The 72,089-nt window shown below is 37.5% G+C and overlaps 1 protein-coding gene and 2 pseudogenes across 1 annotated transcript; 1 reads left to right on the forward strand and 2 right to left on the reverse strand.

The window, feature by feature from the left end:
* Nucleotides 1-21,480: 21,480 nt before the first annotated feature.
* On the reverse strand, nucleotides 21,481-55,118 carry LOC149198686 (uncharacterized). The gene is made up of 5 exons (XM_089399304.1): nucleotides 54,584-55,118; nucleotides 53,359-54,487; nucleotides 52,934-53,227; nucleotides 24,037-24,614; nucleotides 21,481-23,732 (listed from the first exon to the last, which is right to left on the reverse strand). The coding sequence occupies exons 1-5, from the start codon at nucleotides 55,093-55,095 to the stop codon at nucleotides 21,779-21,781; spliced, it is 4,467 nt and encodes a 1,488-aa protein (XP_089255430.1). The 5' UTR covers nucleotides 55,096-55,118; the 3' UTR covers nucleotides 21,481-21,778.
* On the forward strand, nucleotides 24,664-49,858 carry LOC149198687 (protein phosphatase 1 regulatory inhibitor subunit PPP1R8 homolog; annotated as a pseudogene).
* Nucleotides 50,473-52,366, reverse strand: LOC149198688 (phospholipid:diacylglycerol acyltransferase 1 pseudogene; annotated as a pseudogene).
* Nucleotides 55,119-72,089: the final 16,971 nt, after the last annotated feature.

Below are 72,089 nucleotides of genomic sequence, written 5' to 3' on the forward strand. Positions count from 1 at the left end.
GGGGAGGGACACTAGAGGAAACTACTGCATAGTTTTGGATGCCAAGGGAGGCTGAGGTCTCTGTGCACTGTGCATTTCCAGCAGGCAAGGGAAAAATATTGAGGGTTGCAGAAGCAATGTGCACAGTTTTGGGAAGCTGGATGAGGCTAGGTTTCTCGAGAACATGGCTGAGTGTGAGATCAGGGAACAGATGTAAATAGTGATAAGACCTGACTATGATAAGACACGAACACTTAGTGATACCACGTAGACCATCCAGAATTTATAAAACATACTCTGCTTGATGCAACAAACTTCATGACAAGAGTGCGTGAAGTGAGTGTGAAACATGACTATGTAATGAAAACAACTCATACGTACAATATCTCCCTTGAAGAAAAACAACATTTCCTTTGCATGACAAACAACAATCCCTATGCCCGAAGATGACACATGCTGCATAAGGATGAGAACATGAACAAATCTTAAGATCAAGGAGGGGAAGCTTGAGATCATCAGCTTACCAACAAGTGACCAAGGACGATCAATGACAGGATCCAAGGTAGGCTCTGAAATTTGCATGCGAGCCAAAATTTTGGAGGGTGGTTGTAGCCACTACAACAATTATCTTACCACATTTTGAGTGTTGGAATTGAGCTTAATGACAATATTTTGGATATTAAATCTTATTCAAACTTAAAGCATATTTGAAAATAGTTGTTTTTAGTGTGACTTTATAGACATTCTGTTGCCGAAATCCTACAGAAAAATTAGAGGTCAAAATTTTGATTTGTGTTATTTAAACTGGCGTTTTTACTATATATATGGATTCAACACCCTGAAAAATCCCTAGGGCACTTCAATTGTGCATTGGTTACCCATCAAATTTGTGATTTCAATAAATTCTTGTTGAATTTTAGAGAAATTAGACTGGAAAAACCCACCTGAAAAGCTTCCAAAAAGTCTCACTAAAGACAACTCTTATTTGAAATGTTAAATACAATAGACTATAAATTATGATAATGTAGAAGTTAAATTAGGTATTTATGACAAAAATGTCTTGAAAATAAGCATGTCAAAATTATTTCTATTTAATAAGACTTTTTTATTTATTTTTTGTTTGTATAATGATTAATTTCTATATAACAAATATTCATATTAAACATGTCCCTACCTATTTTTGACTGCAATATTTGACAAAAATGTCCCAAAAAACCCTGCAAAACTTATAAGAGATAGACTACGACTTTATTTATAGTGTGTGGCAGTTTTAAAATTTATTTTGTAAATATCATATTTCACATTCAAGTAACATTTCCTTTAACGTTTAAAGGATGCTCTCGTTTAATCAAAGCCTGATAGAATGACTTTTGATTGATATTTATGAGAGTGCGGTCTTTTTGCTCATTGATTTTTGCCTAATGATACTTTTGTGATTAATTTTATCAAAATGCCTTCTTCTTTTTCTTATTTTATGGAAGAGTGGAATTTAATATCATTCTTTTAAGACATGGTTTTTTATTCAAACTCTAGACAGACGGAAATATTTAATTAATCTGAATATGGTATTTTTTTGAAACTTAGTGGACTAGATGATCTCCAAAAGGTTTCTGAGAATGCTTTTTCACTAACAATGACGGTAAATCTGAATATGGTCTTCCTTTTGGAAATTTAGTGGACGAGATGATCTTCAAAAGGTTTCTGAGAATGTTTTTTACTAACAATGATTACCATCATTGTTTATATGCCATAGTCTAGTTTATTTTAACTTCAATCGTGATTATTTATATGTCATAGTTTAGTTGAGCCGAGAGGTTCATTCTACAACCCTGTATGAGGAGATGTGTAAGTTTCATTAGTAGTTAGTTCCTTTAAAAAAAAAAAAAAAGTTAAAAGTTATGTTCTAAATAAAAAAATAATGTCAACTAGCATTAAAAAAAAGATAAATATGTTGTAAAGTAATTAGAAGTAAAAGAAATATGAAAGTAAAATGTTTAAATCTTATAATTTGGTTATTGGTAGAATATTTTAAGACTAATTAATATTGACATATACTTAAAATATATTAATGATAAAATACCATTTCAATTTGCTTCATAAAATGTCTGGATGTACATGTTATGTAAAATATTTTAATGCCAATTGCATATATATTTATATCATTTAAATTTTTTTTTTATGTATATATCATGAAAAAATTATTTCTTTATGGTTAAAATATTTATTTAGTCCTATATATACTTTATTTAGCATTCAAAAATACAATTTACACAATGAAAAATAACACATTGTATTTTAAGCTCTAAAGAAGGTTGCACGTGAAGAAATTTGATCCCTGTCTGTTGATGCTCTAGTCATGTTAGATATGTACTCAAAATAGATCTATGCTGGTTTATTTAAACTTCAAACAAGATCTATGATGGTTTATTATGCCGATAGATGTCCCCCTATTGGAATTGGCTACTTTAATCATTTTCCTAATTAAATTTTTTGATGCGACAATATAAATTGAAAGATACCAGTATATTCTTGTCGTTGCGAGTCCATCAACGAATGGAATTAAAAGTGATAACTTCCTTGCATATCTAAATCACATGTTTAAACCATATTTAAATTGATTTTTTACAAAACATGATTAAAAAATTATTGTACATGTTGTTGATAACCACCTATGCTAATTAGTGAAAAATGAATTAAAAAAAACTTATAAAACATGCACTGCAACGTGGATTGATTTTGAAACTTTTAACTATTCACATTATCAAACCTATGTATGTTCAACCAGTGGTCCAGCGTTTTATTGTTTTTATCTACTCCATTACCTGAGTGGTTGCTTGAACAAACGTATGTATGTTCAACCAGTTGTCAAGATTTTTGTTGTTTTTATCCACTCCATTACCTGAGTGGTTGCTTATGCATGTCATTTGAAGGTATGCCCACTTGAGAGATAGCTATAGTGGATGGAATATGAATTTATTAAATTATCCATGATGTCGTGGGTTGAATTGTTATTGCTAAAAAAACCACACTTGTTGCTGCATCCAACCAATTTTGACTCCCTTTTGTAAAGTATTCCCCTTAACAAACAAATTTATGATGATTAATCAATAATAAGTAGGGTTTCATTATTATTTAAATAATATAAATAAGTATTAAATAGTAGTGTTAAATTATAATATATTTTGTGGTGTTTCATAACTTCACGACATGGATATGGACTTATTAGAATTTTTATATAATAATACAACCCTAGGGTTCTTATTATACAATTAACCGTATACAGAATCAAGGGTTAAATTATTTTAATAGAGTGATTATTATATTAAATTATTAAACTATAATTTTAAATATAATATATTATTTTTTTATATTATATTATTTGATTAAATTATATTATATTGTTATAGTATGAAATTATTTTATTAATTAAAACATCTGCGAATATATTATTTAAAACGTTTATTGAAAAGTGTTTGAATTAATATATTAATATTCATCAATAATAATTTAATTATTTATTTATTAACATTTATATATTGGTATATTAATTAAAGTAATAATATATAATTAAAAAATAATTAATACATAATTAGTATAGTCAACCACATTAGTAGAATATAGTCAAATATGAGGCACATTTGGTCAACCTATGTTTATCTTATTTAACAATAGCCAACCTTAATTCACTCAAAGCCCTCTTCAATCACTATAAAATCAGTTAATTAATTAAAACATTAAAAATTTACTTAAAAAATTAATTAAAATATTTAATAACATTAATAAAACCTTTAAATAAATATATTATTATTATTAATTAATAATATTATTAATTTATTAACATTGGTATATTAATTAAAGCATTATTACATAATTAAAAGAAAAATTACTTAAGACATATTATTATAGTCCAACATAATCAAATATGACCACATTCAGACTTAATCAACTTTATTTTTACCATAATAATCAACCTTGTTCACTCAAAATAGTCTTTTGTTAATATAACATTAATTAATTAAAACATTAATTAACATTAATTAATCAAAGCATTAACATTGATGAAATTAATGAAAACATAAAATGTTTAATAGCATTAATTATCATATTAATTATATTGATTATATTATTAATAACATTCATGATTACTATAAATAATATTAACAACATTTACTGTTAAAAATAATAATAACCAATCTTAATTTATTAATATAGTTTATTACTATTATTATTTTAATTTATTAATATTATTTGTATTTATATTAATTAATAAATTTTAATATTTATTTTATTAACATTAATAACATTTATTAATATTATTTTTATTTTTATTTTTATTTTTATTTTTATTTTTAATTTTTAACATTATTTAGTATTAAGAATAATATTAATAAAATCTATTTTATTACCCTGGTTTTTATTATTATTATTATTTTAATTTATTAATATTAGTAATCTTTAATATTATTTATCATTATTAATTTTATTATTATTATTATTATTAAATTTTAACATTAATATTAATATTTATTTGAATATTAATTATTACTATTAATATTTTTTTGTAAGCTTGGTAGGAATACATTTTCATCATGTCGAGCGAGGATACGTGGGAGTGGCCTATGCAAAAGCTCCCCACCGATTTTTAGGAAACGTGGGGGGCGTTAGGGTCTTAAAAACTTATAAATATAACATATAATTTATTAATTGAGTCCACTATGACAATTGGGTTTGAATTGAAAAACTGCAAAGCATGATCATTGATATGAATATCATTATCTAATATCCCCTACATTATAAATTAAAATTATAATCATAAATTAGAAGGGCCAAGGGGATAATATGGTTTTCTGTTGAAAAATATGGGAATCAATAAGAAGAAATCTTGTTTCTTTATCAGCCATTACCCTGCCTTATATGTGCCTTAATGTGTCATAGACTCGTAGTTTAATAAAAAAGTTAAAGAATTTCAAATTGTACCTAAAGAGTTGAGTTGTTGACTAATGTAATGCTACAAATCAAACAAAAAAGGATTTTTGTTATTTCTGCAAACTTTTAAGATTAAAAGACCATCATGTCAGAAAAGAAAAACCTCACCTAATTGAGTACAGTGAATGTTTTCAACAGGAAATTAGATAAAAAAAAATTAAAACGTCCCTTGATCACTAAAATAGCAGGAACATCCCCGGATGCGGGTGATTAAATGTTCGAAGGACATTCGGGCGGCGTTTCATGTGGGCATCTGTCAGCTCGCATACGCCACGAGTAAGTTCACTTGGGAAGGGGAACGGGCCTGCATAACCACATTAATGCGGCCATTATGGTGTTCATCTGCCGTCATTATCGCCGCGTCTTGCTGCTCCTTAAACGCTCATCGCATTCCAGCTCCAATGCATTCCGCCGTCGAGGTTTCACCTGCAGTTCTGGGCGTTTCTCTGCATCCCGTTGCAGGGGTTCACAGCACTGTTAGTGTGCAGAGATTGTATGGTTATTGGGAGGTTCTGCAATTACCCAGCGCACAGCAAGCCAACATGCGGTGCGAAAGAGTCAGGCTACTGAGCAGAAGGGGGGGCTCTGGTGGTCGAGCTGTCTTGCAACGCTCCTCCGACACTCTAGAACCTGAACGGCGAAGTCCTCCGTCAACGAGGAGTGGCAGATGAAGGGGTCGCGGTAGATCAGGAGAGGTGGTAAGTGAGCTTGCCGCTCACCAGACAACGCGGTATCGCTTCCCTTGCTCATTCGACAACGCCATTTTTATTATTTCTGTCTCTATTGAAAAGCTTGAAGACAACAGCAATTTGGGAGTGGCCCAAGCTGTTGAACCTGTGGAGCAGAGAATTGCAAACCTGGAGGAGCGCCTGCGCTCAGTCTCGGAGGATGCTTCGTCGCCAATTCTGGCAAACCCCGCTGGCCCAGGTGTGTCCGTGCGTGGCGATCCCACCGGCTCGGTTGCTCCTCATTCGGACTCGGAGGACCTTCTTCGGTACGGGTGTCTGGTTGTTGAGGAGCCCTATACCACAGATGATGACTAGCCTAGCTTATTCTGGTTTTGTTGCTATGTTTTGGCTCCGGTTCTTGCAAGTTAATGTGTCGTTTCTACATATATCAGCTGTTTCTGTCTGTCTCTGGGCAGGGTCTGTCCATGTTTCTGTCAGTCTCAGGGTGTTGTCTGTCAAAATGTACTGGTCTGGTCACTATGGAAAACTGTAATGTGTCGGAGAACTGCACTGATCTTATGTGTTTTTGTAAAATGCCATCGTCAGGCTGAACTCTCAAGGCCACTGCCTCGCTGTAACTTTTTGTATCCATAATAGAATTAGTCTTATTGAGAAAAAAAAAAATAGCAGGAACATTAATTTCGATATGAATAATAGCAAAGAACCACACATGGCATTATGTTTATTGATTTGAGCATTATGCTATGAATAACAGCGAGGACAACCAATGGTATTATGGTTATTGAGGATTACGCTATTAATATTTTACTAAAAAAGAAAAAAATGAAAAAAAATAAGAAATGCAATTTTGGTACTTACAAGTTACAGTGCTCAATAGGGAGGGATGTTGCCTGCGATGGAACGCTGGACTCACTATTGTCGCTGCTCACTGGAGGAACAATGTTGAGCAGTGAGGAACCTCCAGAGTCCGAACCAATCCTCGCTGATGACTGCTGCTCGACGGAGGAGTTGTGGAGTCGTGGATTGTTGCTGCTCGACGTGCTCGTAGACGGTAGGATGCTACTCGAAGGAGGACGGGAGGAGTTCAGAGAGTGGAGCGAACGGTGTGAGGGTTAAGTGTTAAAACAATGAAACATTGAAATTTGAAATGCAAATGCCAAGGCCCAAAACCCTACGACGTACGCTGTTTAAATGTTAACTTTTAACAATTAACTAAAATAATTAAAGTTTAGTGTTAATTTAAAGTTTAAACCATATCTCGTCCCCCCTCGTCCCCTCACGAACCCCCTCGTCCCCCTTTTTGGAAACGACCCCTCAGGACAGGGAAACGACCCCTTGGCATGTCCCCCTATGTACCCTGATTTTTGGGAGCGTGGGGAAACGCCCCCTTCTCGTCCCCAAGTCCCCGGAGCGCAGGGGAGCTAGGAAACTAGACCCCTAAGGGGGGCGAGTCCCCGTGGAACACTGCTTCTCACCCTCATCCAGCGATAGCACAAGATTTAAACCCAAAACTTCCGGCTCTGTGAGACTTCATTTCCATGACCATTACCAATTGAACTGCCCCAAACAAACAATTATTAATATTAATATAAATTAATATGATTGGAAATATAAGTCTTTTAGATTAATCACATCGTTAGGATTTGGTCAACATTTCGAACCAACTAATGTGATTCATCCTCAGGACAAGGATATCATTAATATTTATTAAAATTAATTTAATTTTAATATTATTTATTAATATTAATAACTTTAAATAATATTAGTAATCATAATTATTAATAATAGCAATAACAATATTAATAATATCATTAATAACATTATTACTATAAATAATATTAACATTAATATTGATATATATTACTAACAACATTTAGTATTAACAGTAATAATAATAATAAAATTAATTTATTAATATTATTTTAATTTATTAATATCAATTAATATATTCTAATATTAATATCATTAACATTAAATATTAATTAGTTTTAATATTATTTATTAATATTAATTTTAGTATTATTATTAATATTAATATTTATGAATATTAATTTTAACATTAGTTATTAATATTAATAACATTAAATAATCATGGTGCACCTTGGTCAAATATTGCATTGTGACAAAGGTTTTCTCAATATGAAAATCAACTGTGTTCAATCATTGTCAATTATGGTCAATCATGTTCAACCATTCTCCAACATCACATTGTGATAAAAGTTGTCTTAACCTGAAAATCAACCATGGTCATCCATCTTCGACCATGGTCAATCATAGTCAACCATGGTCAATAATCATGGTCACATTGCGACAAAGATTGTCTCTTCGTCCAACGTCACATTATGACAACAATGGTCATTTATGGTCAACCATGGTCCAACTTCGCATTGTGATAAAAATTGTCTCGCTATGAAAATCAACCATGGTCAATCATATTCCAACATCACATTGCGACAAAGAATGTCTCAATACGAAAATCGCTCATGGTCAACTATGGTCCAACGTCACATTGTGACAAAGATTGTGTCAATATGAAAATTAGCCATGGTCAACAATGGTCAACCATGTTTATTTTAGGGTTCATATACCTTGGGTTTATAATATTAAACCCTTGGGTTTAATATTATTCCCTTGGCTTTATAATAATAATAATATCCATTTTTAAGGTCACGGCCAAGCCAGACACCAAATTGGTGTATGAGACCCCCTTGTTTATGGGACAAGGGACCCACCTCCGCCCAGTGATTTGACTGCTAAGTCTATGAAGGCATACATACTCTACCTCCCTCTGGTTTTGAACCTGTGACCTCTTAAGAGGAAACACATGCTCTTAACCATTAGGCCCACTCAAGCTATATAATCCCTTGGGTATTTAGTGTTAATCCATTACGTTTATTAGTCCCTTTGGTTTATAATATCGATCCCCTGGGTTTATTACTCTTAGGGTTCATATTCCTAGGGTATAATATTATTCATATGGTTTATAAAATTAATCCTAGGGTTTAATATAAATCCCTTGGGTTTATAATCGTGGTAAACCATGGTCCAATGTCACATTGTGACAAAAATTGTCTCAATATGAAAATCAACCATGTTCAACAATTGTCAACCATTGTCATTCATGGTCAACTATGGTCCAATGTTGCATTGTAACAAAGATTGTCTCAATATGAATAGCAACCATGGTCAACCAACTTCAATCATGGTCAACCATGGTCAAATGTCACATTGTGACAAAGATTTGCTCGAAATGAAAATCAATCATTGTCAATCATGGTCAACCATGGTCAATCATGGTTAATGATCATCAATACCCATGGTCACATTGTGACAAATATTGTCTCATGGTCCAACGTCACATGATCACAACCAAGGAAGAACACTGCATTGTGACAAATCTTGTCAATATTTAAATCAACCATGGTCCAACGTCACATTGTGACAAATATTCTTTCAATGTGATAATAAATCGTGGTCAACCAGGATCCAACATCTCATTGTGACAAATATTTTCTCAATATGAAATCAACCATGGTCAACCATGTTTGTTTTAGGGTTTATAATATTTATCTTAGGGTTTATATACCTTGGGGTTACAATATTAATCCTTTGGATTTTTAGTATTAATCCCCTTTTTTATTAATGCATTGTGTTTATAATATCAATCCCTTGGGTTTATTAATATAAGAGTTCATATTCCTAGGGTAAAATATTATGATATGGTTTATATATTAATGCGAAGGTTTAATATAAATCCCTTGGGTTTATAATCCATTGGATTTATAATATTAATCATAGGGTTTATATTCCTAGGGTTTACTATTAAGCCTAGGACTTACAATATTAATCCCTTGGGTTTATGAGTTTTAGGGTTTATATTCCTAGGGTTTAATATTATTCCCTTGGGTTTAAAATTATTCTCTTAGGTTTATAATATTAATCCTCCCGGTTTAAAATTATTCCCCTCGATCTATAATCCATTGAGTTTATAATATTAATCCCTTAGGTTTATAAATTCCTAGGTTTAAATATTAAGCCTAGGGTTTACAATATTAATCCCCTGGGTTTATTAGTCGTAGGAAATGGTCCAACATTGCATTGTGACAAAGCTTGTCAATATTGAAATCAACCATGGTCAACCATGGTCCAACGTCACGTTGTGACAAAGATTCTTTCAATATGAAAATCAATCATGGTCCAACATCGCATTGTGACAAATATTGTCTCAATATGAAAATCAACCATGTTTGTTTTAAGGTTTATAATATCTATCTTAGGGTTTATATACCTTGGGTTTACAATATTAATCCTTTGGATTTTCAGTATTAATCCCTTTTTTGAAATTAATGTCTTATGTTTATAATATCAATCCCTTAAGTTTATTAATCTAAGAGTTTATATATTAATCCTAAGGTTTAATATAAATCCCTTGGGTTTATAATATAAATTCTTAGGGTTTATAATATTAATCATAGGGTTTATATTTCTAGGGTTTACAATATTAATCCCTTGGGTTTACGTGTTTTAGTGTTTATATTCCTAGGGTTTAATATTATTCCCTTGGGTTTAAAATTATTACCTTATGTTTATAATATTAATCCATTGGGTTTAAAATTATTCTTCTTGGTTTATAATCCATTGGGTTTATAACATTAAGCCATTAGGTTTATAAATTCCTAGGCTTTACATTCATAGGATTAAATATTAACCCTGGGGTTTACAATATTAATCCCTCGAGTTTATTAATTTTAGGAAATGGTTGAATGTTCCATTGTGACAAAGCTTGTCAGTATTAAAATCAACCATGGTCAACATGGTCAACCATGGTCCAAGGTCACATCGTGACAAAGATTCTTTCAATATGAAAATCAATCATGGTCCAACATTGCAATGTGACAAATATTGTATCAATATGAAAATAAACCATAGTCAATCATGTTTGTTTTCGGGTTTATACTATTTATCTTAGGGTTTACATATCTTGGGTTTATAATATTAATCTCTTGGATTTTCAGTATTAATCATTTTTTATTAATTACTTGTGTTTATAATATCAATCCCTTAGGTTTATTAACCTAAGGGTTCATATTCCTAGGGTAGAATATTATGATAAGTGATGGGACCAGCGCAACACTATTTGGATTAATCAACAATTAAATGATTTAAGTGTGATTACCCGTGGATTAGTTTATGATTACTACTCGTCCTCGGATTTTTCTGGAAAATGATAAGGTGGCAATTATGTGTGCAATTAATACATTGTACTGTATCTCAGGTCACGTTTCCCGCTCCTCGTTTCACGCCAAAACCCTTCCACTGTCTTTCATTCAACCATTTATGTTCTTTGCACTTTGTCATCGAGGGTTTGTTCTGGTGTAGTTTTGTTGCCTGTGTATGCAGCTGCGCTGCAACTGTTGGGCGCGCTTTCAGGGTTTTCTTGTCTGACAGTGTGACTCTTATATCTGCGTGGATAACTTTTGGTCCTGGTTAATTAAGCAACCAAGAATGGTTCTACCGCCTGTGTAAGTATATTTTTGTGTTCTTTCTGCAATTGTTTCAACTGGTCCCTGCTCCACGGGCTCGGTTTGTGGTATGAGGTCGTCTTGCTTGTGAATCTCAGTGGGCTGGCATGCACTCAGGTTGCGAAACAATGGCGCTCTCCGGTCTTCGACTTCAATGCAGGTAGCCTCTTCCATCCAGGATTCAATTTAATTTTTTCGTTCTTCTGTTCCTAATGTGGCCGCTCCCTTGTCTCAGTCATTGTATGGAATTTGAGGTTCAAGGGCTTGTACTCTATTCTTGTTGCGAACCCTTCAGGTAGGGAAGTGTATGCCTCTTACATTTACATTCATGCGCTAGTTTTTTTTTCTCCCTCTGTCGACAGGTTGCTAACAACTGTGCTTTGGTTCTTTTGCAGGTGATAGGGTTTGCAGTTGGGTATGCTTGGAACAATCACGTCGGCCTCTGCCTGGTAGGCTCTATCAACGCAACTAATCTTCAGTTTTAGGATTAGACCTGTGAGATTGAGGGTTTGGTTTTCCTCAATGCTTGGTCAGTGTTGTCTCTCGGTTGTAGCCTAGTGTCCTGGTCATTTTGTTTAGCATAGGCTTCCTCGATTCTGTGCTTGTTCACTGTAATTGATAACGTATGGGAGCCGCTTCCCAAAACCCTCACCTAGGGTTTGTCAACCGTCAGCTATGTGACTGTTCGTGGGTTATCTTGGAACTCTACTATGTATGCTCATACATTTCATATTATAATTAAAAGAATAACTCCAGGGAAATGTTGGTTTTGATTACCTTTGTTTTAATGGTGATTGTTGGCTGTCGTTCCTTTCATTCCAGCTTAAACGCCCTCAAATTATGATTGTTAATTTGCAGCTGTGTTTGTAATTTCTTCCACGAACAGAAAGCACTGTAGTTGCTCTGGTATTCATTCTGGTGGTCGATTTCGAAGTTAGGAAAATAATGTATGGCTCATATGTGCTTAACTCGTCCGATTTGTTTGTCTGCGTTCGCTCCTGTTATTCACTATCGATTTCTTTCACGGGTTACAAACCCTCGTTCTGGAAATACATCTCTGTCTTGTTTTCTGGACTCTGTTTCTTAGAAAAAGAAATTAAACAAACTTGTATGCATACATTGTATCAATTACTCTGATGTTCGGTGAACTAGGAAGCAATAACGAAAACGCTATGGTTACACAGATGGATTCGAATTGTCTATTCTTTTATTAATAATGCTTGTATGCTAAAAATGTTGAACCCTTTCAATGGATTTTTTATGTACATTTGTAATCTATGTTCATAGTTACCTGAACTGTGCAGTCACTGTTTTCAATTATATTTCTATCTAGTTACATAACGATGCTTGTATTCGGTTCTACTTTGTGACAAGATTTTACATTAAACACATTTTGTTTTTTTCTCTAGAATGACAGAACAGTTATTAAATTTCTGTTGATTAAAGACAGACAAACCAATGACCCTAACCGACCAAACTATCCCTAACTAGTACTGAAACTAAAAGTAAACAAAATCTTACATCCTACTTTGACAAACTCAACATAAAAAAAACAATTTGTTAACACAACTTCCACCTTGGCGGAGACCAACACCCGGTCATGGTGCCCTAGCTGGATGCTCCTGCATCAATAAGGTTTATATATTAATCCTAAGGTTGAATATAAATCCCTTGGGTTTATAATCCATTGGGTTTATAATATAATTCTTAGGGTTTATAATATTGATCATATGGTTTAATATTAACCCTAGGGTTTACAATATTAATCCCTTGGGTTTATGAGTTTTAGGGTTTATATTCCTAGAGTTTAATACTATTCCCTTGGGTTTAAAATTATTCCTTTAGGTTTACAATATTAATCCCTTAGGTTTAGAATTATTCCCCTCAATTTATAATCCATTGAGTCTATAATATTAATCCCTTAGGTTTATAAATTCCTAGGGTTTAATATTAAGCATAGGGTTTACAATATTAATCCCTTGGGTTTATTAGTTTTAGCATTTATATTCCTAGGGTTTAATATTTTTTTTTCTCTGCAAATACTAAATTCTATTAACTGTAAGGCAAAATATTTTTACATAGTATCGAGGCTTGGAAGCGCTCGACAGAACAGAACTGCCCCTTTACAAACATAAGTTGGGAAAACCAGTTACAAAGATCAAGAAACCAGATAAAAGACATAAAGAGAGACATGTTTTGCCAAGAAGGAGAACTGAGCCAGCACAGAAACACAAAATCATTGCAAACCAGCACATAATGTGTCACCAAATCCCCATCTGGAAGCCAAAAACAGTAGGACATTAGCACTGAACCTTGACCGCGAGCCTGAAACAGTAGCCGAAACAAAAAAAAAAAAGGAGGCAGTCCCAGGTGGCGCTACTTCTCCTTTGCCGGGCCATGGTTCTTCTTCTCAGCCAGACCTGCATCACCAGTCTTCAGACCTTCATTGCCACCCAAGTCACTGCCAGGGATTGCCATGGCATGGCCTGCTTCGCCATGAGTCCCTTCCTCAGCAACAGGTCCTGTATCTTCAAGGGGAGGAAGATTTTTGAGAAATTCCTCCTGTTCAGACTTCTCATTTTTCCAATTCTCCAAGTTGTCTTTGTCCGTGGAATGCTCACTGCTTTGGGAAGGATCAGGGGCTATGCAGGCCAGAGGGGAGACCTGATTTTCCTCTTCCGAAAGAATAATGGTGATGTGAGCAGTGATAAGGGGCCTATGCAAATTACTTTGAAACTTGAAGTGCGTGGTTTGGAAGGCATTGTTCGAAATAGGCTTACGGCCAGAGCTTAAAGATGGCCCAGCTTCATGGACGGGGAAGGGATTGAAGGGTTCCGGCGCAGTTTCCATAGCATGACCGACTGGGGGATGCAAGCGACTGTCACGACGCCCCCCTGAACGATGCCTCTTGCCCGAACGAACCATGATGACAGACAGGAGGTAGGGCGCAAATGGATTATGGACGGGAGAACCAACAGAACAGAGTCGATTGAGGTGAGAGGGGTGCCCAACAGAACTTGCAACCGACAACACAATATAACAGAACTTACAGACAACCACAGAACTTGCAGACAACAACACAATGCGTGAATCCAGAACAGGGGAGAAATTACCCTTGATAGAGTTGGCTTGGAGCTCGCGGCAGTGAACCAGAATTAGTCCATCCCCAGAATTAGTCCATCCCCAACAGCCTTCGCAAACCAGGTTCCGTTGTCGAGCGACTGAGCACAATGCATGGTGAAATAGCTATGGAGCAGCATGATTATAACTGAAGGAATGTTGCGTCGATCAACGCAGAGCATAAATGCGAATCTGCCAACCGATCCAGCATTAATAACCTTCCCCAGCTCGCATGAGTTTAAGTCTCGGGAGGCCACGCTGCTCTGCAGCTGGCAATACCGGACATTAATTCCTTGCATGGGAAACAGTAAGGTTGATGGTGCCACCCACATCCGGGAGTATTCCTTCGATCTCAGGCATTTCCTTCTGCACAAGATTATTGAAGTCGAGGAGTTGAGATTCAGAAATTAAATTTGCAGGTGATCCAACATGTAAATGCCGCCCACATTCAACTCCCATATTAGCCAAGAGGTCCGCAACTTTGTTCCCGTCCCTCCGAATGTGTTTCAAGGAGACCGCTCTGTGGGAGGAAAACCAGCGCTCAATATGCAATAGCTGTTGAGCCATTCTCCAACTGTTACTGACCTTGGAGGAGGGGGAGCCCTGTAGAATTCTCGAGACCATTTGGATGAGAATTTGAGAGTCTCCCTCTATTAAGAGCGGGAAGAGATTCCTATCTTGCGCTAAAAGTAGCCCCTGCCAAAGACCTTCCAACTCCGCTGAGTTATTGGTGTCCCACCCTTGTGAGCCTAAGAAGGTTATGATATTAGCTCCCTTATAATCTCTGAAGATCCCTCCAAAGCCAGAATTCCCTGGGTTACCCTTTGATGCACCATCAAAATTTAGCTTATACATGTTCATGGGGGGAGGGAACCATTTCGCCGTTGAGGGACCTCTCAGAGGCTTTGTTCCTTTGATCAGTTGTTCTTGCTTTCTGTGGAAGTTCCAATTATTCCATATTGTTTGTTCCTGAGGGATAGTGGGGAGATCCTCTTGGTACCATGTCCTAGGGTTTAATATTAATCCCTTGGGTTTAAAATTATTCCCTTAGGTTAATAATATTAATCCCTTGGGTTTAAAATTATTCCCCTCAGCTTATAATCCATTGAGTTTATAATATTAAGGGTTTAAAATTATTCCCTTAGGTTAATAATATTAATCCCTTGGGTTTAAAATTATTCCCCTCGGTTTATAATCCATTGAGTTTATAATATTAATCCCTTAGGTTTATAAATTCCTTGTATTTATAATACTAATCTCTTAGGTTTATAATATTAATCTTAGGAAATACATTCCTAGGATTTAATATTAATCGTAAGCTCTAAGTATTACCCTAGGTTTATAATACCTTTGGTTTTTAATATTAATCCAATGGGTTTATTAATATCTTTTGTTTATAATATTGATCCTAGGGTTTATATTCTAAGGGTTTAATATTAAGCCTATGGTTTATAATATTAATCTTAGGGTTTAATATTAATCCCTTTGGTTTATTAATCTTAGTGTTTATGTTCCTAGGATTTAATATTAAACTTAATGTTTAATGTTATGTCAACCATGGTCTGACATCCATTGTGACAAAGATTTTCAATATTAAAACCATTCATGGTCAATCATGGTCAACCATGGTCCAACATTGCATTGTGACAAATATTGTCTTGATATAAAAATGAATCATGGTCAACCTTGTTTTTTTTAAGGTTTATAATATTTACCTTAAGGTTTATAGCTTTACAATATCAATCCTTCGAGTTTTTCAGTTTTTAGTATTAATCCCTTATTTTTATTAGTGCCTTGGGTTTATAATATCAATCCCTTGGGTTTATTAATCTAAGGGTTCATATTCTTATGGGATAATATTATGATATGGTTTATATATTAATCCTAAGGTTTAATATAAATCCCTTGGGTTTATAATATAAATTCTTTGGGCTTATAATATTGATCATAGGGTTTAATATTAAGCCTAGGGTTTACAATATTAATCCTTTGGGTATATTAGTTTTAGGTTTTATATTTCTAAGGTTTATTCATCTTAGGGTTTATTTATTTACATAGTTATTAATAAGTACAAAAAGTCATTTTGTAATAGTCACATTAACACTGTACATCTAATCATTATTAATGTGATTGATAAATGCCTATCGACGTATATCAACCACATTTACTAATATGATTGTATATGTGCTTCATATATGCCTATCCGCCTATATCAATCATATCGGTAAATGTGGTTGTACTAGTTTAAACCTCAACCATATTGGTAAATGTAGTTGTGCTAGTTTAAACTTCAAACATAACCGGTACTAATCCCGGCATGCAACCAATGAATTGAGATTAATTTTATCGAAAATGATAGTCTTTTCTTACTTCTGTGGTAAGGTGGGTAGTTACCATCAATTGTTTAAATCAGGATAGTCTCGTTTATTCAAAGTTCAAATCTCAGTCTCGATTATTCTTGGATTTAATTTATCTGAGTGCGCTCTTCATTTTGGAAAATTAAACGAACTGAAGATACCGGAAATATTTGATTCGGAGTTGTCTTTACTGCGACTTTTTGGAGATTCCGGTGACGGAATCCGGCAGAAAAAATTGAGGTTAAATCTTGATTTGTATTATTTAAAATGGTTTTTTAACTACACATTTGGATTCAGCACCCTCAAAAACCCCTGGGACGCTTTGATTGTGTAGAAATTAGCTATCAAACTTGCAATTTCAATAAATTGCTACCGGATTTTGATCGAAAAAACCCATCGGAAAAGCTTCCAAAAAGTCTCTTTAAAGACAACTCCATTTCATTCACTGCTGTCAAGGCAATTTTTTACTGCAATATCTGCTCAGAACACTACCTCGCACTCCTAGGCGCATATGTGGCAATTAATCCACAGTGTCATATCTTGTGTCATATCACGGTGCACTTTTGTCAATCCACGGTGTCATATCTTTGTGTCATATCATAGCATAGCCACATCCAAAAAGTCAAACACTATATTATATTTGAATCACAATTACAAACATCATATTACATTTGAGCCACAATTCGCAGTAGTTGGTTTTGAGGACGGTGCTCAAAATATGTACAAACTATACGATTCTCCCATGAAGATTTATGAACAGAACATAGAATTATGGCTCAATTATTGCATAGAAGAGCTTAATGTTGGAAGATCCAATGCGCTAATTAGGTTTATTAGCATGAAAGGTGGTTTATTGGCATAAAACTTAAAGTGAAGGGCATTAAAAATGTAAAAGCATCATCAAATTTTCATTTGACTAGCATAGGAGATTTGAAATTCCAAGCCTGCCCTTAATTAGCGGCCTTATGGAACCCTAGGTGGGTTCACATGAGGGATTTTTCATGTTCTGCGGACATTCTACTTGGTTGTATTAGGGGTTTCGCGGGACATATACATATTCTCAACACATATGCTCCCTATAGAGATCGTCTCACTTTCTCGGAAGGTTTGGTTGCATCCGAGATTTTAGATATACGACGTCTCAGGGGATGTGAATTGCACGATTGGGGCAGATGAGATATGGGGGGCTCCCAAAAAACTGATGCTATGTCTGATAGGTTCAAAGATATTATTTTGGACCACAACTCCGTTGATATATGTCCTCCCAAGATTGGCCCTACTTGGGACAATGGGCGGGCCAGAAATGGCTATGTGGCGAAACGTCTGGATAGATTTCTTATTCATGAAGAACTGGTGGACGGACTTGGCTTTGTACAGTCCGATATCATAAGTAACTTTATATCGGATCACAGGCCCATAATTCTCTTGTGGCGATGGGGGGACCTCTGTTTTGGTATTCCATTCAAATTTAATCGTATTTGGTTATAGGACCCAGACTTTGAAGCTCTTGTGCAGGAGTGTTGGCGAAAGTCACAGGCGCGGGGTATATCCCCCATGTCAAATATGGTAAACAAGCTCTGGGAATTAAAGAAAATGGCCAAGAAATGGGAGAGATAGAAGAAGGCCCATATGAAGATTGAGCTAAATGAGATTTTGATGGCTCTGGATAAGCTGAGGCAGCGTCTCATCCTCCCAAACCCCCCGGCGTCCATAATGATGGATATTCACACATTAGAAATGAAGAAAAATCATATTTTGAAGACACGAGAGGCTTCATGGACGTTGAAAAGCGAGGCTATTTGGATCCAAGAGGGGGATAGGAACACCAAATTTTTTCATTGTTTCTCCAACCATAGAAGGAACATTAACAACATATGGGAGATTAAGGATTCTAATGGAAACAAATGTGTCACACATGAAGAGTCTTCTCGGGCGATTATTTTACATTTTGAATCGACCTACGGGAGGAGGTGGTCGATAATGTGGAGGACCAGATATGGGGGGTGGATGGATACCCATAGATGTTTAAATGATGATTCAAATGAGGAGTTGTACAAATAAGTTACTGGGAAGGAAATTTTGGGGATCCTTAAATCTTTCAAGAAGGATAAATGTCCGAGTCCAGATGGATGGACTGTTGAATTATTTACACATTTTTCCGACTTATTCAAGGGGGACATATTGGAAATGGTTGAGGAGTCAAGAATCCAAGGGTATATCCATCCTCATATAAACTCGACTTACATTGGTCTTCCACTGGGATCTTTTCGGATTTCAGACTGATTTCTCTGTGTAATCTTATTTATAAGATTATTTCTAAGACTATTGCTCGCAGACTGAAGCTTATTCTTTCCAAATATATATTGCCTGAGCAATTTGGTTTTCTACAAAATAGACAAATCTAGGATGTCGTCGCCATTGCTCAATAATTCTTACATACCATACATATCATAAAACTAAATGTTGTTGTCATGAAGGTTGATCTCCAAAATGCATATGATTGTCTTGACTGGGGATACTTGAGGATGGTTTTAAAAAAAAATGGATTACAGGCGAGGAATTCAGAGTGGATTATGGCTTGTATTACAAATGTGCGATTTGTTGTTTTAATCAATGGACTTCCCATCAATTTCTTCACGGCAGGCTGTGGACTCAGGCAGGGTTGTTCCCTATCCCCTTTACTTTTTATATTGGCCTCGGATGGTCTAAGAGTACATATTAAACAAGTTGTGGTGACTGGCATGTTCGTTCCATCGGATATGGGCCGCAATATAAAGATATCCCACAGTTTTTTCGTGGATGATGTACTGATTATGGGCATGATTAATAGGATCGCGTGGAGGGTTTTATCATATATATTTGACAGATTTGGGAGGGCTTCGGGGCTCTATATGAATCTACTGAAATCAATTATCATGTATGGTAATTGCGCTCAGGAGGATATTGAGTACATTAACGATATATTTGATATCGGTGCAGCTTTTTTGGAGGGAGGACTGAAATATTTGGGATATACCATAAAAACCAACAAATATAGAATTATATATTGGATGTGGTTGGTGGATCGGTACTACAAAAGGATTTACTGTTGGGAGAACAAATGTCTCTCACTGGGGGGACGCATTACTCTAGCTCAATATGTGATTACACAGTTGAGTGTGTACTGGGCACACTTATACTATATTCCAGTTGCAATCATTAAGAAGCTAAATAGTATCATGGCACACTATATTTGGACTAGGGGTATTACCAAGAAAAAATACCATTTGACAAAGCTTGCCAATATTAACATTCCAAAGAGGATGGGGGTGTGGGGTATCCTGGATTTGAGGCGTTTTGGGGGGGCACTGTTACAAAAGGCATTATGGCGGGGCATTTTCAGCGAAGGCATATGGAGTAATATTTTCAAACATAAATATTTAAAGGACCAAGATATTGTTGTATGGGTGCATCGGGATCTTATTGGGACTACTTCGGGGTCGGCTATTTGGCAAAGCTTCAGGAAAATCAATCACTGTTTCCTACATAACATTTGTTGGGCTTTTGGTTCGGGACACCAAACTCTGATTGGACATGATTACATTCTGGGCTTTAATGATGAACTCCCTTTCTCGAAGGCGCTTATTCAGTGCTTTCACAAAGCGGGGATATTCTATTGGAATCAGGTAATCTCTACATGGAATGGAATATTTCCCATATGGCGCATGGCAGATGAGATGGGCATGGATAACATTCTAGATGGGGACTGGGAACGGATACGATTGGAGTTGCAGTGGGCAGGCATTGGAAGGGAGTATGGAAGCGACAGGATTACCTGGCGGGGTAAGATGAAGTCTGACTATGTTGTGGTGGCAGATATATATAACACACTTTGTCTTCAGGGGCCACTCAGAAATGAGGTATGTGAATTTTATACATTTTGAATTTCACATATTTGGTGACTCAAAGGTTACCATTGAACATATATTGGGGAATAGCAATATCACTCAACTGCATCTTCAGGGATGGCTCAATCGTATTGGGTCCTTATGGGGCTCTCATAGTGACTACTCGATTTAACAGAAGGGAACACAATCAGAATGTTGATTTGCTGTCAAAGAAGGGACTAATGGACACTATGGACGAGATGCATATAGAGTTAAGACTGGGCAACATTACAATGGATATGGGGACTCTTCCCATCCCTCGACAGGATATATATTTTATGTTTTCGCATTATGTATATGTTGGATATTATGGACTGTTTTAATTTTTGGTTTTTTGTAATTTTGGTTACTATACTGTTTATTAGGATCATTGTAGTTAACGCTGATGAAGTATATATGTGCACTTTTATATGGGAACAATGATCCTCTTCCTTACTATATTTCCTGTTTTATGATGATGAGATAGAGTTGTATGTCTACATATCATGTGGAGAAGAACTATATGGAGGTGATGCACAGATGTATATGTTGTGTATTTTTATGTGGGAACAATGATCCTCTTCCTTACTATATTTCCTGTTTTATGATGATGAGATAGAGTTGTATGTCCACATATCATGTGGAGAAGAACTATATGGGGGTGATGCACAGATGTATATGTTTCTATATGGAGGAGATGCCAAGATGTATATGATATTTGGACAGATGTACTGGTTTCTACATATCAATATAAATACAATATTTTTTTTTCCTTGCAAAACAATGCAAGAACAGAGTTGCATAATGGAATGAAAACAATTTCAGAATTTCTTCATGGGATTGAGTCAATATAAGATTTCTTACAGAGTATATTCAGACTGGACCGAAAAGAAATCACTTCCAACAAAAATATTGAGCAGCATTTTTAAATTTCGAGGTCCAGCAGACCTATTTCATTGTAACTAAGAATTTGGTATATATTACGGTTCAAATGACACCTGGAGAATAGTATCGTCTGAAAGCTGATCATATCTGCACATTCATGAATTGATACAGCCAGATTTTTAAGTAACTTTAACAGGACTATCCAGCCACTTACAATTCCAATAAATTTCTATTAAATTGATTAAAATTGAACCAAACAAAAATATATTACTTTGAAGAAAATTGAGTAATACTAGTAATTTGTTTCAAGCTATCATTACAACATGCGCCTGCGTTCAACATCTGCAAAATAACTTCGCTGGAGCATCCTCCTTCAAAGCTGCTCTCTGCTGCGCTTGCTCGGGATCCTCCTTCAATGCTGCTCTCTGCTGCGCTTGCTCGGGATCCTCCTTCAAAGTTGCTCTCTGCTGCTGACCATCCTCGCTGACAAAAGTGTCAAGTCGGATGCTTGACGATTTCTTGAATGACTTCAGGGTTTGAAGAGTTGGCACCTTCTCTATCTGAATATTATTACAACCTCTCATGTCCAGCCTTTCAAGTTTTGCAAGACGCGCACAAACGCCTCCTATTTTCCTCAATGCACAGCAATATTTCAATTTCAGAGTTACCAAAGTTGTTGGCAATGCTCCAACCTCCACTAGAGCATTACAAAACCTGATCTTGAGATGTTCAAGATTAGGGCAAGTGCCTTTAGAAAATGATACCTCTGATATATTTGTGCGATACAGCTCGAACTCCTTGAGCTGAAGCATGCCTTTATCACTGGAAGAGCCTTCACTCGACGCTTCCGTCCCCACAGTCCAGTCTGTTTCCATCTCTCCTTCAACCTTTGTAAATGGCAGTTCCATCAAGGGACACCGGCCCACTGTTAAAACTTCGAGATTCTTCATGTTCAAGATATCTGGTGGTAAGTATTGTACACTACAATTCCATATGTGCAACACTGTCAACTGACACAACAGTCCAACTGAATCAGGGAGACATTGCAATTTCTCACAATTGTTGAGCCACAATTCCTTCAAACTGGTCAGGTGAAGGAACGAAGATGGCAGCACTTCCGGAAACGGACCTCCCATTCTCAGAAGCTCCAAGTTGCTTAGGCATGCAACATGATCACTAGGCCACTCTTTTAAGTTTGTACCCAGCAAATTTAATTTTAACAAGAACTGTTGATGTCCAATCTGTGGAGGCAATACTTCCATTTGGAGACAACCTGAGAGATCCAAACATTCAAGCGTGGTGATATTCCCAAGCATTTCTGTAGAGATGGTCAAACTGGAGCAGTCACTTAAATGCAGATGTTTAAGCTGTGGCAGATTGCCGAAGGAATCTGGAAGCACCTTCAAACTATTGCAACCAGACAGATCTATGTGCTCCAGATTTTCTAAGCTCCCAAAATAATCTGGAAGCATCTCCAAACTTGTGCAGCAATCCAGTTTCATGAATTGCAGATTTGTCAAATTTAGCAAGGAATTTGGGAAGATTTGCAAACTTTCACACCAAGACAGATTGATGTGGCGGAGTTTTGTTAAATTCTGTAGGGAATTCGGAAGCATCTTCAATCTTTTGCAACTAGACAGATTGACACGTTGTAGATTTATCAAATTCCCAAAGGAGTTTGGAAGACTCTCCAAACTTTCGGAACCAGACATACAAATGCGTTGAAGCTTTGTCAGACTCCCAAAAGAATCTGGAAGGTTCTTCAAACTGTCGCAGCCAGACAACAAACCAATGTTCTGGAGATTTGTTAGATTTCCGAATGAATCCGGAAGCATCTCCAAACTTCTACAACAATAGAGATTGATGTATTTGAGATTTGTCAAATCCCCCAAGGAATTTGGGAGCATCTCCAAACTTATACAACAAGCCAGATTGATGCGTTCAAGATTTGTCATATTCCCCAGTGAATTTGAAAGCATCTTCAAACTTTTGCAATAAGACAGATCCAGGTGATGAAGATTTCTCAAATTCTCAAAAGAATTTGGAAGCTTCGCCAAAGTTTCGCAGCCACGCAGATTGATGTGTGTGAGAGTTGTTAAGTTACCAAAGGATTTTGGCAGCGTCAGCAATCTGTAGCATCCAGTTAGCTCGAAATGTTTCAAGGACGGCAAATTACAAAATTCATCTGGTAACCTCATTGAATGAGTCCCCTCATCTTGAAACCCCTCTCTTTGCGGAATCATTTCCAGTACCCTTTGCGTGACCTGTTCCAAGATATGTTCCTCGTTCCTGCGTGTTCAGAGATATGGTATAACAATTGAGAATGAACCTACTGCAGTTGTCATTTGCATAGCAATCTATCATGGATTTGTGAGAAATTGTAATTACTCAGTTGGTTAAATTCAGGAGAGTTTAACTTATTCAAGTTGAGTGAGTGAGTTAAGTTATAGTTTGGAAATATCGAATCATGTGTGCTTGTGAAGTTATTTCAAGCTAATCACTAATTGAAAAAAAGTTTATATACCTTTTACGGGATTCATTATAAAAATCAAATTTTGTGTGATCAATTGAAAGGAGAGTAAGAAATCCTCACTCATCATTCGCAGACAGCTCGAAGCCGGTTATGGTTGCAACCTGACAAAGAGCATCTCTCCAGTTCTCAATTTTCCGGGACTCGTATCGCTGCTTCGTTTCGTGGATGCGCAGTGCTTCAGCGTATGCTCCATCTTCATCTTTGCCCGCGGCCTGCACCCCGTGAGGCTTTACTTGGTAAAAGATGGGAATAATTGGAGCCCCGGACTGTTTCATGAGCACGAGCTCATCTAAGCACCATTTTGATTGCGCATAATTTTGAGAGAAGATTGCGATGTGTACAGATGCGCATCGAATAGAGTCTTCTATTTGGGACGAAATTTCGTGTCCAACCCGCAATTCTGGTTTGTCAAGAAAGACTCGCAAGCCGCAGAGAAGAAGTCGACGGTAGAGATTGGTGGCTACCGTGTATTTTGTATCAGGACCACGATGGTTTATAAACACATCGTAGTCCTGATCTCTCATCCTGGGAACATCAACCACAATCTTTTCGAGGTCCTTGAGGTGATAAAATCCCTTTGGAAAATGTAAACTTCTAGGAGTACATACTTTTAACTCCCGGAGATGAAGAGGTATGGCCTGCAATGTAAATAGTACGATCATGAGAAAAATACAAATACAAAAATAGATGAAGAGGTATGGCCTGCAATGTAAATAGTACGATCATGAGAAAAATACAAATACAAAAATAATATACAGTATTGTAATTATTGGAATAAATATAATATTTTTATTATATTACAAATTATTTATATTTATTATTATTATTTATAAATAAGTGTTTTGGATTAATCATATTATTAATATTTGGAACCAACTAATGTGGTTTAGTCTCGTGATGAATCATATTAGTTGGTTCCAAACCAAACTTCCACTAAATCTTAATGATGTAGTTAATCCAAAAGATATTTATCTACAATATGGATTACAAAAATCTTGATCTAACAACATTATTTATATTTACAACTATTTTTAAATTTACCATTATTTTAACCATTATTTATATTTACATAAAAATTTAAATATATTTTTCAAATAATAGAATATTTTTAAAGTAATTTTGTAACTAATATCTTATAATTACTATTTTTGAGAATTTCAAACATAATTTTTATATTTAAAAATTATTACTATTTTTGAGGATTTCAAATATAATTTTTATAATATAAAAATTATAAGTTTGAAAGTTATTATAGATTATTTTATTATTATAAAGAAAATACTTCTATTATATTACAAATTATTTATAGTTATAATTATTTCTAAATAGTATCTATATCTATATCTATATATATATATATATATATATATCCACGAGGCTAAAGATAAATTATGGGACAGATCACTTATTCATCTGCTTGATGTATTCGACCATTTGCTTCACAATAAACCCCTCACTAAATAGATTAGCCTAAATAAATTATCCCAAGAGCTAGCTACCAGCATATCTACATAACTTTCAATGTTGTCTTTGTAGGCTTCACATTCTAAAATGAAATGTTTTTGTGTTTCCATGTTTCCGAAAGAACGAAAAATGCATACTCTTTCTTCCCACACTTTATATTTACAACTATTTTTAAATATATTTTTGAAATAGTACAATATTTTTAAATTAATTTTGTAACTAACATATCTTCTTTTTCTTCTGAACAAAAAAACGTTGGCTTTATATTAAATAGTAAAGACTGGTACATTTGTCTCCGAGAAAATATTTTCATCATTTACTACATGTCTTATCCCAAATATTCAAAAAAAAACTACTTAAATGATACTAAATGAGAATAAAGCATACCAAGAAAACATACCAAGAAGTGACCTCATACTTCATCTAGTTGATATGTGAAAGAGCATATAACAAAATAAAAAAGAGAGAAAAATTGTTATATACAAGGATGGCAATCTAATATGTCCCTCTTCCCTTACGTGGGTATCCTCAGTAAAGGAGAAACTCAAGATTTCATATATTCCATTGAGTCCAGCGATTGACAGTCTATCTACTTCCATATTTGCTTCTCTATGTATGTGGTTGATAGTGTAGTTCATTAGAGAACTGGGGATGTGTTTTATCTTTTTGATCCATCTAGCCAAGGTAGGAGGACTGAAATCTGTAAACCCATGTATGCCATCTATCAGAAATTTAAAGTCACCACATATGTGAAGGTTGTGCATATGTTTCTCTTTCACGAACCAAAGTATTCCTCATAATGTCATAGCTTCCGCTCTAGTATTGGTACTAGGTCCACCATTCCAAGATATGTTATATTGTGAGCGTTCATTGAGATTAATAATAGCCCTGCACCGGCATCTTCCCAGTTGTGCCGCACCATCGAAGAATCCAACAGGAAAAAGGGTAGTCAATGCAATCATACAATTTAATGATATTTTTTTTGTGGAGCATGCAAAAGATCAATTTTCAATTACCAGGATAGTGTTCTGTGACATATCTAAGAAATATCGAACTATTGTCCATCGAAAATATACCTGTTCCTAGCGTTCCAAATTTCCCATATAGTATAAAGGGGCACTTCCTTGTGTTTCCCAGAACTTTTAGACCACATATTTATACATTGTTCAAATTTAAGTGCCCAGTTAATATGTAATATATGTGTAATATTAGTAGTTGGGCATGTGAAGAAGATATGTTCCTGATGCCCTGCAGAAAATACACAGGCCAGGACCCACAAATCCTCCCTTCAAGAGCTTATCCCAAGTGAGGATTTTGTTCCTCCAAACCCAACCAAGTAAATAAGATGATTTTTATGGGTATATTCCACTTCCAGATCTTATAGAACCAACCAAGTAAATAAGATGATTTTTATGGGTATATTCCACTTCCAGATCTTATAGAACCATGATGGTTGTTGCAACTCCAGTCTCCACTTCATGTAGAAAAGGTATGTTTCCGCAAAATGGGATATCTTATTAATGTGACACCTAGCCCAAGTGATACGATCTCCTCGATCACTAAATATGAGGCCCGCCTGGCTACGGCAATTTGTATATTCTTGCCATTCAATGGCACTTCGTCCCACCAGTCCTAATTCTACAACCTCTTTCCATTTGGGGCATCCCTCATGCCAACCTTTAATTCCCTGAGATAGAAGCATGCATCCATTTCTATGCAGAATGTCCAAAGTATGTCTCTCTAGATTCCTGTCACCTCACATTCCAATAGTGTTATCTGTCTCTATCAATATCTTCGTGCCTTTACCGAACTCCCAGGCCACCATCATGCACCACCAATGGAGAATTTTTGTGAAACTTCTCCAAATCAGTGATCCCAGTGTTCTGGTGGGAATCTTTGTAGAACTTTTCAATATCTGAGTGTCTCACGTATTTAGCCTGGATGATGTCCTTCCAAATTCATTGTCCCTGCATGGCTCGCCAAAAGGATTTAGTTAACAGTGAGTCTCCAAAAATACTGAAATCGACGAGCCCCCATCCCCCAAATTCTTTTGGTATCGTTAGATCAACCCATTTACAAAGATGATATTTTGGTGTGGTTCCTGTCCCACTCCATACGAAACAGGAAGTCATAGATTTTATCATAGAAGCAACGACCCAGGGAATCAAGAATAGGTGTACCCAGAATGTTGATATCTGCTGCAATATTTCCTGAACAAGGATATATCTTCCACCAAGTGTAAGGTATCTGTATGTCCATGAATTCAATTTCTTTTTATATTTATTTACCATCCATAACCAATCTTTGTTTCTATACTTACATGGATTTAGACGATAACCCAAGTATGTTATGCCATCCTCCATTGGGGTCGATTGTACTCTCAATATGCCAGAAATGAAATCAATATTTGATCTGTCACCAGACGAGAAGTAGAGCGTAGATTTGTTTCCATTTGAATGTAGTCCAAAAGCCACTCCATATATGAGAAATATATAGTGTAATGTTGGCCACTGCGCTCTGGATATAATGCCAAAGTTTAGAATATCGTCCACAAAAAAACAAATGGGTAATATGAACCTGTCTAGAGATGTGTAAGCCTTGAAAAATGCCTCATGCCTACGCATCTTTGATATGTAAACTAAGTCCATCCATTACTAATATGAAGATTAAAGGGGAGAGAGAGCACGCCTGTCTGAGACCTCTTCCCGCAAAGAAGAAATTAGAAGGTATCCCATTGATCAACACAACATAGCAGAACAAAGTAATGCAAGCCATAATCCACTCCACATAGTGGGATCAGAGACCAATTTTATAAAGGATGAGCCTAATATATGCCCATTCCACATTGTCATATGCCTTGTGTAAGTCAATTTTCATCACCACTGCCTCCTTTTTATAAGACTAGATGGAATGAACACATTATTTTGCATATGCGATTGGATCATGAATCTGGTGATTATTTAGAAAACCGAATTGTTCATAGGAGATGTGTGAAGAAAATACTTGATTAAATCGCCTTAAAGTGCCTTATAATCACTTTAGGTATGATCTTATATATGATGTTGCAAAGAGAAATAGGCATGAAATCCTGGAAATATTTAGGGGAGGAGGACTTCGGGTTGAGAGGCAGGAAGGTAGAATTTATAGCACCAATGGTCTTACCTCTTGTTCTGGCCTCTTCGACAATCTCGAGCAGACTCTGTCCCAGTAGCTGAAAGAAATGTATATAGAATTCCACTGGCCAACCATCCGGTCCTGGGCTTTGTCTTTTGCAAAAGACTTAAGAACCAAAGATATGTCTTCCATATTTACTGGGCTATATAGTTTATCATTTGAATCCTCATCAAACATATTAGGATACAAACCCAGTGCCCGTCTTTGATCCCTGTAGTCGATATCTCGTCTAGATTTAAGAAATTGTTCAAAAAAATTGACCGCTTCTTCATGTATCTCAGAGCTAGTGTATTTAGTTTCCCCTTCAAAAGATTCAATCTACCAAATAACATTGGTATCTTTCCTATCATTTGCATATCGATGGAAAGACTTTGTAATCCAATCTCCCTCTCTAAGCCAAATCGCTATGCTCTTGAGCCTCCAAGTTATTTCATGTATTTGTAGTATCTCACTCTTCCTATCTTCGAGAATTTTTATATGCATCATGTCCTCCCGAGTAGGTTCTCTGTGTTCCAGTACACTACAAAAGCTGGAATTTTCGTGCATGATCTTCTTTAATTTTGGGATTAATCTCTACTTTTTATTCCTCTTCCATTTTGTTGACGCAGAAATAGCAACAGGGTTAAGACCCAGGGTTCAAGCGTAGGGGCCAACAAGGCTCCATTGTAGTTTAACACAACACTGACATTTTCACCTTACCTGGGAAGGGTAAGGAGTCTCACTCGAGGCATGTTGCAACCTTAGTTAAATGAGGGTTGGAATTCAATATCAAGGAAAACCATATCAAAGAATGAAGAACAGAGAGAATTAACTTATTCTTCAAAGTAATCAGAGCGCAATAGTCTATACATGATGTAACAGAAAGACTACCTAAACATGTGCATACATAATGTTAGCCCTGAGGTGCAGCGCTGCCATCTTAAAGGCTAAAGGAAGGAGATGGTCTGTTTTGTTGTCATGGAGAGGTCCCCACATGGTTCATCACCCCACTTTCCTCACTCTCCCACTCCCATTCGCGTCCATTCACATCCTAACCCAACCCTCATAGCTTAACAAAACCCAATTTTGCCTTGGTCCTGCGTAAATTAACCCAAAAAAACCCCCAAAAACCTTACCTTTCCACCTATACGCACACTCCGCACATTTCTCGAGGCCATCCCGTACTGTCGTGTCCCTCCGCCATCCAATCTCGCCATCGATCTGATGGCCCACGCTTCACCCTATCGACGAGACCTGCTCAATCGATCTCGTGCAGCGCTGCCATCTTAAAGGCTAAAGGAAGGAGATGGTTTGTTTTGCTGTCATGGAGAGGTCCCCACACAGTTCATCACCCCACTTTCCTCACTCTCCCACTCCCATTCGCGTCCATTCACATCCTAACCCAACCCTCATAGCTTAACAAAACCCAATTTTGCCTTGGTCCTGCGTAAATTAACCCAAAAAAACCCCCAAAAACCTTACCTTTCCGCCTATACGCACACTCCGCACATTTCTCGAGGCCATCCCGTACTGTCGTGTCCCTCCGCCATCCAATCTCGCCATCGATCTGATGGCCCACACTTCACCCTATCGACGAGACTTGCTCGATCGATCTCCACCGTTAGATCACCCACGCCAGAGCTAACGGCTGCCACTCATATCGCGCGAGCAACTAGCGAGAGGAATACCCGCCTGATAAAGGCAGTTACCTCTCTCTCCTCCGCTGCTACGTGGCATGCAATGAGTGGCATCGTGCGGACTCCACCCTTTACCACTTACCGCTCGATGAGCGCCCGATAGAAACCATTTCCGCCCAAATGAAACCGCACCTAGGCGTTATCGTCTGAGCACCTCCTCTGCCCGATAGTCGTCTGATCTGCTCATCTGAGATCTGACGGCTCGGACTTATTCCGCTCCCGCCACGACTTCAAGCCTCCTGCGCGCGATCTCCACTGTCCATTTCCTTCGATCCAACGACCCTCATCCATGATCACCTTGGTTCGCCCTCTGTCGGCTGATCACCATCCTGACCGTCAATTCATCTCATCCAACGGCCCATATGCCCCGTACCCCGCTCCCCATCAGTCACCCAGAGAGGAAAGTAGTTGGTTCTGTCAGTGTCTGTGGTAGCTGGACAGTGGAACTAAAATAACAGAAGGCATGGCCGAGAACCGTAAAAACAGCAGCACGATGCAGCCGAATTAACTGAAAGGGATCGTGGGGCATCATAGCACGTTTGAGCCACCTGACAGAGCGGCGAAGTGACCAGAATCGGTTATTGTGTTTGTTAGAAACAGTGCCTCTGTGCTCATGCTTGTCTAATTATTGCATCAGGCAATTAGAAGCTAGATGGGATAGATTAAGACATCTTGAACCCTAGAGAGCCTGAGAGCATTGTAAAAACCTATATATCGCTAAAAGTTAGAAGGAACAAGGGTTCAACTTCTGGAGACTGTAGATACTCTGTTCCTTGCAGAGTCTCATCTTCATTCCAGTAATACAAGCTTCTTTTGTTGTTACATGTTCAATGTCCATTTCTCTTCTGTTCTAATCTTGCACTCGGATAACTCTATTCATGATTTCTTCTGTAATGCTAGATAACTGTCATCTTATCTCTGCATTGATAAATTGAATTTGAAATTGAATAGGTTATCCATGTTTCTTCTGTGTCTAATGCCAGATAATTGTCATCTTATCCTTGCATTGATAAATTAGATTTGCAAGTTTCATATACTTCCTCTAGCTAGCCATTCATATATGTTTATATATGCATCTGTTGGTACAGTCAGTATTCTCCATCTATCCATTGAATCTATAAACTATTGAGCATTAGTGGTCTAAAGCCTTGTCAAGCTGAGGGTGTTCATGCATGTCTGGAGTGAAAACAGAGTTGAAGTGGTTATCTGGCTTGATCCAAACCTTATTCATTCTAATAGTTCCTAGAACAATATTGAAGATTATATGTTACCAGGCATCTCCGAGCTACATCCTAGGAGAGTTTCCTAGAGTGATAAAAAAATTGGCGACGTTGCTGGGGAGAGGAGACGGAAGTTCAGCTTCCCTGGGAGACGACACAGATCCAGCTTTGATGATAGACAAAGTTTGGACACTATTTTGGTTGTAATCATTTATCTAGCAACTCTACTGGAGGACAAACCTTTTGGCGACTCCACTCCATATTTCTGGCTCAATTTGAGAGGCATACTCTGAGAAATCCTCAGAAGCCACAAGCTGATCTAGTACCTGACCCCGAAAAGATCATGAAAGAGAGAAAAGTATTGCAGAAAGGAGCATCAGGTTCACGTAAACCTAAACAATATTCTATATCTCTTCAAGAAAAGCCTGCAATAGAACAAATACATGTTGAGAGTATAGCATCTAATACTAATTGTGAAGCAAAACTCTCAGAGAGTCATAAAGCTCCTTATTCTTTAGGTTCTCCTCTTGTTGTAAGCCCAAAGGAAACCTCACCTCCCACCCATCATACTCCCTTAGTCTTATTAGTCACTCCTTAGCCCTCTTTCATTCAGACTTCTAGTACTCTTATAGCCACCACAGCTATGGCAGGACCACAAGCACCTACCAAAATGGAAAGAATTATAGTTGCTAGGTCTGGGCCTCTAGTACTGCCCACTCCTTTGAATGCCATGCCTACTGGAGAATATCAGAAGTATATGCCTAACTTCACTGGGACTGAAGGTGTTACAGCTGAAGAACATCTTGAGTCATTCTATAGCTATGCTGATAACCTGAACATTAGTGAAGATAATGTGTGGATGAGAGTCTTTGTCCAAAGCTTGGATAGAAAGGCTAGAAAATGGTTCAGAGAACTGACCCCAAGGTCTATAACAGATATTGAGGCTTTATATGATGCATTCCTAAAGCATTGGGGGGATAAGAAGGATCTATTCTACTACCACACTGAGTTTGGCAACTTAAAGAGGGAAAATGGTGAGTTGTTGTCTGATTTTAATAAGAGGTTTAACCGAGTGTACAGCAAGATACTAGCTGAAGTAAAACCCACCACTACCTCTGCTAAACTCACCTATGCCAGTGCTTTTGATTCTGACTTCTGCCTACTGTTGAGGGAGAGGCGATGTGCTACTTTGGTTGATATGCAGGATGCAGCCTTGGAAGTAGAATCAAATATCATGGCTGCAGAGAAGCTCAGACATAATGTTGATAGAAGGAGACAGAGGGGCGAATCTTCATCATCTTCAGACCCCAAGATAGATAAAATGACCAAGATGATAAAGTCACTAGTCTCTGAAATCTCCAAATTAAAGGTTGAGCAGCACCTTGGGAAAGGAAGAGTTCCCAATACTTTTGCTCCTAGAAATCCAAATCCATATAGAAGAGCTAATGAGCAATTGCAAATTCTGCAAAGAAGCAAAGATGCCAATGAAGACCCCTTTTCAAAATGCAGTCATGGAAGAGGCGCAGTTTGAAGAAGATGATGATATCCATTGTATGGAAGACAAAGGCAGTGCCTCCTTTTTGACCTTAGTTGCCTATGAAAAGTCAGTATTCAATGACCAGATCAGCCAACAGTGCGACGATGAAGCTATTCTACAAACTGAAGATCAGCATAGATATAATCTGAGGTCGAAGATGAATAATGCCATGGAAACTCTTATTCAAAGAGTTGTTGCCCCTGTAGAACAGCAAGCTAATAAACAAAAGCAACCAGCAGCTGATCCTATCATCCTCAAAGCTCCAGCTCACGAGGTAAGAGGCCTTGACAAGTCTCCTTCTCCTTTCAGTTTTCAATCAGAATTTAGAAGCTAAGAATATCTATGCCTTTGATTGAACTAGTGAAGAATGAGACCTTCAAGAAATCCATCCTCGAGGCCCTTCAGCCTAATGCCATCCAAGCCTCCACTGACTATGTAAACCTGCAAGATGACAAACCCGCTGTTGTTCTCAGCCCAATGATTGAAAATTATGATGATAGCTCCCCATCATTCTATATCTCTTTGACTATTCATGACAAAATCCTTGACAATTGCCTTCTGGACACAGGAGCCAGCCATAGTCTAATGCCCAAGGCTGTCATGGATGAGTTGGGTCTTGACATTACCAAGCCTTATCATGACCTGTTCTCTTTTGACTCTAGAAAAGTGAAATGTTTGGGATTAATCAAAGATCTAGCCATCACATTGTCTTAGCTGCCTATGAAGAGCATGATGATGGATATTGTGGTAGCAGATGTGCCCCCCAAGTTTGGCATGTTGCTTTCCAAAGGTTGGATCAAGAGGTTAGGTGGAACATTGCAAAATGATCTCTCCTATGCTACTGTCCCAATTTTTGGAGGTGAAAGTAGGAGATTATACAAAGAAGCTCAGTTGGCTTATATCATCAGTGATGAGAAGAATCCCACTAATCATCCCATCTATGCTGTTGATACTGATTTTGGAGCCTGTATTCTTCAAATTGAAGAATCCTAGTTGGCCTCCATGCAGCGTAGGAAACCAGTTTTCCAAATCACAAAGGAAGAAGGCCCACAAATTTGAGACATGTTCTTTGATGGAGCTTGCTCTAAGGAAGCTGCAGGGGCAGGTGTAGTCCTTGTGTCTCCCACGCAAGAATACATTCATTTATCTTTCAAGTTAACTTTTCAAGTCACCAATAACATAGCAGAGTACGAAGCTTTGATATTGGGCTTAAACGTTGCTAAAGAAATAGGCATCAAGGGTCTAAAGGTGTTTGGAGATGCAAACCTTATCATTCAGCAGGTGAACAAAACTTTCCAAGCAAAGCATCCAAGGGTGAAAGCATACAGAGATGAGGTATGGAAGCTCACAGGTTCCTTTAATAGTTTCAGTATTTCTTACATCCCTAGAATGAAGAACGAGCTTGTTGATTCTCTTGTTGTGTCTGCTAGCATGTTTATCCCTCCTTTGCCTCCTAAATTGACTTATGAAGTTCAGGTGAAATATAGATCATCTCTGCCTAACAATGTCAAATACTAGAAAGTTTTTGAAGATGATGATGAGATTAATAGGTTTTTACAAGTCATTGATGAATTTTTTGAAATGCACATTGACCAAGAAAACGAAACCATTGAAGAAAGGAAACCAGTCCGAGCTAAAGAACAAGATTGGCCAGGATAACATTGTCCAACTACCTAGTAACCATATACCCAAAGGATTGGTGCCCCTAGAAAAGTTGTTTGATCATAATGATGTACCTTATAAGCCTGCCAAAAAAGAAAATGAGTCTGCAGTTCATAGACATAATATAGGGAGCCCAGATCATCCAAAGTACATAAATCTGTCCACCCACTTGTCTGCTGCCCAAAGTTCTGAGTATTGCACCCTGATGAAGCAATTTGCTGATATCTTTGCCTGGGAGTACAGTGATCTTAAGACCTATGACACAAACATCATTCAGCATAAGATTCCACTGGAGAAGGACACCATCCCTTTTAAGCAAAAGTTAAGACCTATCAGCCCTCTCTTACTGCCTTTGATTGAAAAGGAAATTAAGAAATTGTTGGATGCCAAGGTCATAGTTCCCCTAAGGTATTCAAAGTGGATAGCTAACCTTGTGGTAGTCAGAAAGAAGAATGGAGAAATTAGGCTTTGTGTTGACTTGAGGAATCTGAACAAATGCTCTAGAAAAGACAACTACCCCTGCCTAAGATGGAACACTTGCTGCAAAAAGTTTCAGGGGCTAGAGTCATGTCTTTCTTAGATGGATTTTCAGGTTACAATCAGATTGTTGTACATCCAGAAGATCAAGAAAAGACTGCCTTCGCTACTCCTTGGGGCACTTTCATGTACTCTAAGATGCCTTTTGGACTGATGAATGTTGGGGCTACTTTTCAAAGGGCCATGGACATAGCCTTTGTGGGAGAGAAGGACAAGTTTGTCCTTATTTACCTTGATGATATAACATTTTTTTCTAGCAGTCACAAGGACCATTTGCAGCATTTGAAGGAGGTGTTTCTAAAGTGCAGACAGTTTGGAATTCCTGTGAACCCAAAGAAATCACAGTGTGCTCTAGAAGAACGCAAACTTCTGAGACATATTGTTTCTGGTGAAGGTGTAAAGATTGATCCAGCCAGAGTTCAAGCAATTCAGACATTGTCCATCCCAAGGTCAAAAAAGGACATTCAATCTTTCATGGGCAAGATTAACTTTGTTAGAAGGTTCATTCCAAACTTTACAGAGCTAGTGAAGCACATCACTTCCATGCTGAGGAAAGGGTCAGAAATAAAATGGACAAATGTTGCAAGAAACTCTTTTGAAGCCATTAAACAAGTTATCATGGAAGCTACCACTCTAATCAGTCCAGATTACACCAAGGAGTTTTGTATCTTCTCGTTTGCCTCTTATGATACACTTGCAGCAGTTCTATTGCAGAAAAATGATGAAGGTGTAGAGCACCCTGTGGCTTTTTTTAGTGAAACTCTGAGGGGCGCTAAACTAGGGTATGACCTTATTTAAAAACAAACTTATGCTCTCATAAAATCTTTGAAGGCATTCATAAATTATATTCTGCATTCCAAAGTGGTTGCATATGTACCTTCAGCCTTAGTGAAAGATGTCCTAATGCAGCCAAATATTAATGGAAAGAGAGCTAAATGGATCGCAAAGTTCACAGAGTTCAACATAGAGGTGAAACCCACTAAGCTGGTCAAAGGCCAGGGCTTGGCTAAGCTCGTGGCTGAGGAAAATTGCAGTTTGATGGACTTCAATTGCATGAGTCCAATTTCAAGTGATGAGAAGACAGAGGAAGCAGCAGAAGAACAAAAGCAGAATCAGTCTTTGGCTGAAAATCTAGCCACCTATGAATGGTATTCCAGCATAGTTCAATTTTTGCAGAAGCTAGAAGTCCCTCCAGGGCTTAGCTCAAGTCAAGCCCGAGCCATTAAACTCAGATCAGCCAAATTCTGCATTAATAAAAATCTGCTTTATTAGAAAGACCCATCAGGAATCCTCTTGAGATGTCTAGATAAAGGACAATCTGTGGAAGTCATGCACCAGTTCCATTCTAGCATCTGTGGAGGGCATCATTATTGGAAAACCACAGCCCACAAGATTCTGAGAGTTGGGTATTATTGGCCTACTCTGTTCTCTGATGTGTGTACTTTTCTGAAATCTTGTGACAAATGTCAGAGGTTTGCAGGAAGACAGCAACTAAAATCTCTGCCCTTGAAGCCAGTACATGTTAATGGTCCCTTCCAGTAGTGGGGCTTGGACTTCACAGGTGAGATTAATCCACATTCCAGTGGCCAGCATAAATGGATCTTGGTATCCACTGATTATTTCACCAAATGGATTGAGTCTATACCCACTAAGAATGCCAATCATCAGGTTGTCATGAAATTCCTGAATGAGAATATTTTCACTATATTTGGTTGCCCAACCAAACTAGTCACTGATAATGCAGCAACTTTCAGGGCAAAAGAATTGGTAGACATGTGTGAATCCATGGGCATTCTGTTGGTGCATTCTACCTCATATTATCCTCAAGGCAATGGCCTGACAGAATCATCCAACAATAGTCTTGTAAGGATAATCAAAAAACTGTTGGAGGACAACAAAAAGAGCTGGGATTCCAAGTTGAAGTTTGCATTGTGGGCTTACAAGGTTACCAACAAAAAGTCCATAGGAAACTCTCCATTTAAGTTGGTTTATGGCACTGATGTTGTTTTCCCCATCTAGTTGATTCTCTCTGTGGCCAAATTCTTGCAAGAAGAACAACATGAAGAGAATGACATGGTAAGAAGAATGAATAACCTGGTTGAACTCCAGTAGATCAGAGAGCAGCTGATGGAGAAGTCAAAAGCTCATCAGAAGAAAATCAAAGAAACCTTTGATATGAAGGCAAAAGTGGACAATTTCCAACTCGGTGACTGGGTTCTCAAATGGGATGCATTTAAGGAAAAGAAAGCTAATCATGGTAAGTTTGACTCCTTATGGACAGGTTCGTTTTTCATCACTCAAATTCAGCAGAAAAATACCTTTATTTTGCACAATTTGGAAGGAGGAGATGTTTTTGGTTGCCCAGTCAATGGGCGGTTTTTGAAACTTTATTTCATTTAAGGCTTTAAAGCCTTGGTATTGTAAATATGATTTTCAGTTTTTATTTTTATGCAAAATAGACTCCATGCCCAATGGAACACTAGGAGGAAGATTTGATATTGGTTTTACTGGAAAGGCAGTAGTCTACAGTTCTTGAAACCTCACATGGAGGCTTTCATCCCCAGAAGGAGCCAGTGTTAGCCCTGAGGTGCAGCGCTGGCATCTTGAAGGCTAAAGGAAGGAGATGGTCTATTTTGCTGTCATGGAGAGGTCCCTACACAGTTCATCACCCCACTTTCCTCACTCTCCCACTCCCATTCGCATCCATTCACATCCTAACCCAACCCTCACAGCTTAACAAAACCCACTTTCGCCTTGGTCCTGCGTAAATTAACCCTAAAACCCCCGAAAAACCTTACCTTTCCACCCATACGCGCCCTCTGCACATTTCTCGAGGCCATCCCGTACCTCTGTGTCCCTCCGTCGTCCGATCTCCCCACTGATCTGACGGCCCACGCTTCACCCGATCAACGAGACCTGCTCGATCGATCTCCATCGTTAGATCACCCCCGCCAGATCTAACGGCTGCCACTCATATCGCGCGGGCAACTACCGAGAGGAATACCCGCGCAATAAAGGTGGTTTCCTCTCTCTCCTCCACTACTACGTGGCATGCAATGAGTGGCATTGGGAAAACTCCGCCCTTTATCGTTTATCGCCTGATGAGCTCCCAATAGAAACCATTTCCACCCAAATGAAACCGCCCCGAGGCGTTATCTTCCGAGCACCTCCTCTGCCCGATAGCCGTCCGATCTGCTCATCTGAGATCTGACGGCTCGGACTTATTCCGCTCCCGCCACGACTTCAGGCCTCCTGCGCGCAATCTCCACCGTCCATTTCCTTCGATCCAACGGCCCTCATCCATGATCACCTTGGTTCGCTCTCTGCCGCCTGATCACCATCCTGACCGTCGATTCATCTCATCCAACGGCCCATATGCCTCGTACCCCGCTCCCCATCAGTCACCCAGAGAGGAAAGTAGTTTGTTCTGTTAGTGTCTGTGGCAGCTAGATAGTTGAACTAAAATAACAGAAGCCATGGCTGAGAAGGGTAAAAACAGCAGCACGATGCAGCGGAATTAACTGAAAGGGATCGTGGGGCATCATAGCACGTTTGAGCCACCTGATAGAGCAACGAAGTGACCAGAATCGGTTATTGTGTTTGTTAGAAATAGTGCCCCTGTGCTCGTGCCTGTCTAATTATGGCATCAAGCAGTTAGAAGCCAGAGAGGATAGATTAAGACATCTCGAGCCCTAGAGAGCCCGAGAGCATTGTAAAAGCCTATATATGGCTGAAAGTTAGAAAGAACAAGAGTTCAACTTATGGAGATTGTAGATACTCTATTCCTTGCAGCTTCTCATCTTCATTCCAGTAATACAAGCTTCTTTTGTTGTTACATGTTCAATGTCCATTTCTCTTCTGTTCTAACCTTGCACTTGAATAACTCTATTCCCTATTCCTTTTGTGTCTAATCCCAGATAACTGTCATCTTATCTCTACATTGATAAATCGGATTTGCAATTGAATAGGTTATCCATTTTTCTTCTGTGTCTAATGTCAGATAACTGTCATCTTATCTCTACGTTGATAAATTAGATTTGCAGCTTTCATATACTTCCTGTAGCTAGCCATTCATATATGTTTATGTATGCATCTGCTGGTACAACCAATATTCTCCATCTATCCATTGAATCTATAAATTATTGAGCATTAGTGGTCTAAAGCCTTGTCAAGTTGAGGCTTTTCATGCATGTCTGGAGTGAAAACAGAGTTGAAGTGGTTATTTGGCTTGATCCAAACCTTATTCATTCCAATAGTTCCTAGAATAATATTGAAGATTATATGTTACTAGGCATCTCCGAGCTACAACCTAGGAGAGTTTCCTGGAGTGATAACACAGAAAAAAAAAATAACCAGTCTAACGCAAAGCGGATATGCTATGATCCCATAAAAATATTCTTCATTAAGATAGAGGTAAATACATTACATCAGGCTCACAGCCCATCCCTCAACATCAGAATGTTATCAGGCGAAATACAATCTTATAGGAAGACAGTCACAAGGTTGTTCCCAGAGCTTCGCAACACAGGGAGCATAGTATTACCAAGAACAACCACGACACAACCTGATAGCAACAAAAACCACAATTAACCTCTTCTTGATTCTCATTTCTACTTTTTATCTTCTTCTTTCATTTCCTGCACGCCAACCTAAACTGTCAGTTCCTTCTCCCCTGCTCGATTGTCTTCATTCCTCAGTTGCTCTTGCTATTTTCCCACGTGACTATCTCTACTTCTTCCCACCACTCCTCTGTAAATTCCAGTCTTTCACCCCTCTCTTGTCTTTCCTCTGCTGTTAATTCCACATACTCCCAATGGTTGTTTCTGCCACTTGTCACTAGCTTCTTCCTCCACAAAACATCACAAAAATGAAGGCCCCAACATGCCCTGACCACAGTTCATTGACTCGTCCTCGAGTTAATCTTTCTTTGGCACCGTTAGTGTTGTTGATGCTTTTGTTGGTGCTATTGTTGGTTCTTCAACTAGTGTTGATCCAAAATCTTTTGCTTATAAATGTGTTAAAGAATTACATGCATAAATTGTAGCTTAACATAGAAAACTTAATGTGCACATGAGAGAAGAGGATAAACACATAAAGCATGAAAGAAGACAACAAGACTTTATAACAGAGTTCGTCCGACCTGAACTACGTCTCCGGGCCCTGCTCGATCAATGGGGAGGCCTTCTTTCATTAAATGGCATGAGAAAGAAAAGTACAAGCATCAGTTACAAAAAGGAGTTTTATACCTCCATACTGAAAAATGGTTGAAAAATGCAGAACTCTGATGGAGAAATGGACAGCACCATTGTGTTCGCAGCGTCGAGAAGTGCTGAAACCATATAAAATTTGTCAAATTCTGACAAAGTGAAAATTCGGCCCTCCTACAAAATTATGCCTCGAACTGTGTGCACTGCCTCCTCTGCCTGAGCGCACTAAAAAATTGTGTTTAAATAACCACTGGGTGGCGGATTCTTCAAGGAAATGGTTATAGCGCACTTGGTGGAAGGTCCGGTTAATACGGAGGAGGTCGGGCGGTCAAACCTCACCTCCTCCTTTTACATATAACAAATTCCTTTTTTTAAATTTCATAAACCAAATTTTTTTTTAAATTAAGGTTTGGTTGGGTCGGGCCTGCCTTGGGCGGCCTACCCACTGTACCTACCTCCTTTTCAACGGTCGCACCCCTCCATTAATGTGATGTTGGTTTTGGGTTGGGTCCGCGCCCCAAGGGCCGGCCCACCCATGTTCATTATTTGGTGGCTCTGTGGGAGCAACAGAGGGGTCGGGGTCATGGCCTGTCCCTCCTGTCTTTATGTTGAAAGTTCCATGGCTGGGGGAGGGGCCAGGGGTTGTGGCCTGCCCCTCCTTTGGTTATGTTGTTTGTTTTGGGGTGGCGGGCCACCCTTTTTTAAATATATTTTGATATAAAAAAAACAACCCGCGCATTTTTGAAAATTTGGTTTTGGACCGAAGGAGTCCTTTTAATGAGGCAACAATTTTTCCTGGAATTTGGCCGGAGTTGGCCAGATTCTGTCCGCCGAAAAATGTCCAAATTGTGCCTCCATTAATCTTGCCCAGTCATCAAAAGTCAACCCTACTTTGACTACCTCTATCTTCTTCATTCGGACTCGGATTGGAGTGATGTTCGCACCGTTGGAATTAGGGTGACGAGCACTTCGATCTAATGTCAAGTTAATCACCTTTCCACCACTTTGAATTTTGAGCTTTTCCCATGCCACGGTGTCTGAAGATCCACCTGGATCAATCCTCCCCATTGAGGAGCTTTTGGACCACCAAAAGCTTTATCAGTCAATTGGCAAGTGAGGGAATTGTTCCCTCACTCTTAATTCCCTCACTCTTTCTTTTTCCAGCCATTTTGCCTTTCTAGGGTGCATCCCCTTGAGACCAAGTCGAAGGTATTCCACGTCTCCCCGTCGTGAAGTCCTAGTTCTTTTGTCAAGGATGATGTCTTCAGGTAACTCATTAAGATACTCTCGTGCAAAGTCATCCACTGTAGGAACTTTTCCCACCTCTTCGGTGTCCATAATCAATGGTAGCTCATACAACTTTAAGTTCTCCACATTCACTACGGAGTACATCTGCATATTTATCGGCAAATAGAGACGAAAGGCATTGTTTCCAATCTTCCCCAAGATGTTGAATGGACCATACCGGATTGGTCGCAACTTCTTCCTTCTCCCTTCATCCTGTCCTTGCTGATATGGAACCACACTTTGTCGCCTACTTCAAATTTATGGTCGACTCGGTGTTTGTCATGTCGAGCCTTGTACCGAGCTTGACTTTTCTCCAACTGCTCTTGTACTGCTTGGTGAATCAACTGGATCCGCTGGATGAACTGCTGCGCTTTGTCCCTGTCATTACGTCTACTGGAGTCATCTTCCCTTCCAAAGACCATATCAAAAGGGTCCTTTGGCAGGTATCCAAAACATGTCTCAAATGGTGAACGATGCGTAGAAGAGTGCACTGCTCAATTGTAGGAATGTTGCACATATGGAACATGCTCATCCCACAACTTAGGATGTTTCCCACAATAGTCTCGCAATAAGTGTACCACGATGCGGTTGACGACCTCTATCTGACCATCAGTCTGTGGATGAAATATCGTGCTTCTTTTCAACTTGGTGTCCATCATCTTCCACAAGCTGGTCCAAAACTCTCCGAGAAAGCGAGAGTCCCGATCTGACGCAATCGATGTGGGTAGCCCAAAATGGACCCAAACATGCTGAAAGAAAAGATAAGTAGTATACTCTGTAGTGATCGGCTTTTTACAAGGCATTAAAATACATATCTTACTAAAACGGTCAAGGACGACATACAAATAGTCGTTACTTTTTCTAGACAAAGGCAAACCTCCTACAAAATCCATTGACACACTTTCCCATGGATAAATTAGAATAGGGAGTGGCGTGTAGAGCCAGAGTTTTCTATTAGAGAGCTTTGAAACAGAACACATCACACAACCCTTTACATAACGAGTCACAATGTTCTTCATATGAGGCCAAAAACAAAATATTTGTACATGACACAAAGTTTTTTCAATACAAAAAATACCAAACACAAGGGAGGTGTGGGCCTCCCGGATTACATGTACCCTTTCTCCTGTGGGTATGCATAATTTGCCAAGGTGAAACAACAGTTTCCCCTGCAAGTGATAGTTGTCCACCTGTGAACCATGGGTTAGTTTTGCATAAATCTCCTTAAAGTCATCATCATTAGCATATTGTTCAACATAATTTTCAAAAGAGAACGAAGCATTATGCAAAATAACATAAGCAGAAATAGGAGGGCAAGATAGCATATCGGCCACTTTCTTGCTAGTTCCCTTCTTATACTTTATCACCAGATGAAACTGTTGAAGAAAACCCATCCACCTGAAATGACAAGAATGCTGCAACTTGGTTTGTGACTGAAGATACTACAAGGGTTGATGATCCATATGGATGATGGTCTCCTTGCCGATCAGGTAGTGTTTCCACTTTTTCACACTCTGGACCAAGGCATACAATTCCTTGTCATACGTGGGATAGTTTATCACAGCCTGAGAGAACTTCTCTGAATGGTAACATATCGGCTTATTTTGCTGCACCAGTACAATTCCCATGGCATATCCGCTGGTGTCTATCTCGATCTCAAATAACTGTTTGAGATCTAGTAAGGCCAAGACCGGCGCGGTGCTGATCTTTTCTTTCAATGTTTCGAAGGACTTCTGCTGCTTCCTCCCCATTGAAAGACTTGCTTTACACTTGTCAATGCGTGTAAAGGTGCTGCAATAATAGAGAAATTGGCAATAAAACTTCTCCAATACTATACTGCACCCAAAAAGTTGCGAACCTCGGGTACACTAGTAGGCTTAGGCAAATTTACAATTGCTTCAACTTTAGAAGGATCAATTTTTAACTGACCATGACTATTGATATGACCTAGGTAAACCAAAGAGGTTTTTCCAAACTCACATTTTGACAATTTTACATAGAGTTTTTCGTTTTTCAATACATCAAACACTTTCTTCACATGACATACATGTTCATTCCAACTTTTACTAAAGACAAGGATATCATATAGATATACAAGAACAAATTCATCAATGAAAGGCCTAAAGAGATCATTCATGACCCTCATGAAAGTCGTTGGAGCGTTGCAAAGTCTGAATGGCATCACTATCCATTCGCAACTGTTTGGTCTTGAAGGCGGCTTTCCACACATTCTGCTCTACAATTCGAACCTGGTGATAACCACTACGCAAATCCAATTTGGTGAAATAGATAGCATTCTTTAACTGATCTAATAAGTCATCAATGTGGGGAAGAGGGTAACAATTTTTCACCGTGATTTTGTTTAGTGAACGATAATCCATGCACATCCTCCATGTGCCATCTTTCTTCGGCACCAAAACAATCGGTGAGCCGCATGGAGAAGTAGTCGGTTTGATGACCCCTTGGTTCAATAGTTCCTGCACCTATTTTTTGATCTCCTCCATCTCAATGGTCGACATCCTGTACATGCCAATATTCAGTAAAGGAGCGTCATGCTGCAAATGGATCTCATGTTGGATTTCCCTCTTCGGAGGTAATCCCCTTGGTTCCTGAAACATCTCATCATAGTTAGAAAATAATTCACATAATTCCTTTTTATGCACATGATCACAACCCTGGAAAGCATCAGATAATTCTGCATTTTTTCCCCTTACAATCATAAGCATGCAACCCTTACTGGAATTCACCAACCTCTTCATTTGTCCTGCACTTACAAGGCTGGCATTGATTTTAGTTTGATGAGCCCTTACAATATATTCTACCCCATCTTTTGTGATTTGGTATTTGTTTTCATGACGGAAGAAGATTGCCTTTCTCTCATATAGATATGGACTCCCTAACACCATGCCACAAATGTCCAATGGTATCACATCAATGTCTTGATCTATAAGATAGTCTTTTAAATTAAGTAATATGTAGGTCCTAGGAAGAGGTTAAGATCAAGACGAAATCTGCTACAAGAATCAGAACCTAGGGCTAAAACAATGCTTACCTTTCAATCTATATATATGTTGACTTGCTTTTGATATCAATGTGAGACACTTCTCTGACCTTTTCAATTTCACCATTGTTTGTTATTCACATCATTTTATAGATTTAATTCTTCATACATGTAGAGCATTTGATATCAATGTGAGACTCTTCTTTGACCTTTCCAATTTCACCATTGTTTGTTGTTCACATCATTTTATAGATTTAATTCTTCATACATGTAGTGTAGCAGTTTGGTTTGTTATTTTAAGAATGCAATTTTATAAGGAGCCTGAACTTAAGGAGATGGTGTGGCACTTGAAAATGGTAATAAAATGACATGTTGTTATGGTACTTCAACCAGGTCTTATTCCTTACAACTTGTAATTTTTTTACCCACGACAAAAAATAACCCAAGTCTCTAGTTTAGATTTATCAAAATCTTGTCTGAGTCAAGTCAGAGCTAAAATAAACTGTGTCAAGCAGTGAGTTCTATCGATTTGAAGATGCAATGGAAGTATCCATTAGATTGTAAAAAAATATGACTTTTTTTGCACTTCGTTTTCCGTAGTGGTAATGAAATCAACGAAGTAATCAAGTTTGAAGAAGGCTAAGATATTAAGTGTTAGCTAAACTGACTTTGGGTACTATTTTGCAAATTTCACTTGTCATCAACTGCTGGAGGAAAATGAATCCTGGAAGAAGATTGATGAGGTATGTATTTTTGGTAGTTTATAACTTCATATGGCACATATTCTCCAAGCATGAGTAAGGAGAATGATAAGCTACAAATCACATATCCTGAAATATGCAAGCAATGCAAATTTTTATGCTTGGGAACTTCTGGTACTATTTTCCATGCAACTGACATCCTTTAAAGTGTTGTTGACCAATTATGTCATCCAATTGAAAGGAGTCTATAATACCGTGAATTTGCTGAGTACATTGAATGTAATCATTGAATAAGGATTGACAAGGGGCATCCCTCTCTGCCGCTCATGCTAACTATTTATTGGCTTGAGCTCTTATGTTAGGAAATCTCAATCCCCTTTGATCATTTGGCAAGATGCAAATATTCCAATCCACTCGAGGAACTCCTTTGCCCTTGTTGTGTTTGCCCCAGTGTTATTAAAATCGTGATAATATCGCGATATTATCGTTTTATCGCGATAATTTCCCGCTACTGATATTATCGCGAGTAATATCCGATATTATTGCCAATTTTTTTTAATACCCGATTTTTTGGAAACTTTAGCGATTTTTTGGAAACTATAGCGATTTTTTAATTTCTAAAAAATCGCTATTTTTTCCAATTTTATCGCGGGCAATCGAAGCGACGAGGGTTTCTAAGGGATGCTAAATGTTTGAAATGCAATTTTTTTTGAAAGAAACAAATAATTTTTGAGTGGGGCAGCTTAATGATCAAGTCTAGGCCCTAGTATTGATATGCTATTCATGGTAATGTTAAATTCTTAAAGTAACTTAAATTTTTAACATTACCATGAAATGACTCAGGATGTTTGAGAGTGGTTCCGGCCTCATTGGATTTCATATGGAGAAAGTAGAATTTTAGATTTCATTCAAAATGCAGCAGACTTATCAGTTTTTCAGGATTTCAGGATTGGGAGATTGTAATGTTTCCAGGTGACACCACCTGCCCGGGCTACCCCTGCCACCAATAGAGGACGTGGTCTACCTCCTATAGCTCCTACTTCTAGTTCTTCAGCTTCTAGAGCACAGCAGACTCCACTGCCAACTCCACCAGCACCAGCATCTACATCTAGAGGGAAAGGGAAAGCTATGGCATTTTCTCGCAAGAGGGGCAGAGGAAATCAATAGGATTAGACTTTAGTTATTTTCTTCATTTTATTGTATATGACATTATGACATGATGAGATACATTATTATATTTTTTGTTGATATTTTGAGGCTGAGATGGGACTCAGGGGTCAGGACTCCGACTTACTATTCAGGACATGATTCAATGTTATGTGTGATTTTAGCACTAGAAATGATATTAAACATCTTATATATTAGTTCTTTTATCATATTTATGTGTCAATGTATTTATTTTTATGTTGTAGATGGTTTAGATATTAAACAAATTGACAAAAAATGAAAAAAAAAAATGAATATTTTTGTACCAAATGATTTTTTCCCGATTATTTCTCGATAATTACGATTTTTTCCGATTTTTTCCTCGCGCCGATATTATCCCGGTAACATTTAATGCAACATTGGTTTGCACCAAATAAAACTTCTAATTCTAAGGACCTTGGCTAGTATTTTATAGGTTGCTTGAGATGGGAGAGGACAAGAACAATTCTAGGGACTTTCTCTCGTATTTTACAGGTTATTTGAGAAGAGAAAAGATGAGGAATACTAAATGTTCCCATTACATGTACTCTATTATTGACTGCAACCTTACTCAGCAAACAAAATATCGAGCTACCTCAGAGCTTGAAGTATTTATTCAACTGGGCCATTAACCACTTCCTATGATCAACAAGAGAGAGTTATGTACAAAAAGGGATGCCCAAATAATGAATGATCCCTCCATAATTTATATTATTTTGTTTATGATTCAACCAATCTAGCGGTTTGTCTTGAACAATAAGGAAAATATTTGTTTCATCCTCACCAAAAGCCACTCTTAACAACTTTTTCTATGTGTCAAGGAAAATATTAGTATCTTACAAATAATGCTCAGTCAATTCAGCGGTTAAAGCCAAGTCATCTGCGGAATGAACATTAATAAGTTGGTTTCCGTTAGGGAAATAAATTCCTTTTGATTTTCCCTAGTAGCCTCCAATAACTAACCTAGAGCATCCACTGTAATCACATACAAATAAGGAACAGAGGGAAACCTACCTGAATAAGCTGCTATGAGTATTCTGAACGATAAAGGTTGTATAGTTTTACTTTCAAGAGGAAAATATATGAAAGTTTAAATCTAAATTTCATGTCACAAGTAAACTCGCTTTGTGTGTGAAGGATACAAGGAGGATCATACTTCTATCAGAACAATTATAATCTTTGAAGTAGGTTTGACCTTTTTTATCTATATGGCAGGATTGTTGGATCTGGTTTCAAGATATTCAACTGAGCTAACCTGGAAAGATTCCAAAAGGCACAAACAATAGAACCATTTTCAGTCAGTGTCAACTCATTTTCAAAGTCCAATTTGGAATAACAACAACAATCTCGGCCTTTTCAATCACAGGTTGCTCAAACACAGTTACAACACCAGCAGCATCATGGAGTGTCAATGACTGTAGCTCCCGAACCTACTCTAGCATCGACAGTGGTGCATCAAGCCACTAGAATAGGGGGTGGGCATTCAAATTGGCAACCACCAGACTGGGTTGTGGAGCTTAAACTAGTTGTCTTTCATTTAGAGTTTGTGAAGGATGGCGAAGTATTAAGTCTTATCAATTTGGATAAGCAGAGACACATATTTTGGAGACAGGTTATTACTTGTGATTTTATGTTGGACCATCCATTCGTCTCTCGACAACATGTTGTTGTTGTGCCACATAGAAATGGAAAGTTTGCATCTTCCACCAAAGAAGATTACTTGGTAGCTACCTAAAATTTAATTGAGTCTATCTGACGATCGAAATTGCAACTCACTAAGAAGGAACAATGTGGTTTTTGTGTAAGGCCCAGTTTGGTCAGAATCAACTGTTGGACTATCCATTGTACACCTTCGTAGTGGATTGGTTACTAGCCCAATATAATATTTTGTCCCAAGAAATTTTACTCTAAGTTTCAAGCATGTTGTGCTTATTCCAAGTGGGTTTGCATAGTTTCTATCGTAGACTCTTGTGGCCCTCATTATGGCACCAGCGTGCTCTAAAAGTGCTTCCTTTGGTTTGCGGTTTATCTTTGGATTGCCTAGCCTGAGTTAAAATGTGTACTTTGCTGTTTCTCTTTGTGAATGCTTATTAATTGGATATTCCCTTTAGTATATGTATTTTCTTCATCCTCCTGTAGTGAATCTTTTTCGATTCATGGGATGGGCCACCTGTTTCTTTGTTCTCTCATGTAATTTTGAGCCATGCAGTTAATACATCCCATATTTCTTCTACTTAGAAAATATGTGGGTTTGCTGCAATCTTAAATTTGTATCGAAGCATTGCTTATATGTGCAACATCTATGTCATTGATCTGGGCTCAGTGCATGGCACTTTTGTTGCAAATGAGCATGTGACAAAGGATAACCTTGTAGAACTTGAACTAGGGAAGTCTTTGCATTTTGTTTCATCATCCAGAGGTTATATCTTGAGAAAAAATATAGCCGCCCTTTCGGCTATGCAACGATTGCATCCACAATTCACCCTTTCAGATCCTTTAGATGAGGACACAGCTGTGGCATATAATACTATCCTGAACCGCTTTGGGGAATGCAGAATAGACTTGGTACAAAGACCTTTCAGGATTCAGGGGCACTTTTTGCAACTAGTAAAGATGAGTAGTCCCAAGTTGAAAGGGATGCCAAGAGACCACAGAAAGAAATATTTACTTTTAGGGATCAACATGGTGGAGAGTTAGTGGAGGTAGTTGGAATATCAGATGGTGCAAATGTTAGCACTAACCCTGGGCCCATCGGGGTAAAGGAAGGTAGTCTTGTTGGAAAATACGAGTCTCTTGTGCAGGTTATAGTGATAAGGTAGTCTTGTTAGAAAATACGAGTGTCTTGTGCAAGTTATAGTGATACCTAAAAGCCAAGACCGGGTTATGCCAAAGGAAGAGAGTGATGCACCAAAAGGGGTCACTCAAAAGCTACAACAATATTTGAACAAAGTCAAGTCCCCCGTGGAAAATGGTTTCTATGGAGATATTTATGGGGATTCCTTCGCTGGTCAGGTTGGTGCCTCATGGGAAAACGTGCCAAAACAAAACAATGGTATTTCAGAGCAATCTACTTCAATGTGACAATAGAAGTTCCTGCCAATGGCATGACTAAGATCGACCAAAAAAGCTCTGTAAGAAATAGTATGACGAAATTCCAGTTCAAAATCTAATGCACTCTTCGATGATGATGATCTGTTTGGAGACTCGATGGAGGATGACGCTTCAAAATGAGTCTAGTTCTTTTACTTTTATTGAAGTATAATTAACAATTTCAGCGAATTTGAGGTCAGAATTCCACTTGTTGCAAAATGATTGTATTTTTTGTATAACCCAACATTATTCAGAATGCAGATAAATTTTACAGTGGGTTTATTTTTTATGCTTGAATAGCATGTGATTTTTGCAGCAGGCGTTTCTTCAACACAAAGGCTCAACAAAGCTCTCTGTTTTCATTGATGTTTCCATTTTAAAGAAGTCCTATGTGATCAACTCGTATGTAAGGAAGGACACTATGTCGATTTCCTATGTTTAAATATTCACTGAACTGATTTATTGTGGAGCATGTGGGGTTTATTCGGGTCAATGTCGTATAATAAAATTCCCATAAAGAAGGATAGTACAGGTTACCTAGCTCTATGTAACAATTACTTCTTGTCTATTTTTTTTTTTTAATAAATTTAAAGCGATCGAGTTAGTTACAAAATAATATTGCATAAAAATGGCCCAGGTTTTTAGGATTAAACCTGCTATATTTAAGCTTTAGAAAATATTAAGTGCGAGTCCGATCATTGATAAAATTGAAACAAGAAATCATGAGAGGAACAATTATGGAATATTTCTTCAACTTAATCACAGTCATCATGGAATATCAAGGTGCAATATAACATCACTCGCTCTGTTTCAAGTGGATTTGACCAAAAATTGTAATGCCTGTATTTTGGGTCGTCCAAGTTGTCAGCAATCCCATAAGTAAAATGGCCATCCACACGTTGCATCATATTTGGTGCAACAAACCAAAGTAAATCAAGAATAGTTCCTGTCATGTATACTTTATGGTCAGCAACTGCTTGCACACTCTCCCAGCTCATCTCATGACATTTTATCCAAACTTCTCCACAAGGTATGTTATGTTGGGCAAGGTTATTACTTTTAGAAACTACCCTGTAGTAAGCCATATTTACTTTAGATGACAGCTATTCTGCTGCCATCTTACCAAATGAAAGTATCCTTCCATAATGGACCCCGACCTTTTCTTCAAAATCTGGGTCATTTGTACATTTATTGCTTGAAATATGCTCTTTGCATATAGGTGTTCTATTGTGTTTGTGTTTCTTTGAGAGGCAATCATGTCCTTTCTCAGGTGACCAATCAAGATCACCCCAAATTATTTCTCCTCCGTTAGGTAACAGTGACATGGTTGAACCCCAAGTGTGACTCGTGCACATCATATGCTGCAAAGTCTGTACTCAAAAGATCTCATTGTCTAAGACAGTAGGGGTAATGGCTCTAGCAAAAGCAACATCCTTGGCTTCAACTGAAAAATGTCGTGTAAAAGCCTTTGGTACACCAAGAAATGGTGGTCCAAAATTCATTATTGGTTTTATATGTTTAGAACATCAATCTGGGCCTCCAGCACCACCCATTGGGGCAGGTGCTTCCACCCATCTCATGAAATGTAGAAAATAAAGGACTCCCATTGAATGTGGTATAGCAACAACTTTTCTGCAATTATTGGTTTTGACCATAAGCTCTATTGTACTCTTCAACCTGCTAAATGTTTGGTCCCGTACCTCTGTATTTTACAAAGAAAGTATCTAATCATAGGCAGCCATGTGCATGTTTTTATCCTCATATCCAATCTGTGTCATGTTCACAATCAGCACTGCCCATACAGAGTATCTCAGTGCAAAGTAATCTACTGAAACAAGCCCTGAAACTGGCTTGACTCTAACCCCAGAGGGATCTAATCCCATTTCATTATCCAAAGACGTGTTCTAAGTTTCTAAACAGCAAAGTGGCCTCCTATAAACTTCACCAAAAGTACCACCCCAAAGCCTCTTCCAAACTAGTCCCTCTGAACAAGGCCTACTCTCCCGCAGCTAAAGCCCTCCTATGACAATTCGTGGGAAAAAAACTATGGGATGTTTTTCCTTCATGCCTTCCTTCTTCAACTTAATTCCAGGTGGTTCAACATAAGTCCCAGTTATATACTTTGACAATGATGAAGGCAATGCATTGTAGATCACCAACAAAAGCGACCATGTAGAGAAAATATATCCTACGGTCTAACAACATGAATCTACACATCCCCATTTTTTCTGGTCCTTAGTTTTTTAACAGGCAGTACGACCTCAATCACTCCCTTTTTTGTCCCAATTTTCTGTTGGTTATAGTTAATCGCCATTGTTAGATTTAGCCGAGCAACATCATGATAATAAGTTACAGTTAACCACCATTTTTAGATTTAGCCAAGCAACATCATGATAATAAATTCGCCCTTGATTCACACCATTTTATGAGCAAGGCTGGGTGATATTTCATTCAGATGGCAATGAGCTTCCTTGTTATCTAATTTCTTACTAGACAAACTAATAAATATTTGAAGGTTAAAACATGGGGGCTTTAGAACATATATAAAAGAGTAATTTGATTGGGTTTATAATATATATACACACACAATGGACTAGTTCCTGTATTTGTATTAATCACAAATGTTTGTATATTAGTAAAATAATTCATATTTTTATTTTTCCTCATTTTTTGGGACTTGATCTCTTTTTCATTACCATGTTTATTTTGTTTATTTTTTTAAATGGAGATAACAAATTTTTTTAAAGGATGCTAGCTCAATGGAAGAGCACATACTTTGTTTTTTCAGGTTTTTTTTGTTTCTCTGAGTCGTTTATTTTTATGAAAAAACAAGAAGATTCATACTATATATCTTGTTTCTAACGAGAATTTTTTTAGTGTCTCAAGTTGAGACAATAACTAAGAGTAAAGACATATGGTTTCTATAGTTTAATCTCATTTATTGTCTCTATAGAAACATTCATATAGTCTCTTAAAAAACAAAAATGAATTGTCCCTGAAGAGACAATAATAATTGTGTCCTATATTGTCTTTGTAGAAACAATTTTTTAAAACAATAATTTTTTTGACACAGAATTAAAACAATATTTGAAATAATTTACAATTTTTTGTTAACTCCCATCAAAACAATTTAAAAAAATTGTAATCCTCCTCTATAAAAATATAAGATGATATCATGCTACTCATATGCACATTAACACATTTACATCTACTTACCCGGTGACTCCATAATTTTTTCAATTGCGTCCCGGTTACTTCCAAAACTCTTAAAAGCCTCAATTGTACCCACGAGGGCACGGCACGGCAAGGACACTCATTCCAGCGGAGCCATAAGAGTCGTTCTGGAAACACCGCTTTCCGCAATATCCGTTCTACATTGTCACCTTCGCTCTCAATCACAGACAGTCCCTCCAGAAGGAAACGCCTCAGCACAGGCCTATACACATTCCGAGCTTCCCCAACATCTTGCAGGGTGGACGGATGACGAGTTGTCGTAATTCCATACACAAACTGTTTTTTTTTTTCAAACAATGAAGATTAATAACATAGTGCGTCACAACTTACTTTGAAATTTGAATAAAATATCTGGAAAATTAATTGGACAAAGATACGACGAAGGCCTAGATAATTGAAACACTTACTTCCTTATTTGCTATCGCATCTGTAATACTCTCAACGCGAAGCGGCGAACGCCCATATTTTCGATCTTCGCTCATAACATCTCGCGCCAAATCCCTCATCTGGTCATGCATTCTTATCTTATTTTCACCGTCCACTTCCACCATACAGCTGATTTGAAGGATTCGAAACCCCCGTATACCATTCCAGCCTTTTCCGTTCCATATTGTTATGGCCGAATCCCTGTTTTTCCCTATAAAAAAGTAGGCGATATCCAAAAATATTTGCTGCTCCTCAACAGAGAGTTTGTCATAAACTATTTTAGGGCTAAACCTAGAGGAGGTGACATCAAAAATTATATTATGGCCAAACCATCGTGGTGACGACCTACATACCATGCAGTACTCTAGGGTGGTATTTGTTTTCCCCACAAAAAAACACGCCCCCAACACTTTCAATGGTAAAGGCAATCCATAGCATGCCTTTAAAACCCTATCTACACGACTTACTAATTCTGGTGGTGGATGTGGCTGGAAGAAGGCATGCCAGCAAAAAAGCGCTTGGGAATATTCTCGAGTTAGTGCCTCTACCTGATAAATTGATGACTCTGCTATTCCTGCACGAATAAGCACATGCTTGCGAGGAGAAGTAACCAAAATCAAACTCTTGGGGTGAAGGACAGACTTAATGGGCAGGAATGCATTGAGTTGATCCAAAGCATGAACATTATCTAATACTATTAGAGCGTGACAAGACCAGAGATTCTTTTTGAGTATCCCTACACCTTCTTCACATTCCCCTATTTTGATATCATCTATCTGTCTCAAGTCCTTAATAAGCTGAGTCTGCAAAGAATTTAGAGACATTCTTTCTGCACTTTCTTTCACATCATATAGAAAGGAGGTTCCATCGTAATCTGAACTCTTAAGGTTCAAAAATGCATTAGCCAGCGTAGTTTTTCCAATTCCGCTCGCACCTACAATCCCCACGATGCTGGCTGCCTCCACACGTCCCTTGTGCTGTAATCGTACAAACTCTTCAAATTGCTCAATATTTTGACCCAAACCAGTTAGATATTTTGCTGCATCCAACCGTGTTTTTGGAACCGCTTTCCGCACACTTTGGACAACTTTATTCAATAGGTCATCTTCACTGCATATTAAAAATTCAGAAAGTAAAATCAGTATTGAGAAAACCTTAGCTAAGTTTCCATATATAACAGGGATTGGCAAATAGAGAGATTCTCACCTATCACAAGCCTCCAGCTCGAAGCCGCTTATACCTGCAACATGATTAAGCGCGTCTCTCCAACTCTGAATAGTTTGCTGATTTACTTCGTGGCTGCGCAGGCCATCAGCATACCCGCCATGTTTGTCTTTGCCCGTCCAGCGGAGCTCAGATGGCTTTACGTTATAAAATACAGGAAGAATGGTAACCCCTGAATTCGCTATGATGACAAGCTCATCGAGGCACCGTTTCGATTGCGCATAGTTGGGAGAGAAGATGGCTATATGGACACAAGCGTCTCGAATAGCAGTTTGTGTTTCAGTAGAAGGGCCGAATCCACTGCTCTGCACCATTAACGTGTTAAGAAATGCTCTTAATCCGCAACAGAAAAGGTCGTAACAGAACTTTCGGACGAAGGAATACTCCACGTCTTGGCCGCAAAAGTTTATAAACACTTCGTAGGAGGAGACGGAAGGAGAAGCAGAACAATTTTGATGGGGAACGGTTGTTAGGTGTGCCATTGTCATTGTCATCACTGGAGTTTGGATGGATTTAGATTCACAGAAAGGATGGATTTAGATGCACAGAAAGGAAGTTTGGATGGATTTGGATTTTGCGCAAATATAAGTAGGCAAGTAATTGGACGTGGCCATGGATGATGTTCATACATAGCGTGGCAAAGATTAAAGAGTCTACACCTGTGGCGCCCGTCGGAAAAGAACCCGTGGCAAAGATTTTAGGCGAAAAAATCGGCATGCAGCCGACCTCGGGGTTTGAAAGAGTGATATATGTGTCAGTGTTGGGTCATGAATGCAGTTTAAGAGTACTATGATGGGACCTCAAGTCGGCCAGCGATTGCCTAGCAACTTCACCATACATGCCCTAACGGGACGCCAGCCCTCCGGCCGGGAAATGACTCCAGCCTCCACCGGAAAATACTGACGCGACCGCTGGATATTTCAGCAACGTCGAGGAACGGACAGGCCCATTTATTTTCTGGCAATTGTACAGCTCCGGAGATTTCTTCGCAGATATGCCTTCAATGCTATCTCCGTGCCCAAAAATTCAAATGCTTCTTCCGTGCCAAGAATTTCACAACAGAATGGTGGGTTAGGACAATCTTGAAATGAGCTCATGGCGCACGACAGACTACGCCTGTTGCAAATGCCAAAACTCCATGGCATCGAGCTACCTTCCACTGATGCTGTGTGTTCCGCTCTCCAGACGTTTAACACTTCTCTGCACCACAGTTGCGTGATACTATTGTTACTTCAGAGGACTCCTCCACACCAGCGGGACTACAATAATTTGCAACACACGCTCTTTTTGAGTTCGCGTTAATGCAGGGCAGATTGCAGCGTCTTTAGAACTATAATCTCAGCGACGGCCTCAATGAATTGAGCTTACGGCAGCAACTTTATATTCTCCTACTGTGATGGAAGAGGGGGTAACTGGTTATTTATTCCATGGGAGCAGCTGGTTGCGCACTGGATTCCAATTAATACATGTAGCTATATTTTGAGCGTTTCATTATAGTAGCTATATTTTGAGCATTTCATTATGTAGTGATATGTGTATAATAAGAATTAGAGCCATAGAGTGTAAGAGTTGTATATGTTTACGGTTAAGAAATCGAATTACATTGTTCTCACTCAGACCATCTGCTGAGATTGGTATGGGATTTTACAGCGACGAGAGACAGAATAATACGGTCCAAGAATGAAGAAAGCTGCAAGAACTTGCATCTCTTCCAAGTCCTGACATTGTCATTTTATCCCTATGGTTCGATCCATGTGTACTTGAAACTGTAACAACTATTTGTAAAAGATACTTCAAAAATTTTGTTTTGATACTTGGAGAATGGAATAATGGCACGGTATCATTCACTACGTTAATGTTAATTTGACCTGGCTATAACTATAGTCTCTATGTTAACTTTATGTTTGTAACTATAGTATCTATGTTAACTTTATGTTTATTTGATGTGATGCATAATATGAATGACTATGATTTTTATAAGTTTTTTTTTACTAAAATGCACACAGTCAAGCTAATTTTTTTTTTACTAAAATGAACACACAGTCAAGCTAATTTTTTTTTTTACTAAACACGGTCAAACCAAAAAAATGGTTATATCCACGGGAAATATTTTTTATTGATATTTTAGATGATATTTTGATGGTTGAATATAAATATGTTATTGTTACTAGTGCACTTGCTTACTGTTAGCATGATAAGTATTAAAATTTTTATTTTACTATACATGTTATTATTGCCTAATTTAAAAAATATTATTAAAAAAAATTATTATCAAAATTATATATAATTTTTTAATTAAGTAAATTGCTTACCGTTAGCATGATAAGTATTAAAATTTTTATTTTACTATACATGTTATTATTGCTTAATTTAAAAAAAATTATTATCAAAATTATATATAATTTTTTAATTAAGTAAATTTTTAATAGATAAATAGTTTATGTGATAATACTATAGATAATTATTATGATTTATCAATATTATATAATTAAAATTATTATGATTTATCAATATTATATAATTTTTTAATTAGGTAAATAGTTTATGTAATAATACTATGGATACTTATTATGATTTATCAATATTATATAAGTAATGTAAGATATGTTGATATGATTATTTTTTAAATTAAGTTAATTTCTATATATACTATTATGAATATTTCAATATATTTCATAATAAAATCTCTACCACTTAATACCACTTATTTCATAATTAAATCTCCACCACTTGATAATTAATGAAAAGTAAATTAAAATTATAAAAAACTTATTTTAAAATATATTTATAAATATACCTTGATTATTACTATATTAAATCTCTACCACTTAATAATTAATGAAAAGTAAATTAAAATTATAAAAAAATATATTTATAAATATACCTTGATTATTATTATTTTATTTTTTTACTTACTATTAAATATTTTGTAAGAACAATTATGTATTTTTGGATTTAAATTTTACTGTGCATTCATTTTATTAATTGACATATTTAATGTTACCTATATATTTAGGTTATCGTGAATAAAATTTTATTGAATACTCTTTACTAAAGTGAATTATGTTAGAGTGGCTGAACTTCGATGAAAAAAAAAAAAAAAATACTACTTTTTGGTCAGGAATACACTTTTTGTTTAAAAGATATTGGAATTTTTTTTTTTTTTTACTAAAGTCAATTTGTTGAAGTGGTTGAATTTTGATGGAGGGAAAATCAAGAAACTACCTTTTGGTCACAAATAGACGCTTGGTTCAAAAGACATTGGAATTTTTTTTTTACTAAAGTGAATTCTATTAAAGTAGTTGAACTTAGATGGAGGGAAAATCAAGAAACTACCTGTAACAATCCCTGTTAATATAAATAATTGTTTTTATTGCAACCAAACAAACTATTACTTTTCTTTAAATTATAAATTGTTCTTAAATTAAGTTATGAGAAGGAATTTTGCACTTATTAGTAAATGATGTTTATTTTGGTTAATTGGTTAAAAGAAGCAATTACCTTACCTGTTCAAAGAAAGAAAACTAAATCTTGAAAAGCATTTGAAAGCAGATATATCAAGAGGATAGGGGTATCTGAGATCAACAAGAAGAAACACTGTGCTGAAAAGTCAGGCAGTTGTGTTAGCTATGTTTGGTTAAGACCAGATAGCTGGATATACACTTCCCTAGTTCACGCAGTTGTGTTAGCTAGACCAGATAGTTGGATATACACTTCCCTAGTTCAGGGATAGCACGGGGGGATTTACTTCCCTAGTTCACACGGGGGGATTTACTAGGGGGGATTTACTTCCCTTGTTCAAGATAGCAGGAGGGGATTTACTAGCATAGTAAATCTCATAGTAGGGAGGAAAACAAAGTGTACTTCCCTAGTTCAGGATAGCACGAGGGATTTACTAGCATAGTAAATCTCATAGTAGGGAGGAAAACAAAGTGTAGGTCTATGTATAGACCAAAACTAGAAGCAGCAAATTGAGATAAGCTAAAATATGTAGGGAGCTACAAAAACAGATAAGTGATATTCTCTCATTAAAAATTAAAATTGCGTAGATTAATAAGTGTTATTCTAAGTTGTTAATTGATTTAGAGTTATTAAATGAGTTAATTTTCTGGTTAGTTGATCCTAGAAATCATATCAGTAAGGTATCTCTTAATAGAAGTAAAGAATTCTTTTCAAAGCTATCTGAATAGCAATTACATGAACAAGAAATAGAAAAACACCTTCACTACTCAGAATGAAAATCACAGTAAATATCAAGGAAATCATATCACTAAGGTATCTTCTAATAGAAGTAAAGAATTCTTTTCAAAGCTATCTGAATAGTAATTACATGAACAAGAAACACAAAAACACCTTCACTACTCATAATGAAAATCACAGTAAATATCAAGGTATAAATCCATGAAAGAAAAGCTAGTAACGAAAACATAATGATTATGTATTATAAATAGATAAGTTCAGTTGAAAGAATTTACAAAAGATTTCATTCCATAGGAATTTCTAAGTTTGAAAGACTAATAAAACAAATTACCCAAAGGAAGTAAAGTCTCTTCTTTAAAACAGAAAGAACCCTTACAAGGTTTAGTAATTTGTTTGTACAAAATGAAAAATAGGTAAACACCAGAATTTCTTTGATTAGCTAATTACAATAAAATAGGTATCTAGGTCGTAAACCCTAGCTGTTTACACATTTTCCAGATCTAAGTAGGATAACACAGGTATTACGAAATTGTCCAACACTCCTCGAGGGATTCCATGCAGACTAGTTACCTTACACAAGATTAAAGCTTTAGCATTCAAACTCTATGTAGAAATGAGAAATTGTATATACGAAATCAAGGAATAGACTCAACATGGAATGTTATGAGGCGTTTTACTATTACCTAGACTAAAGATCAATCCATCCTTCACCATATTAAAATCAGAGACTTTTTCAAAAGGAAACCAAGAAAGATCTCGACATTTTTTGAATACATAGCTTAATACGATATATTCAAACCCTACTGTAAACCTGTAGAATTATATCAACAAGCTATTATGAATCAAATCTCGAGAGAGGAAAAGAGATTGAATTTAAACAAAACCATACATTCTATAGTTTTCAATAACCATGCGAAATAGCAGTCTGAGAAATAGAGCCGGAGTTACAAACTATGGCCGAAGCCATTTAAAACTTATGTAGATATGGAACCAATAGTACAGTGGGATTAAGGCTTCCATAAGCCGAGAAAGGAAAAACTTCCTAAGCATAACATCAAGAACTCTAAGTAAAGCCGACCCTATGGCCACAGAACCCTGCTAAGAAATGACTCTAGTAATTTAAATACCCAGTGCCTGGTGGGTTCTTCCTCCTAGAAGACGAAGCCGAAGAGAGGGTTTCATCCTCAGCACCATCTGGAGGTTGCGGCACCTGGAAAGAGCTTCTGCAAAACTCAACCAATAATGAGGGATTAGTTGTTAAACCTTCATAAGAAAATTGTAACAAAGAAATGATAAGCACAGAGCTGATAAAAAAACTCACCATTGAATAACAACATGAAAAACCCTGTCGCAACAGTTGAACTCCAGCACGCCCAAGCATCTAAAGTAGTTGGCAAACAAGCCCGGATACAATCCAGAAGTTGGGCAACAAAATTGGTGGACAAGCAAGCCCCTACATCAGGCAAAGCAACCAAATGAACCAGGTCCCAAGTCACCGGACCAGAGCAGAGCCGAAGTCCATCGGGGTTCCAGAGAAATGCAATGCCAAACAGGAACAAAACCACCAGGAGGTAAATGTCAAAACCCTCGAGAACCATATGATCAACCGAGTTGACAAGGGCCATTGATGAGGGAGATAGATCCCAAGGAAGGTGCAGCAAGTGGTCTATTATGAAACCAGCTCACAAAAAGATAGAAAAGAGAGATGAACGCCTTAGAAATAAGCCTCTCTGAGGGGGAAACCTCCTTTAGATTACACAAATGAACAATTCTTAGATGATACAAATGACAAGTCCTCTTTTCTATATATAGGAGTCTAAGGAGTCATAATATAATCAGAGTCGACCAAACAATAATAATGTAAGGACACAATAATAACAATAGTGGGCTTCTATGGGGCACAATAATAACAATATGGGGACTACATCGGCACAACAATATAATAAGGGGGTTGTACTAATAACAATAAGGGGTTACACTAATAGTATAGGGACCTAACATGCCCCTCTCCTTCAAAAAGTGTTGTCCTCAACGCTTGAGTAGCTCTTGATGCTTTTGTATAAAGTTCTTGTCCTCCCATGTGGAATCTTCAGCAGGTAAGTTCTTCCACTTGATGAGATAATCTGAAATTGATCGATTTCGTAGTTGTCGGATTCTTGTTTCTGTGACTACTCTAGGTTCCAATATGATTTTTCCTTCCTCGCCAAGTTCTGGCAATATTGTCTGAACTGGGATCTTCTGCAACTTTTGAATGAGTGCTCACACTTCTTCATCATTCTTCCATTCATCCCTTGTTTCATTTATCCAATCTAGTTGGATAATAGAAATGGAGCACAAAAATGCTTTTGCATCCTCATCTTTTCTTGAGAGAGCATCTGCCACAACATTTTTCTTCCCTTTTTTGTAGCTGATTTCAAAGTCATAACCCAACATCTTTGTGACCCATTTTTGTTGCTCTTCAGAGGATAATCTTTGTTCTAAAAGGTATTTAAGACTATCATGATCCATTTTTACCTTGAAGTATCTTCCCATTAGGTAGGTTCACCATTTCTTAAGTGCATGTAGTATTGCCAACATTTCCTTCTCATAAATAGCTTTGTGTAAATACTTTCCTATGATTTGACGACTTTCAAAAGCAATGGGTCTTTGATCTTGCCTTAAAACAACACCAATTCCATTTTCTGAAGCATCACGTTCCACAATAAAGGTTTTTGTGAAGTCCAGCGTAGCTAAGACCGGTGCTTGGCCATTACCTCTTTAAGATATTCGAATGTGTTTGTTGCTTCTAGAGTCCATGAAAATGCATCTTTCTTCAATAATGTTGTTAGAGGTGTTGCTATTCTCCCATAATTCTTAACAAACTTGTGATAATACCCTGTCAACCTGAGAAATCCTTGCAGATGCTTTATGGATGTGGGTATTTTCCATTCCTTAATGGTTTTAATTTTTATAGGGTCTACCTTAACACCTTCATGAGATACAATATGACCCACATATTCCACCTCTTGTACTCCGAAGAAACATTTGGAGCTTTTTGCATATAATTGTTTCTCCTCCAATAGTTTGAGCACCCTATCAACATGTTGAACATGATCCTTCCAAGACTTGTTGTAGATTAATATATCATCAAAAAATACTAACACAAATTTTCTAAGGGTGGGTTTGAAAATGGAATTCATCAAACCTTGAAATGTAGAAGGTGCATTGGTAAGGCCAAAATGCATGACCAAAATTCATAATGACCCTCATGAGTTCTAAATGTTGTTTTCGGAATGTCTTCGGTCTTCATTTTGATTTGATGATATTCTGAATGAAGATCCAACTTGGTGAAGTAAATTGATCCATGCAATTCATCCAATAATTCATCAATGACAGGAATGGGAAATTTATCTTTAATAGTGAGCTTGTTGAACTCCCTATAATCTAGACACATGCACCATGATCCATCCTTCTTATGCACCAATACTACTGGAGTAGAGAAATAACTTTGACTAGGTTGAATTATACCAGCCTCTAGCATTTCTGCAACCATACGTTAAATTTCACTCTTTTGGGTATAGGGATATCTATACAACCTAATGTTTGGAGGAACACTTCCTGGAATCAAATGAATAGCATGATCATGATCATGAATAGGTGGGAGGCCTTTGGGAGTATGAAATACCTTTGAATGATTGTCTAAGACTTTTTTGAGATCTGGAGAAATAGATGATTTCGATGTGGGAACCTCTATCGAACATAATTGTACAATTACGCCTCGTTGTTCCTTCTTTAGAAGCTTTGTCATACCATTAGAGCTAATTATATTTCTCGGTTTCCCTACAGTACCCCTTAATTCAACTTCCTTTCCTTCCGCACAAAATTTCATGAAAGGTTCTTGAAAATCAAAAGCTATTGTACCCAAGGATTGTAGCCATTGGACTCCTAGTACAACATTAACACCACCCATTGGAATGGAAAGCATTGGGCTATTCAATACATATTCTCCCATGGATAGCTTGATATTATGGCACTTTCCAAAGCAATTTATGGTTCCTCCACTTGCAACCATCACTTGACACTCTAGTGCTGGATATAAGAAGAAATTCAATTCCTTGGCTATCTTACAATGAATAAAATTATGGGTACTGCCCGAATCAATCAACACTATTACCTTTTTCTTCTTGATATGTCCTTCTATCTTGATAGTTTGAGGAGTGATAATTCTGGCCAATACATTACAAGACATTTTCGGATTAATTTCTTGATGCTCGATGTGATCTTTCACTTCTTGAACCTTTTTCGTTTTGATATTTCCTTCAATCTTGATAGTTTGAGGAGTGGTAATTCTTGCCAATGCTTTACAAGATATGGTTGAAATTATTTCTTCTTTCTCCGGGGTTGGTTCCTGGTGTATATCCTCTTCTTTTGATATTTCTTGATCCTTTTCTTCCTCCTCTTCACAATTTATGTAAAATAATTTCTTCTCAACACACTTATGACCTTTAATGTATTTGTTATCACAATTGTAACAAAGCCCTTTTGCTCTTTTTTCTTCCAATTGTTGTGGTGTCACCCTTGTAGGTTGTGGAAGGCTAGGAGAAATAACACTTCCATCTTTATAGTTGTGAGGGGTAGACTTCCTTGTTTCCATAATTTTTCTTTCCACTTTTCTTTCCAGTGTGAATGCCTTCTCGAATGAATTAGGTTCCCAAAGATGAACCTCATGTTGAATGTTATCCTTTAAAGTCCCTATAGAGACATCAATCCTTTGATTTTTTGGAATATCATTTTCCCTTGTATTCAATTTTTGAAAGTCCTCAATGTGCTCTTCCATTGAACACTTTTGTTTGAGATTTAGCAATTGGCTAAAGAAGGTGTTGCTCTTTGTATCCTCATAATGTGATATCATTTCCTCTATGAAAATTAACCATGTAACAAGTGGTTTACGAGAACAAAGCCCTTTATACCATAAAATTGATCCGGTTCTAAATATGAAGATGTGATACGTACATTTTGTAACAGTTGCGCCTCATGTAGATCAAAATATTGCTCCATCTATAGTATCTAATTTATCGGATCATTTCCATCAAACTTCCTCATATCACCTTTTCTTGATTTTAGGAGCTCGATCTTGAAATGAATGTAACTCTATAATTTCAAATCTCCAAGTTCTAGAATTGCATCCTGAAGTATCCCTCTGAGTGCTCTTTCTAACCCCTGAATTCTGATCAAGATTAGATTCTGCAAAGAAGAGTTATGTCAAATCTCCCACGATGACCTAATTATAGACTGGTTCAGTAGAGGGCACTTGTACGGAGTGCCACGTGTCATTGTTTCAACCTTAGGACCTGAAACCGATACAAAAAACACTACAGTCTGTCCTCTTTCTACAACTTCTGATGAAATTTCAATCTGATGCTCAGAGAGAACGTTATGATGATTTTCCCAAGGTCGCCTATTTAGGATTTAATTCAGGAGTCTGCAAAAACCCTAACTTCCTCAGATCATATATCCAAAAATATAGCGAGCTAATATCTAAATTTCAGATCCAATGTTCAGACCGATTTCTTCTAAAATGGGTTTTTTTTAGCTTCTGAAACTTCGTAGAGAAAACTTTATAGAGAAAATGCCATGATGATGTTTTTTAGATGAAATTCTGGAGCTTACAAAAGCCTAACTTCCTCAGATCATATATCTGAAAATATAGTGAGACAAGATCTGAAATTTGGATGCGAGGTTCAACGCGGTTTCTTCTCAAATTGGTTTTATTTTAGCTTCTGAAACTTTGTAGTGAAAACTTAATAGCGAAAATGCCACAATGCCCTGTTTGGAACAGTGACACCCTAGAATCCAGAGCTCTGATACCAAATGTTATGAAACCAGCTCACAAAAAGATATAAAAGATAGATGAATGCCTTAGAAATAAGCCTCTTCGAGGGGAAACCTCCTTTACATTACACAAATGAACAATTCTTAGATGATACAAATGACAAGACCTCCTTTCTATCTATAGGAGTCTAAGGAGTCATAATATGATGAGAGCCAACCTAACAATAATAATGTAAGGGCACAATAATAACAATAGTGGGTTTCTACAGGGCACAATAATAACAATATGGGGACTACATGGGCACAACAATATAATAAGGGGGTTGTACTAATAACAATAAGGGGTTACACTAGTAGTATAGGGACCTAACATGGTCCATGCGGTGTATGACGGTACACCACCTAGGCCAGGATAGCCAGGGCCATTAATAGGACTTAAACAGATGGCGAGCTCTTAAGAAACGAAATCTATTGTATTAAACGCCAATTACAGAAAGTACCAAATTTATTAAATATGAAACGATTGCTATTCATAAGTTAATTGATATCGCATGTGTATAATCCCGCCTTGGGTTATGAGACCAGTGAAAAATGATTACTAAGGTTTAAATTGACATTTATATCCATGCTTTATAATGGTTGTCTTTTGTTGTTATAAAAATAACTAGGCTATTAACATGTAAAGATTTGAATAAAGTAAGCACTCTGGTAATATAGTAAAACAAAGAAAAATATACTTTCTTTTATATTATATATATATATATATAGATGTGTTACATATGGTATCAGAGCGGCTCAGGTTTCCAAAACTGAGACCTCTGGAGTAAGAAATAACAATCTCGATGATGTGCACGTAGGAGGCAGCAAAAGTCAGTATGAGGCGAACTGGGAATCCACTCCATGGTTCCATATTGGGAACAGGACCAACATCATTTCAGGAAGGTAATCCTAAGGTCTGGGTGCAACTGGGGGATGAGTTAAAAAATCCCAATACAGAATTCTGGAAGACTGTACAAGAATTGAAAGGTCAAATGGCTCGACTCCAAGCAGACAACAAAATATTGATGCAAGAAGAAGAAAAGATTCTAAAAAGCCTATTGGATAGACAGAATCATCGACCCCTAGTTCCCAACCCTGATTGTGGCCATACAACCGGGGAACAAGAATTCTGAACTGAAAACATGGAAATGGGGGGAGGCGAAGAAAACCAAGAAAAATAATCAGGTAATGTGTCCGATCATAAGACTCAGAAAAATTAGAAAATTGAACTCCAAGGAGAGTTTCGGAAAATCAAGCCTTCTCTCTTCGATGGAGAGCAAGAAGAGGCGAAGGAAGCATGGTTAATTAACATGAATAAGTATTTCGAGCTGTACGAGTATGATTACAATTTGAAGGCTTGTGTGGCCATTTTCCAACTTCAAGGGAAAGCCACGTTATGGTGGGAGGAGGTAAAAACCATCCGAGGGGTCAATGAGAAAAATATAACATGGGAGAAATTCCAGAATTTTTTTAAAGAAAAATATCTAACCGAAAGGTTTTATGATGAGAAAGAAAAATAATTCCATGATCTCCACATGGGCCAAATGACCATGGATGAGTTATAACAAAATTTACATCATTATTGTGGTATGTTCCTTATATTCATGAAGAAAAGGCCAAAGTAGAACAGTTTATCAGCAGTCTTCCACTGTTCATGAAGGAAAGGTTGGAATTCGACAACCGAAAAACTATGGACGAAGTCATTCGGAAAGCACGGATCTGCTATCAACAAAATAAACCAAAGGGTGACTCGAGCAAAAAGTGGGCTGATAAAAAGGGAAATAAATTTATTCCCAGCCACAAGGGGAATAAGGGCATCAACAACAAAGGCTCATATAAAGGACAAACTAACCGAAATGTGAATAAACCCATATTTAAAGTACCAGGTGAAACCAAGACAAATGAACAGGCTGGCAGAAATGAAGTTGAATTTATTAACAGACCACTTGTGTAGTGTTGGGGATGCGGAGGCCCGCATTACGTAAAAAATTGTCCCCACCGCAAGGGAGCAGATCATATCTCTCAAATTCAAGAGGCATATACGGTGGGAGAAGTGGCTAGGAGCATTCCTAAAATTAACGCAGCGTTGGAAGATCATCAGGTAGAATTTCAACCGACTATGGTTGAATTTGAAGGTACTATTTTTTACCAGATCTGTTCTATTTTAATAGATCTCGGGGCCACTTTAAGTTACATTAGTCCTAGGATAGTGGAACAATTTAAATTACAAGTTGTTAAATTTAAAAATCCATGGTTAGTACAGCTAGCCACAAGAGAAAAAGGAAGAGTTTTGTCTAAAGTAAGCAACTTTCCTTTAAAAATAGCTAGTCAACCTATTATAGTTGATTTGAATGTGTTACCCCTGGGGTCATACGACATTCTTATAGGCATGGACTGGTTGGAGAAACATTGGTCCCTCATAAATTGTAAGACAAAAATTGTTAACTTCCGAGATGAGGTAGGGGAGAGACATGAAATTCAAGGTGTGTAGAAACCTCTGCAATTAAGGCCTATAACAGCCTCCCAGTTAGCCAAATGCATCAGAAAAGGTTGTCAAGTTTATGCCATCCAAGTAGGGTATGCTAACTCAAAAGATAAATCTGTATCCCTTGAGAATATACCTGTGATACAAAATTTTCCAGATGTATTTCCTGAAGAAATACCAGGTCTACCCCCAAAAAGAGACATAGACTTTACCATTGAGTTAATTCTAGGAGCTTCCCTAGTTTCTTGAGCACCTTAACAATTGAGCATACTAGAATTAACAAAATTAAAAATGCAACTCCAGGAGTTTATTGATAAGAAGTATATCTGCCCCGGTGTATCCCCTTAGGGAGCTACAGTATTATTTGTTAAAAAGAAAGGCAGAACCCTGCAGATGTGCATGGATTACCGCTAGCTAAACAAGCTGGCCATTAAAAATGAATACCCCCTTCCCCGTATAGACGAGTTATTTGACCAGGTGAAGGGTGCAACCTTCTTCTCAAAGATCAATCTCCATTCTGGGTATCATCAGATCAGGATAAAGGAGGAAGATATTGCAAAAACTACATTCAGGATGCGTTATGGTCATTATGACTTTGTGGTTTTACCATTTGGGCTAACTAATGCCCCAGCTACCTTCATGTGTCTCATGAATAGCATATTCCATCAGTTCTTAAATAAATTTGTATTAATCTTCATTAATGACATACTGATCTACTCTCGAAACATGGAGGAGCATAAGGAGCATCTCCGCATTGTGCCACAGGTCCTAAGAGAACATCAACTATAAGCCAAGTACAATCACTGTGATTTCTTTCAGGAAAAAATCCAATACTTGGGACACATCATCACCAAGGACGAATTGCGGTAGATCCAGAAAAAATAAGAACCATTATGGAGTGGCTGGTGCCAAAGGATGTAGCCGATATAAGATCATTTATTTTCCTAGCTGGTTACTACCAAATATTGGTGGAGGGTTTCTCTAGAGTGGCATATCCTATTACCTCTCTACAAAAGAAAGGAAAAGCTTTCAGGTGGACCCCCAACTGTTAAAGGAGCTTTGATCAACTCAAACATCTTCTTACCACCGCACCTATTCTGAGAATTGTTGATCCCAACAAGGAATATGTGGTTTGTACGGATGATAGTAAGGAAGTTGTGGGTGGCATACTAATGCAAGAAGGCAGAGTGATGGCTTATGAATCTAGAAAACTTAAATAATATGAACAAAAGTATTCAGCATACGATTTGGAACTGACAACGATCATTCACGCTTTAAAAATGTGGCGTCATTACCTATTAGGTAATAAATTTTTGTTGATGGCTGACCACCATATTCTGATTAATAATTTCAAACAGCCAACTTTAAATGCCAGGCAAGCTCGTTGGGCAGATTTCTTGAGTGAATTTGATTTCAAAATCAAACATTTAAAAGGAAATGATAAGTTGTTGCTAGGACCGGACATGTTAGAAGAGATGGAGGAAATGGTGAAAAATGTAAGAATCAATTTAAAGGTTGTTGAGGACTGTCAATTTTTTTTCCCGATCGGAAGAGGAGCTTCCAGGAATGATTTTTGGGGTTTTTGGTGGCAATTGGTGGAAGTGCAATTCAGGGTGCGGGGAATGAGCACAGTTTTTGCAGGGTGATCTTAGGGGCAAGGTAGGAGTGAGTGCTGATGCCTTAATCTGAGGTGGATGATCAGGAATGATAGAGGAGGAGCTAAAGAGGGCAAACAACCAATTTGAATCCTCTCTAGACAGTAGAAAACATAAATATTGAACAAACTAAAAAGCTGAGCATGTCAAAGCATGAATTCAAACTTTACCACTTCATCTGTCCAATTAGAAGCAAAAGAGAGATGTGGAATACATAAACAAAACTTACAAGAAAATATAGAGAACACACCATCAACACAACAATCCACAAGAATCCACAATGATGTCTGCAAAACCCTGGCCTTCCTTTTCCTTAAATTGCAGAGATAGATGTACAATATACAATGAAAGCTTTCTTCCACAAGAGTCCAACCATGAAAATGAGAAGGAGAGAGCATAATATAGACCATCTAACTCCTTTCCCCACCTCTAGGGGTCGAGCTCAGCTTCCTAGGAGCAGTTTGAACTAATTCTAAACTAAGCACTAGATAATAGGCAGTCCAACAACTTGCCTCTATTACTTAGCTAACTCATCCATGCATTAATTTTTCACTTTTTACAACATGGAAGCTTCTAGAAGGGTAAAGAGAGATAAAATCTATCAAAGTGCCATGAATATATTACATTTATCCATCATCTACAAGTAAAAATGGTCAACCATAGTCAAAACAGTGTTTTTTGACAAAAAAGGTCAATTCTGGCAAAGCTGGTTCGAATGGTCGCGCCCCCTTTTCAAATGGTCGCGCCCCTTTGCAGCTACTTTTGAGTGGGTTCCACTGATCCAAATCAGGTGCAAGATGGCTCATTGGAAAGCTTGGTCTGTCTACTTTCCATCCCTAGTGGAATTTCTGAATTTGGAGTTGTTTTGCACCCTCAAAAACCATTTCTCCCAAGGTCACTTTCTGCAACTCAAAAAATGGGCAGAAAGTCATTTTTTTGATGTATTTTGAGCTTTTGGAGGCTCAAATCTCAAAATCAGGCTTCTCCCAAGTATTGGTAATTTTTCTCTTTGCATGCCCTTTCCAAAAATGCCAAGTTTTCAAAATTCCGAGCAATCCTCCAGAATGGTCTCACCCGGGGTGAGACCATTCCACGGGCAAAAACCTGTAATTTTACCAAAAATTTGCAAAATGCTCCAAAATTCTCAAAATTTTCAGATTTTGATGCTAGATCAAGGCTGATCAGTACCATGATGAGTGAGGGATGCTCTGCCAAGGATGTGGGTTCTTCCCTCTTGTGATGACCACCCTTGCCACCCTTACGAGGCCTCCGCTGTGTCTCAACCTCCGTGGATGAAGATCGGTCATCACCTTGCTCATTAGTCTCAGTGGTTGACATGATGTTATTGAGCAAGGTGGAAGAAATAAGCCAAGGTGACTGCTGCCCTGCCTGCAAAATGCTGAGAAGTATGTTGTTTTCAAGGGGAAAAAATCATGAGGGAAATGTTAGGGGAGGGAATTTAACATAAGGAAAGGGAAAATATATATAATCAACAGGGAATTTTGAAGGAAACAATCACACAATGTCTAATATGTCATTCTATTTCTCATCATTTGCAAAACAATACTTTATTAGGGAAACTGTGTTTTTTTTAAGCACCAAGGGAAAGGACAATGAAAATCTTCATCATGGAGGGAATGATGTCATGAGAGTTAGGGAGATGAGGGGATATAGGGAATTGGGGTTAGGGAAACAATGAAACCTTTTTAATAATCACTGCCAATCAATTTTCATAACAGCAGTTCATTTAAACAGGGGTAGTTTCATTTTTGCATTTGTCATTGGGAATGGAAATTCAATTGCATAAGGAGCTTTGTATGAAGGGAAATGCAATTTGAATTAGGTTTTCATATGGGGAATATATAGGGAAAAACAGAGTCTTAAGGATGGGGAAGAATACCATGTTAATGCAAAACCCTAATCACAGCAAAACTGGTCTTTTTTGATAGCTATGCAGCTGTACATTTAATGGATTTTTGTCATGACTTTAACATAGCTTGCAACCTTTGACATATACATAGCAAGATGACATTTTTCTTTATTTTTTATAAGGCTATGCAAATGGCATTTTCACTGTTTTTACAATTCTTGTGTGCATGCCTTGTCATCACTTTCTTTTTGTTTTTTACAATGTTTTTTACTTTGCTGTGTATTAACATATGCAAATTTGCTGTGTAGAGAGTGTAGGGTTTTAATCATGTAGCATGGGGAAAAGGTAGGATTTGTATGGTTAGAAAGAACTAGGGTTTGATAGGATTTAGGGGTAGGGTTTGTATGGTTAATTTGCAAATGAGATCAATAAATATGACATATTAACATATGTGATTAACATGGGAAAATGAAAGGAGGGACATAAGGAAAGAAAATTGCCTTGAAAAACAAACAAACTGTCATAACATATGCTTGCAAAACAACCATCATTCAACCTATCTTCTATTGATTTCTTGCATGAAATTATGACCATAATCCTCCTTTGCAATCATAACACCATCACAAACCACGTGGAGGAGACATACCTTGACAAATTTGAGCGGATTTGGAGAAATTTAACTGTTTGGGTGAGTTTTTGTGCAGGCAGCCAGAATGGTCGCGCATCACCCTGGAATGGTCGCGCACCACTGTAATGGTCGCGCCCGTGTATTTTTGCAAAGGAAATGAGCGCTGGAGTGGTCGCGCCCCACCCAGGTGGTCGCGCACCCCTGTGGAGTGGTCGCGCACCCTCAGAAAGCCCAGAATTTGCTGCAAATTGCCAATTTGCCTTCTCACCTCTTTCTCTTGCGTTTTCTTGCCTTCAAATGCACAATGAGGGTCTTCAAAGAGGGAATTTACCTTTATATGCTTACATTTGAAAAAATTTAACTCAAAAACCCACTTTATAATGTTTCCACTTTGACATTCTTTTTTAACACTGTTATGGAGTCATTTTGTCCTGAAATGAGCTCTTTTGATGCGTTTGACTCCGTTCTTTTTGCAGGTTGACCGCCTGATGGACTGTAGTGAAGGAACCAGGGTTGTTGCCGGCACTTTTACAAATTTTTGAAAATTTCTTTATTTTTACAAATTCCTCATGGCCTTGGACTTAAAAACAGGGTTTTTAAAACCAAGGCATTAAATGACCTGTAGCTGATAAAAATAATAATGAAACATATGTACATACCTCCTTCTGGCTTGCTGGGCACTTACTGACCATGACTCATTACCTTGAAATGATTTTGACTCAAAACCCTAGACCTAAGACCATGGGATCTCAAGACAAAAAATAAGAACAAGCATGACTCAATTACATTGTTGTATGACC

This window comes from Pinus tabuliformis, chromosome 2_1 (genome assembly GCF_031772625.1).
Source record: "Pinus tabuliformis cultivar Carrire ecotype Pingquan chromosome 2_1, CPIR1, whole genome shotgun sequence".
NCBI classification, from domain to species: Eukaryota; Viridiplantae; Streptophyta; class Pinopsida; order Pinales; family Pinaceae; genus Pinus; species Pinus tabuliformis.

Excerpts from the sequence above, each read along its gene's own strand:
- LOC149198686 (XM_089399304.1), bottom strand. The coding sequence starts at position 55,095 with ATGACAATGACAATGGCACACCTAACAACCGTTCCCCATCAAAATTGT. Across the intron at positions 54,488-54,583 it reads GAGCTGGAGGCTTGTGATAG|TGAAGATGACCTATTGAATA; the intron begins GTGAGAATCTCT and ends TTTAATATGCAG. Across the intron at positions 53,228-53,358 it reads ATGCGATAGCAAATAAGGAA|TTTGTGTATGGAATTACGAC; the intron begins GTAAGTGTTTCA and ends AAAAAAAAACAG.